The sequence below is a fragment of the Bidens hawaiensis genome, unplaced genomic scaffold (genome assembly GCF_021521415.1).
Source record: "Bidens hawaiensis isolate Kalapana, Puna unplaced genomic scaffold, B.hawaiensis_p1.1 tig00029632_1, whole genome shotgun sequence".
Classification (NCBI taxonomy): Eukaryota; Viridiplantae; Streptophyta; class Magnoliopsida; order Asterales; family Asteraceae; genus Bidens; species Bidens hawaiensis.
This window is the reverse complement of record NW_027494912.1, coordinates 147,506-219,594: the sequence shown is the minus strand read 5'-3', so window position 1 is coordinate 219,594 and position 72,089 is coordinate 147,506. Positions and strand designations below refer to the sequence as shown.

Sequence of the window (72,089 nt, the reverse complement as noted above, 5' to 3'; positions counted from 1 at the left end):
TTTTAATTACGCCTAAATGTTAAAATTAATGTCTAAAAATAAACCCTCAAGTTAATAATTTCAATCTTATGTTCGAAATTCAAATTAGAATCATTATTATAACTTACTTTTAATTTTAATGTTACTGAAAACATAGTAAGTTGTTGCTTAAATACAGAATTTGAAATAAATCATTTCAAATTTATATTAAAATTTCAAATTTTAAATAGTCATTATAATTGATAAGTTATGATTAATAGTCATAACATATTTAAACCCGATTAAATATGGAATTTTACAAATTAAATACAAATTTTTAAAGTTTTTCATAGTCTTCAATCTAAACAAACTTTTCATTTTCTTATATTTGACCATTTTTATATGCCTAAATATCAAAATTAATGTCTAAAATAAACCTCCAATTATAATATTTCAAAAATCAAAAACCTTTCCATAATTTTTCGAAGTTGACAAATTAACCATTTTTTTATATTTTATTATTATTTCGAAATGGGTTGTTTTAATTTTAAAAGAGTATCAAATTTGTTCGTTATTGATTCGTGTCATCACAAGTTATTTTTATGTTATACTATTTTAACTAAAACAACATATTCATTTTTATATATAAATTATTTCGTAACCAAATTTGACAAAATATGAATACTCAAATTAAATTGAAACTGGCATGCATTAGTATTCAAAATTAATATTCAGATTTAGACAAAAAGTGTCATCATAATTAATTCGATCACATACTTACAAAGTTTATCTGAATCATCTATAAACAAAAACAATGTCATAATTTTTTCAAACAACTTCTATTATGAACCATATGATAATATGATGACTATTGTGACATTCGTCATTTTCGGTTTTATCATATGATAATAGTGATTTTTATGTTACAAATTTGTTTCACACTTGTTGGATCGTGAAACGTCTTTTTCGGTACCTTAAAACACCCTTGGCTAAACGACTTAAAACGAACTTCAGGGACCCAAATCGTCAAATAATCAAAGCTGGAGACCAACCTCGCTCCCCCATGGGTTCCACGCCACGCGGTCATTAGGGATAGGGTGGTCACGAGGCGCAGCCACCTGCCTGCAGACCCACCAACTCATTTTTGTTTGCATTATGCCTTGTTTGACCTTTTTAAATCTTTCCAATTGCATGTAAATTCTTGAAAGCAACATTATAGCCAAACCTTCACTATTTCCCCATATAAACAACACCAATGCATCCCATTTGGTTTTGTTCATGCACCTCAAACTCTCCCCGATCTAAGTTCTAAGTATTCATCTTTCAATTTTTGATGGTTTGACTTCTCAAGGTCAAGTTAATGTTAATCCTTGTTTCTAACTAATTCTTGTTAATTAAAGCTTTTTATTATAGTTTTATTAAAAAATATTCCCCTTGTTTCCTTGGTTGTCCCTTCTCCGGCCATGGTCGGTTTAAGTATTGCTAGGCAAGACTACATAGAGGACTATTATAGTCCTTGTTAAACACCATAATTCATGCTTTAATTTTGTTCAATCTTGTTAATATTGTTTAGTTCCTAATTATTTTAGTTTCCAAATCATTTTAAATAGGTCAATTGTATTTGGGTATGTGGTTACCATCCTCGGTTTCATTCCGAATCAAGAACCGAACCAAAACCGAACTTTTGTTTAAATACTTTATTGTTAACATATTGTATGTAAGACTTGAGCATTATCATTTCTAAGTTGTTCTAATGAGTTTCATGGTATTGGGTATGTGGTAACCATCCTCGGTCTTGAACCGAACTCTCGTTTAACTCTTTATTTAATTGTTTTGAAACAAGTTGTATGTAAGTTTTGAGTGTTTAAGTTCTTTCATTTACATTTTTGTATTTGTTATTATAATATGGATTTGTTGGACCAAAGCTTGGTCACATACCAAGTATTGAACCAACCAAACCAAACCAAACTAAACCGAGTTCACTCACTTAAAACACACTAGTTGTGTTTCGGGCCACCGAATCTCACATTTTCTTTTTAAAGATCTTTTACAAACTAATTATAAATGTTTTCTTAAAGTACTTGGTATGTCAGATCCAACTTGATCTTATTACAATCTTGGACCGATAAAACTTAACACTCGCTTAATGTTTGGAGTTTCTCCTTAATAGAACTTCTAATATTAGTTAAGTTTCTATTTTAAATAATTAATCTCATGATAATTATCACTTTGGAAATGTCGGGTTCGGACTTGACAATTTATCAAGACCCAAACCGACTAACCGAACAATCGTTGAAATCCCTTCTTGGTATATTTAACAAGGGGTCGTGTACTATTGCATTAAACCAATCCCCACATATTTACTTAATAAAGGTTAAGTAAAACTAATGAATAGAATACCGAGACCCAATTTCAAGCAAACTTACTTTTCAAAAAACCGTTACTTTAATTTCCTATGTATTTACAATTTAATCCTCAAACTTTAATTATTTATCTTACTTGTCATGTTATTTTACTTTAAAGCTTTTAACACCATATACTAAATCAATACCCTCTCAATCTAGGTCTTGCTCGTTGAATTTACCTTTCCGTTTTACCGCAAACTAATCCTCCAACTTACTTATTTCATGTGAGTAATCACACTCCCCCTTTTTACGCTTTTATAATTTTGGGGGTGGCATACGTGCCATATTCAAACTTACTTGATTTATGATCTCATTATCAAATCCACAATTCAACATTATGTGTTGTACGAATAGTTGCCCGATCTTTGTTTATGCCTCAATTTAATTATGTACACGAGTGTTTATTTATGTTGTTGTTGAGCCTCAATAAGTATGATCATACGCACCCCTAACTACTTTAGTCCTGTGCTAGTAGAATAGGACCTCATTCTCCGAGTATTTTGGTTGTTATCAAATAGAAAGGAGCCAAAGTTATTTACTTTACATTTACAATGGTTGTTGCATTATTCTATTTACACATGTGAATTTTGATTGTTGCCTCATTATATACATATACCAAAAACTAGTGTATTGCTCCCCAACATTCGTGTTGATCAAATCTATTTTTATGCATGCTAAAGGTTTACTTTAGGTTGCTCGTGATGATTGAAGACTCATCACTTAGAATATACCTTTAGGATACTTTAATGAATTTAGTGTTGATGTAATTTTTGTATTTTATCTTGAACAAATTGTATTTGTGATTATTGAATGAAATAAACGAGTTGAGTAAATATTGTCATTTTAATAATGAAACAGTGTTCTTGAGCAATCTGTTGCACCCCGGCATGTTTCGCCGCCTTTGGTCGGGGTGTGACAACTATCTATATAATTCTTATCATGAAATTCATTCTTTCATTCCAATTATGTATATTGAGATTTATGATTTGTTTATAAGTGAATTGTATTTGTACCTTTATTTCTCTTATTAACAATACATTGAATTTGATTTTGTGGTGATTTTAGTTTTCTTCTTTTCAAGTATAAAAAATTACAACACATTTCTTTGTATTTTGATGATTGTTTAATAAACAAGACTTTATGACTTCATATATCATGATGTAGTTTTTATTTATATATTTTTTTGGCTTCATGGTTTAAGTTAGAAAGATGTTTTAAGTTGGCATTTTAATTTATTGTTATATGTTATTTTATTTAATAAAAACAACAATTTAATACCTTCTAATGAATGTAAAATTATTTGTTCTTATAAATATTACACTATCAATTCATTATTATTATTATTATTATTATCATCATCATCATCATTGTCGCTATATATATATTTATATACAATTTTCACGCGTATGATACACAAGTTACTACCCATTGAAAGATATTGAAATTTTACATTATTGTTTGAGTCTTCGTCTCCAATTCTTCCAACGTTATCGAAATACGTGTTTTATTCTAAATATCATTTTTATACACATAAAATGTATAATAATATCGGTATAAATATTTTGTTTTAAAATAAATCAAACACCAAGGTTTAGTTTGCAAATTATAATTTATAGTTAATAGTGTACCAATATATCAAAAACTTATTATAAAAGTCATAAATAAAAATCAATATATAATATAACTCAATTTACGTATTACATGTAATATTTTTTTTACTTTTATTATAGCTTCCATTCGTGTGTAACACGGGCTTTCATTATTAAACATGTTATTATTTTAATGATATATTTAATTTGGATTATATTGTTTTTTTAAAATTTTCAGGTGATAAAGCAAAATGAGTTTCTTTTGTTAGAATAATTGAAGAAGTTGATGGTGGTTTAATATGAAAGAGCATGTTTAGGTCTTTTGTTGATGTTTTATGGTGGTTTGGTGTATACTAACTTATTGTAACTTTAAACTTTGAATATATAGACATTGCAAATGGTTAACGTTTTGGTTCGAAAGTTTGAAAAAGTTTTGTGTTGCTTGAATTTGTTAAAATTTATTATGTTTGTTGACATGTTTTTCCACCCGTGTGTAACACGGGTCTATACCCTAGTTATTAGTGTTGTATTTGCAGATAGTCAATAGTGTGTATTACATAATGCATTTGTTTTATATTATATGCAATAAAACATTATCTTATATATGCAATACACATTAATGCACATATGCATTACATCGACAATTTTTTATTTTTTATTTTAGGAATAATATCATCTTATTAGGAGGAAAGAAAAAAAATCGCAAAATATTATTTTTTTAAAAAGTTAAAAATAATTCTTTTGTAGTTCTTTAGTTCTCTCTTTAAAATGTGTTCTCTCTAGATCACACCCCTATATGTGTGTGTGTGTGTGTGTGTGTGTGTGTATAGGGGAAGGATCAAGAGAGAACTCCTTGTTGAGGAGAGAACTAGAGTACTCTTTAAGTAGAGGGGCATAACTGTGAAATGGTTTCCTAATATCTCAAAAGCACGCAAGCCTTCCCGTGTTCAATAGAATCATCATAAACCATTGTGTTGACTCATGAACCCTAATTCTCGAGTCCAGACAATGCTTACAAATCGAGACTAATCGATGATTCAGATTCAGATCTGGTTGTTGAGTATACCGAAGATCAATTCCCTGGTTGACGATATCAATGCACCTGCAAGGTAAACATAATGATTACCGAAGATCGAATCCTTAGAATTAGATTGAAAATTAAATATATCTTATAACAAACTCGAAAATAAGAACTAGAGGTTCGTCTTTGTACTTCTAATTCTCTAAATTGCAATTATTGTCAAGTGTATTTCAATTCAGATCTTAAATTCTATTTTTATAATTTTATCAACGAATTGATTGATAATCTTCTTGTTTCATGTAATGATTTGATACTTAACTTGATTAATCACGTGTGCTCAATTTGACCCCATTACTGGGTTTAGGTTTTATGATGTATTGCGTATGTGTAATACATGTATCACATACATGGATTAGGTAAATGGAAAAGCTGTCTAATACCGATTATTACACGCGTATAATATTTTAGTATTACGTACATGCAATACCGTTGGTATTACTTGTATTTCATCTTAGAAAATTTAGCTAAAAGAAGAACCTCTAGAATTGTTTAGTTCAGATTTTTAGATTATTATTAAAAGAAAATTGTTATGTGATAATAATTAACACATTAGTGGTTCTATTAAAAAATTTAAAAGATGGACAAAAGGTCCTAGTGCGTTGACAATGCTATCGCGCCCATTTTGATTCATACAAAGAATGGCTTGTTACAACCTAAACACATTTGAATCGTAATATGGTCATATCATTTTTTAAATTTATAAGCCATAAATACGTATATATTATAAGGTTATGTTAAAAATTGTAGCTTTAATTTGAAGACCATGTTGCAATGTATCATGTTATAGAGAAGATATCTCCTGCAGTTTTGCTAGTTTCTGACTTTGATGGTTTGGTATATGTGGTCTCAAAAGCTTCTAACATAACCAACATAACTGATATGATACAACATATACAAGTGTCACTGCTAAAAGATGTCATCGTACCCTACAGTTTGTAATAGTAAAAGTAAATATACAAAATTAACACGTACTTTTTTCATAACTAATGCAATAATGTTTATACATATGTGTGATATTATTGGTGTGTCCTACTAGGGGTGCAGGATACGATTCTTATCGTGAACCCAGTTTATGGTTCGGTTTAACGGAACCGGTATTAAAAAGCATGCAAAGATTCAGTTCTGTTATGAATATCAACCCTAAAACAAAAAAACGGGCCAAATCATACCCAGCGGAACCATATTGGAACCTAAAGATATTATATTTCCATTGTTTTGTATATAGTTGCAAGATCAAGATTCAGTTTTGATGATTTTGAAGTATATAATGTCAAAATGTTTAAAGTTTTGGACTTTATGATCAAAAGATGATTATGTTAATATCTTTATTGTTTATAAATTTATGTTGTATAATATAATGTTTTTCAGGTTCAAATCTACTGTTTTATGTGGTATAATATTATATTAACAGTTGCACATATCAATAAGAGTCTAAGTTGCTGCAAATGATCATGTGCAGCAAGTGTGTGTTGATATTGGTAAACGATCAGGCTAAGTGTGCTTAAAGCTGTCGCATAGAGAATCTTGATAACGAACCCGTGAAAGACGATAAGGCGTTCCCACAGAACCAGTATAAATATTCAGGCTGATCCATTTGTAACAAGTCTGGTTCCAGGTTTGAAAAATCATGTTAATATCCATCTGATCCATTTGTAACAATTGCGGTTCCAACCGGTTCTGATCCATCTGGTCTTCTCCGGTTCATACCTGTTACACAACCCTTTGTCCTACTACTTATATTTTTCTATAACTTAGCTTATTTTAGCATTGCGTTATATGTACTACATATATGCTTTGCACATAGTGTTATTAGTGCATTGAAATCAAAACAAGTGTATTTATTATCATAAACATCTGACATTATTACTCATGTTATATGTATTTTTATTGTGATGTTCCCCATTATTATCATATACCATCTAACTCCATACATATAATTTTTGGCATTTTATCTTCCAATTACCAAATGCAGAAGGCGCATCGTGCATCATTTATGTAACACCAAATGGAACAACATACTGAGAGCATGATGCATCGAAAGAGTATACACCTGTGTCGAGCAAGGTTTTGAAAAAGTTGGAAAGCGGTTGTCACTATGAATGAGATGCGTGCTAATAAAGCTGGTTTTTCTACCTGTTCAGGCACAATTAAACGGATACAGAGGGTCATGTAAGGTCCCGTTACCAGTAACCCTACTTTGGTGTTGGATTTACTCATAAACACAGTTCTAAATATCAGAGTTAATTAAAACTTTCGCGGAATAATATAAACTGTCAACCATCCATTACAAACATCCATAACTCGTCTTTTAAAAACATAACATAAAAAAAAGTATCAAAACATCACGACAAATCTTCAGATGCCAGCCTCTTCAGTATTGCTATATGTCTCCCTCAAGCCAGCTGTCTCAGTCGATTAGTCTGCGTGCATACTAAAAGTCAGCTACGCTGAGTGAGTTCTAGTTAATCAGGCAACGTATATTACATTCACATATTTACCTATGCACACGAAGGTACATACCTTCCTATTATCTTACATACTTGCATACTTATGTACTTTCATTCTTTCTTTCATATTAACATACGTACTTTCATTCATACACATACTTTTTAAAGAGTCTTCCGCCCTATAACCTTCGTCGATATTATTAGGGTCGGTTCCCTACATTCGCCGACATTATTAGGGTCGGTTCCCTACATTCGCCGACATTATTAGGGTCGGTTCCCTACATTCGCCGACATTATTAGGGTCGGTTCCCTTTCTAGCCATACTTACCCTTCATATTATATATTCATCACGTACTTTCATACATACATATTTCATACTTGGCATACTACATATTACCTTTCCTGTCGATACGTGCAATATCCGAAGATCGTTCACGTACCGACAAGCTTTCATTCACATCCAAAATATACATACATAAATAACATATAAATCATACATGGCATACACTTACCATTTAAAGTAAGTGTATTAACTATCACATCGAGTATGCACACAGCCCCGAAAACATAACAAGGAAAGGGGCTAGAAACTCACCTGAACACGGTTACGTTCACCGTTAATTGTTATTCCCTTCTTGAGCTGTGCACGACTAACTGTATAGCAATTACACGTATCAATCAACTATCACTATCCATATTGCGTTTCTAGTTCAATTATGCCCCACAACGTACGGGGGTCCGGGGGAAGCGCCCCTAGCAGGGTCCAAGGGGTAGTGCCCCTGGCTTTCCATTAACTGTCTTAACACATTTTCCATTAGGATTTAAATTTATTTTCTAATTTGTTAACACGTTCTTCATAATGTATTAAGTCTGATTCGCTATCTGATTCGTTATTGAACTTAACTTAAGCGAACTTAATTATAAGCGAACTTGAATACAAGCGAAGTTATATACAAGCGAACTTAGAATTAAGCGAAGTTAACTACAAGCGATCATATTCATAGGCGAACTTTATACATGAGCGAATTTAGAGTGGCGAAGTTGTTCAGCAACGAACTTATACCTCAGCGAACTTGTTTTGGCGAACTTGGCCTGGCGAACTTGGCTTGGCGAACTTAGCTGCAGGCGAGGTTAGCTGCAGGCAAAGTTGCCCAGCCGCCGCCTCTGCTCGATCTTAATCCCCCATAATCATCTCTGTTTTAACGTGTAATTCTTGAATATGATATTAACCAAACCCGTAAAGTTCTCATGTTCATTTTCAGATAAAACTTGATCCGAAAGAGCATAAAGTTTGGGCCTTTAAGATTTAACGTTCAAAACTATATCTTAGGGTTCCGTTTTAATCGAGCTGTTTATGCTCACGGGTTCATTAGGTTCGTTTTATCATCAAGTTTGCTACTTTAATACTTGTTCATACTCAACCTACTCTAGGTTCAAGTTTCAAGACTAAACATTTATAAAAACGTAACCTTTAAAGGTAAAACGGCTTACCTTTATGTGTTCTTCGGTCTCGGTTAGCTTGCTTATGGACTCAAGATCTTGTGTAAGCTTGTATAATAAAGATCTGCACGAACTAGCGTCCGCTCTATCTCGGATTCCTCTCAACTCTCTCGGCCGCAAGTGTGTGTGGTGTGTGTTTGGAGTGTGTAGGCAAATATGGAAAGATGGAATGAGGATTAGGGTTTTAGGGTGGTTTAAGGGGATATTTATATCCCTTAAAGCCCATGGACCTAAGGCCCATTCCCCTTAATACATCTTAATTAGTACAAGTCCATGATCTTTTCCATATTAGATGCTAGTTAATATTATTTATCACACGACAATTTAACGCAGCTTTCTTTATTTATTATTAGAATATTTAGGATGTTACAAGTCTTCCCTCCTTAAAGAGGTTTGGTCCTCGAAACCTAACTATCTACTTAAACAGATTAGGGTAGAACTTGCGCATCTCATCCTCAGCTTCCCAAGTAGCATCTGATCCTTTGCGATGCTTCCATATCACTTTCACCAAAGGTATAATCTTGCGACGAAGCTGCTTATCCTTGCGATCAATAATCTCTATCGGTTGCTCAATGTAGTTCAGCTATTCATCAACCTCAATGTCCATCAATGGCACGTGGGACGTGTCATCGGCTAGACATTTTCTCAGATGAGAAACATGGAAGGTTGAATGAATTCCTTTTTGCTTATCAGGTAAATCCAGCTTATAAGCTACTTCACCCACACGATCTAAAATCTTAAATGGTCCAATGTACCTTGGACCCAACTTCCCCCTCTTTCTAAAACAAATAATTCCCTTCCAAGGCGAGACCTTGAGCATCACATTGTCACCAACGTTAAACGCAATCGGTCATCGCCGCTTATCAACATACGACTTCTGTCTGTCTTGAGCAGCTTTCATCCTTGCTTTGATCTGATCAAACTTTGATGAGGTTTCTTGCACAACCTCTTTCTTGCGCAATCGGTCAACTTCCCCCTCTTTCTAAAACAAATAATTCCCTTCCAAGGCGAGACCTTGAGCATCACATTGTCACCAACGTTAAACGCAATCGGTCATCGCCGCTTATCAACATACGACTTCTGTCTGTCTTGAGCAGCTTTCATCCTTGCTTTGATCTGATCAAACTTTGATGAGGTTTCTTGCACAACCTCTAGACTTCCCATCTCCTTCTGACCAATCCCCCCCCCCCCCCACACACCGGGGTTCTACATCATCTACCATAAAGCATCTCAAATGGTGGCATAACAATACTTGAATGGTAGTTGTTGTTATAGGAGAACTCTGCTAGATGCAGATGGTCATCCCAACTTCCTCCAAAATCTAGAATTCAAGCACGTAGAATATCCTCAAGGGTTTGGATCGTCCATTCAGACTGTCCATCTGTTTGAGGATGATACGCCGTACTGATGTTCAATCTGGTTCCCATGGCTTCATGGAACTTCTTCCAGAATCTCGAAGTAAACCGAGTATCTCTATCAGACACGGTCGATAGCAGTACTCCATAGTTAGATACAACCTCCTTGATGAACAAACTTGCTAACGTTTCTAACGAGATGGCCTCTCGTATAGGCAGAAAGTGAGAACTTTTGATCAATCAGTCCACTATCACCCAGATGGTATCATGATGCTTAGCTGTACGAGGTAGCTTAGTTATGAAATCCATGGTGATGTGTTCCCATTTCCATTCAGGTATCTCAAGCGGTTGCATCTTCCCATAAGGCTTCTGGTGCTCTGCTTTGACTTGTAAACACGTTAAGTACTTACTAACATAATCTACTACATCGTTCTTCATTCCTGGCCACCAATAGTCTCTTTTCAAATCTTGGTACATCTTAGTAGCTCCTGGATGAATCGAATATATTGACTTATGAGCTTCATCTAAGATTCGACCTCTGAGATCTCCATGGCGTGGAATCCACATACGGTCAAACCTAGTCTTAACACCATGAGTGTTTTCCATTAACTCGTCTTGCTGACCGAAAATCCTTTCTTTATTTACTAGCCCTTCATCAACCAGCACCTCTGACTGCACCTTGATGATTTCTTCAAAAAGACTTGAGTTCATAATCAACTGGTACGACCTTACTGTTGCAATTACTTCCTCATTCTTGCGACTTAGCGCATCAGCGACCACATTAGCTTTACCAGGATAGTACTTAATATCACAGTCGTAATCCTTTATCAACTCTAACCATCTTCTCTGCCTCATGTTCAACTCCTTCTGCTCGAAAAGGTACTTTAAACTCTTATGATCTGTGTAAATAGTACACTTAGTACCATACAGATAATATCTCTATATCTTGAGAGCATGCACTACTGCTGCTAGTTCTAGATCATGTGTTGGATAACTGCTCTCATGAACCTTCAACTGTCTGGACGCATATGCTATAACCTTCCCTCGTTGCATAGCACGCAACCTAGCCCTTGATGCGAGGCATCAGCACAAACAACTAAATCCTCTTCACCATCGGGTAGAGCAAGGATTGGAGCTTGCGTGAGTCTCTTCTTTAATTCCTCAAAGGCTTCTTCTTGAAACTTTCCCCAACTGAATACTACCGACTTCCGGGTCATACCGGTCATCGGTGCGGCTATCTTGGAGAAACCTTCGATGAATCTCCTATAGTAGCCAGCTAACCCTAAGAAGCTTCGTATATCAGTCGGATTCTGTGGAGTTTTCCAATTTGTTATCGCTTCAATCTTAGCTGGGTCAACGGTAATCCCTTCAGTATTGATCACGTGACCTAGAAATTGCACTTCTCGCAACCAGAACGCGCATTTCGAAAACTTAGCGTACAACTTCTCTTTCTTCAAAGTCTCCAATACCTCTTTCAGATGCTCAGCATGATCAATCTCGCCCTTTGAATAAATCAATATATCGTCGATGAAGACGATAACTGACTTATCCAACATTGGCCGACACACCCTATTCATCATGTCCATAAATGCTGCAGGAGCATTTGTTAGACCGAATGACATCACGAGGAACTCGTAGTGTCCATACCGCGTCCGAAACGCTGTCTTAGGGATGTCTGCCTCTTTCACTTTTAGCAGATGATAGCCCGATCTGAGATCTATTCGTGAGAACCAACTTGAACCTTGCAGTTGGTCAAACATATCATCAATCCTTGGCAAAGGATATCTATTCTTTACCGTAAGCTTATTCAACTCGCGATAGTCTATGCACATTCTCATACTTCCATCCTTCTTCTTCACGAATAACACTGGTGCGCCCCACGGGGAAATACTTGGTCTAATAAAATCTTTGTCGAGGAGTTCATGCAATTGGGACATCAATTCTTTCATCTCGGACGGTGCTAGACGGCAGGGCGCTTTCGCGACGGGTTGGGCTCCTGGTACTAAATCTATCTGGAATTCTATCTCTCGCTCCAGTGGCAACCCCAGAAGATCCTCTGGGAATACTTCTGGGTAATCGCGCACAATAGGAACATCTTTCATTTCTTTTGTCTCCGCCGTAGCGTTGACAATGTACGCCAGGTAGGCACCACACCCTCGCCTTAACAAACCCTCGGCTTTTATCATCGAAATGACATTAAGCCCAGAACTTTCCATATCACAATAAACCGTCACCTCACTACCATCCAAAGACTTTAACCTTATTATTCTACTCTTACATACTATATGAGCTTCAAACTCAGATAACCAATCCATTCCCAAAACTACATCGAACCCTCCTTTGGTCATAACATACAAAGTAACAGGAAACTCATGTCCCTCTAACTCTATCATACAGTCCTTAACCATTTTCACTATTTTAACCGAGGTGTCACTAGCGGTTTCTACTATAAAAGTTTTAGACACTCGGCAACATTTCATTTTAGCTAATTTACTAAATTGTGTAGCTACGAAACTCCTATTCGCACCCGAATCAAATAATACTGAAGCGGAAATACCTTTTACTATAAACGTACCAGTAACGACATCCGGAATCTGCTTGGCTTGTTCCTGAGTCAGCATATAAGCTCTAGTCCTTGGCCTCCCTTGTTCAGTATCTTTCTTCTCACTTCCACCAGCTTCACCGCTCGTACAAGTCCTTGCCAAATGACCTGTCTGTCCACACTTATAGCATGCGGGCTTTGCATGGCAATCCTGAGCAAAATGCCCCACCTTGCCGCATTTGTAACAAGCATTTGACCCTGATCTGCACTCCCTACCATGGGACTTTCCACACTTATGGCACACATCAGACCCAGTGCCCCACTTGCGTTCTCCAGCGTGCATCTTCCCGCACGTCCTATATGACCTCTTCTCCCACACTCTCTGCTTCTTTTCCTTGGAGTTCTACAACTGAGTACCGGTTCGTTTGACGTTGACCCACTTCTTATCTTTCGTCTCTTCTTCCACCACAATATCATCCGCAGCCAGGTCTGCATACACCATCTCTGCGAGCTCGACAGCAGAGTCAAAGGTAGCAGGTTTACTTGTTCTGACTAGTGTGCGGACTTTCTATGGCAGTCCCCTCACATAACACTTGATCCTCTTAGCCTCAGTGTTAACCATATCGGGTACCAACCTAGACATTCGGTTGAACTCGGTGGTATACTCACGATGTGTCATCGTCCCAGCTTTCAGGTTCAGAAACTTCATCTCCGCCCTCTCAACCTCGGCGTCAGCACAGAACCTCTTTATCACTAACTCCTTCAGATCCTACCACTTCATGGCCTTAATCTCGTCCCGCGTCTTCCTCTGCTCCACACTTTCCCACCAATCATCGCCTCCTCTTCAAACGATTGAGTGGCATAACGGACAGCTTGATCGGAACGACACTCGATAATGCGGATAATTTTATCCATGGCGGTTATCCATTGAAGGGTAGCGATTGCGTCTCCCAAACCAGTCAGCTTCGGCGGGTCACATACCTTGAAGGACTTATAGTTGCAACCACCTCGGCCCCTCTTCCTATCATCAACTTTCACAGACCTTACCTCACTCGAAGCCTCCCTCTCTCCTTCTTCATCTTTCCTACCGCCTCCTCCTGCTCCTTCAGCAGTTCTTTCACGGCCTCCAGCAGACCCCTCTGGGTTCAAGTTCTTCACTGCAGTGGATACAGCTTGTACAATAGCGGCTTGGATTAAGGGATCGAGTTGAACCCCTTCATTGTTGCTTGGGTTTCGCCCAGATGCGCTTCCTTCAGCTCCGGTGTTGGTAGCGGTTTCTACCGAGGTCGTTGGACACGACGAGGCCTGCCACGACGTCCAGTGCGGCCTCCTGCTCCAACAACTGCCCTAGATCCATCCATCGTATTCTGGAAAGGAAAACACAAACTTCATCACTCAAGGAACTATTTAGTACAAGGATAGTATGGCTAACAGGTAATAACAGTGGCCAGTTGTGATTAGCTGATCACGTTACTTTCCGTGTCCTATACACTTCCCCCTATGAGTCTATTTGTGTTGGTTGTATCTTAAACAGTTAATCAATCAAACAATCAATTAATCCTATCCCTAACATTCACAAATCCTTTCTTTAGCAATTAAGATAACATTAACATAAACATTTAACCATACACTTTACCTTTACTGAGCTTGCTTGAGTGACACATGGCTATCTTGAACTGGCATCTTCTTTCTTTTCTTACATAAATCCCAATATATGTTCGACTCTAAGCATGTAGGATGCTTAAATCTCTCAAACTTTGCTCTGATACCAACTTGTAAGGCCCCGTTACCGGTAACCCTACTTTGGTGTTGGATTTACTCATAAACACAGTTCTAAATATCAGAGTTAATTAAAACTTTCGCGGAATAATATAAACTGTCAACCATCCATTACAAACATCTATAACTCGTCTTTTAAAAACATAACATAAAACAAAGTATCAAAACATCACGACAAATCTACAGATGCCAGCCTCTTCAGTATTGCCATGTGTCTCCCTCAAGCCAGCTGTCTCAGTCGATTAGCCTGCGTGCATACTAAAAGTCAGCTACGCTGAGTGAGTTCTAGTTAATCAGGCAACGTATATTACATTCACATATTTACCTATGCACCCGAAGGTATATACCTTCCTATTATCTTACATACTTACATACTTACGTACTTTCATTCTTTCTTTCATATTAACATACGTACTTTCATTCATACACATACTTTTTAAAGAGCCTTCCACCCTATAACCTTCACCGATATTATTATGGTCGGTTCCCTACATTCGCCGACATTATTAGGGTCGGTTCCCTACATTCGCCGACATTATTAGGGTCGGTTCCCTACATTCGCCGACATTATTAGGGTCGGTTCCCTACATTCACCGACATTATTAGGGTCGGTTCCCTTTCTAGCCATACTTACCCTTCATATTATATATTCATCACGTACTTTCATACATACATATTTCATACTTGGCATACTACATATTACCTTTCTTGTCGATACGTGCAATATCCGAAGATCGTTCACATACCGACAAGCTTTCATTCACATCCAAAATATACATACATAAATAACATATAAATCATACATGACATACACTTACCATTTAAGGTAAGTGTATTAACTATCACATCGAGTATGCACACAGCCCAGAAAACATAGCAAGGAAATGGGGCTAGAAACTCACCTGAACACGGTTACATTCACCATTAATTGTTATTCCCTTCTTGAGCTGTGCATGGCTAACTGTATAGCAATTACACGTATCAATCAACTATCACTATCCATATTGCATTTCTAGTTCAATTATACCCCCACAACGTACGGGGGTTCGGGGGAAGCGCCCCTGGCAGCGGGGTTCTAGGGGCGGCAGCCCCTAGCAGGGTCCAAGGGGTAGAGCCCCTGGCTTTCCATTAACTGTCTTAACACATTTTCCATTAGGATTTTAATTTATTTTCTAATTTGTTAACACGTTCTTCATAACGTATTAAGTCTGATTCGCTATCTGATTCGTTATTGAACTTAACTTAAGCGAACTTAATTATAAGCGAACTTGAATACAAGCGAAGTTGTATACAAGCGAACTTAGAATTAAGCGAAGTTAACTACAAGCGAACATATTCATAGGCGAACTTTATACGTGAGCGAACTTAGAGTGGCGAAGTTGTTCAGCAACGAACTTATACCTCAGCGAACTTGTTTTGGCGAACTTGGCCTGGCGAACTTGGCTTGGCGAACTTAGCCGCAGGCGAAGTTGCCCAGCCGACGCCTCTGCTCGACCTTAATCCCCCGTAATCATCTCTGTTTTAACGTGTAATTCTTGGATACGATATTAACCAAACCCGTAAACGTTCTCATGTTCATTTTCGGATAAAACTTGACTCGAAAGCGCATAAAGTTTGGGCCTTTAAGATTTAACGTTCAAAACTATATCTTAGGGTTCCATTTTAATCGAGCCGTTTATGCTCACATGTTCATTAGGCGCGTTTTATCATCAAGTTTGCTATTTTAATACTTGTTCATACTCAACCTACTCTAGGTTCAAGTTTCAAGACTAAACGTTTATAAAAATGTAAACTTTAAAGGTAAAACGGCTTACATTTATGCGTTCTTCGGTCTCGATTAACTTGCTTATGGACTCTAGATCTTGTGTAAGCTTATATAATAAAGATCTACATGAACTAGCGTCCGCTTGATCTCGGATTCCTCTCAACTCTCTCGGCCGCAAGTGTGTGTGGTGTGTGTTTGGAGTTTGTAGGCAAATATGGAAAGATGGAATGAGAATTAGGGTTTTTGGGTGGTTTAAGGGGATATTTATATCCCTTAAAGCCCATGGACCTAAGGCCCATTCCCCTTAATCCATCTTAATTAGTCCAAGTCCATGATCTTTTCCATATTAGATGCTAGTTAATATTATTTAACACACGACAATTTAACGCAACTTTCTTTATTTATTATTAGAATATTTAGGATGTTACAGGTCATAACCCATAGACACATGACTTGTAGATGGATGTTAGCGTTAATCAGATCACATCAATAACAATATGTCTTATTAAGTTTTCTTCTAGCATAAATCCTTAAGTGATCTAGTACTTCAGTTACTTCACATCAAACGATAACCTGCATATGCGTTGAAAATAGAATGGTTTTGTCAACACAAGGTTGAGTGAGCAACACACCAGTTTAAATGTTTATATAGAAAATAAGTAATTGCAACAAGTCATATGAGGATAACAAATCAACCAATGAGCAAGTATAACTGAGATGTCGAGAAGCACAAAGCTATAACGACTGGCGTATGATCATACTACTATGAGATTATGTTGGACCTCTCTGAATGCGAAAGCATATAAGCACATAAACAAGTAAAGTATAAGTTGTTAACACATAAGACAATAGATGCAGTTTTGTGTATAAGTATATATGAGAAAATATAATTTACGCATATGTCCCCAAAACGTGGAAAAAGAAGTAAAATGGGGGAATGTGGTACTCACCTCGATAGACGAACAAGAGTGAATTGATAACAATAAGAATGACAAAAGAGCATCACGCGTGTTGACGATAAGGCCTAACAAGGAAAATAGAATGTGGATATGCTAAGTTAATCAACTAGATCGGATAAGCGAGTTCGCTAATAATAATTTTATTAAGTCGTAAAATATTCTTTTTACTCATACTTAATATAATATATTATTATATATTAAGTTATTATATGAAAAACTATTAGCTTGCCAAATTATAAACAAAGTATATTATATAAAGGTATTATATAAGTAAAACATATCTTCAATAATATTACTAGTTTATTAATCCGTTTAAAAATGTATTATAATATTTTATTATATAGAAATATTATTTAAGTAAAATATATCTTTAAAAATATTTATTAGTTTGCTAAAACATTTAATAAGTTTGTCCATTTGTGTGTGTGTATATATATAACCATAAATATTAGTTTACGTGGCATTATATATACGTATGTATACATATATGTATATCTAAATACACGTATATGTACATACACAGACAAAAGACGTGAGAAAATAATTATATATGTGATCGGTTTCTAGTAAAATAGTTTATTTGTTCATTATTATTATTATACATATTAAATAGCTTTAAAAGAAAATAAAAAAAATTAACTAAAACCCCGGGGGTGGCAGGGGTTGAACTCGCGACCCTCCCCCCCCCCCCCCCCCCCGTAACCAAGAAGCTTAACCAGCTGAGCTATCAGCGATATGCAACAAAGACTAGTTCGGATTAATTATAAACAGAAGCGGTTCATAAGTTCATAACCAAACCCTAACAACATCAATTCGATCCAATCTATTATACTAGAGTAAATTAACTATAGGGTTAACGAAGAACAAATAATTGCAATCAAAATCATTTAATCAATTCCTTATGAGATGACTGGTGATAGGGTAACGAGGCTCGATAGTAGACGGCTGAGGATGATGACGAACTGATATCAATCGACGATGTTTATCCAATTAACTATAGGGTTAAGATTGGCGACGGGTAGGGGATCATAGATGTTAATTTAATTGCATTATAACATCTCGTTTATAAAGAATTGAAATTAGGATTCTTAGTCGGTTTGATTATCAAGGGAAAAACGAATCAATATTGATATAATTAACATGTTTTATGTAACGATTCCGACGAAACCAGGTATACCCTAACCGGTAGACAATAGTTACGTTATATTTAATGTCGGGTACATGAATTACCATAGTAATTATACGAGAATACATGGTTCACTGTATTGATTGTACGTGAATATATAATTCATCGTATTGAATATGCGATTAATCGATCGATAGTTATTGAAACCCGAACGAATCGGGGGGTTCAATTATAGACGATATATATGATATTTAGTGATGTTTACGAAGTATTAAAGCTTCGGGATAAGTGAATTAAAGCACAGAAAAAGAATTTTCGATTTAATGGTACGTCGGTACGTTAAACGAAACCTTTAATACCAAACCAAGCAAGAGACGATCGATCAAGCCGAAAAAGATGCGCAATTATTAATAATATGATGTTTTAAGTTAATAAATGTCATGGTTTAAGTTTTTAAAGTTTTTAAATCGGTTTTATATAAATTTCATTTTTAAGCCGAAAACGACGGTTTTAGCCTCGTTTTAAGCCGAATTAAACATTTAACCGAAAAAACGAACTGAACCAGATTATCCAAAACATTATCCGGATTTCAGAAATCCAAATGAGTGGCTAGAATTGGAGAAGTGGGTCCCACCCCACCTACCTTATGTATTCCGATCGGATTGGGGATTATTCCCCTAGCCTCCCATTTCTTTTTTTCATCAAACCATTGCAACATCCATCAATTCTCTCCACTTCATGAACTAAAAACCGAGATTTGGAGCAAGAAAAACAAGGTAAAGATCGAGTTATTTACGTTTTCATCTGCGTTTCTTGAGTTTATTTGCAAGAAAATGAGGTTTCAAAGATGAAAACCGATTCTTGCATGATCAAGTGATGTATACGGGTTATACAAGGGATCTTTGTCCAAGAAAGGAGTTAAACGAACCAAAAACGAATTTTTACGGTTTAAACTTTAGTTTTGAAACAATAACCGAAACTATAGTGTAAGAGGCTTGATTGTGAGTGTAACTTGCTTGGTATTGTGGTATGTTGGTTGTAGGTTCTGTATTTAGTGGTAGATAAGGCGGAAAGACGAGTGTGTAGCTTGTAGTGGCGGAAAACAAAAGGTATATTCGGTTTATGTTCGGTTATGAGTGTTTTGGACAGATTGTGGTACATTTAGAGTTAGGCTACGAAATTTCACAGAGATGATCTACACATGAAAATATGAGATCTGTGAAATTTTGGTAATTTTTGGACAAAGGATGAATATTTGGTGAATTTAATGCTCGGTTTTGGCTAAAAATGGTGAAATATAGTTAAATATCATGAAGAATTCTGGAAAATTGCAGATAAGCTTTTTATAACATGTAAAAGTCACACATAAAATTTTAGGTCAGTTGGAGAAGTCTAAGTAGGCTTTTCGGTTAAACGAGTTCTAGGGTTTTCTAGCTCGGTTTTAGTGAAAATGGCATGTAAAAAGAGATTTTGGTTCTGGAAAAATTACAGGGGACTATGTGGATGGTAGGGGTCATCTAGGAAAAATTTAGGATTTTTCTAAGGTCGTTTGGTATTTACGACATATTTAGTGTTTAAATGGTGTTTAAAAATAGATAAATAAATTTTAAATATGAAAATTAATTCTGGAAATATTTTTATAAAATTCCCCACTGTCAAAAAGTGATTTGTGCAAAATTTCAAGATCCGAGATTAAACGGATAATTATTTGTGCTAAAGAAAATAAAAACAAACTTTTAAGGTTTAAAACGCGTAAACCGGTAAAGTTCGCCTAAACGAGCTGACCGGTGTATAAAAACCCTAAAAAGGAACTATTTTCATATAACTGAGTTAAACAGGTAAAAATAAATCATCCGAAAATAATTCGGATGATTTGGATAATTTTATCCGATAAAACAGTTTCCGGTGCACTAAAGACGGAAACGGGTCCCGCGGCCAATCGGGGCGTCTAAACCGAGCTCAAATTTCACAACTTTAATTAAATTATCAGTCAACCACTATTTTCAGGTCGTGTGTGACCAAACTCATTTTTGAAACGTAAAAAATCTGATAACCGTGCTAGGCACGCAAAACGGGGAAAACAAACTAATAGTAATTTTGACTATTGAACTCTAAACGATATCACAATCTGAGTCCGGAGAAGTGTTTCTGGGTTAACATTGCCCCAGGAATGGGTACAGTACTGGGTTAACAGTGCCCCCAGATGTCCCTAGAAGTGTTTCTGGGTTAACATTGCCCCCGGAATGGGTACAGTACTGGGTTACAGTGTCCCCAGATGTCCCTAGAAGTGTTTCTGGGTTAACATTGCCCCCGGAACGGGTACAGTACTGGGTTAACAGTGTCCCCAGATGTACCTGTTAACACGGTTAAAGCTATATTAATAGTGATTGTATAGTAACGATCGTAGGGATCATATTACAGATTGGACGTGTTAACTGATAATGACTGTTGTTACCTGCTTGTATGTGCTAAGGTGAGTTTCACGAGCCCCTTTTTTCTGAATTGTTTTTAAATATTTTCTCGGGGCGGAAGCATGTTACTACTGAAATGTTTAAGTACATACTGAACGCATGGATTTGCGTGTATTTATATATATTTTATTGTACGGGAATCGTACGGAAATGTACTAAGATGGTAATTGTCTGAGTTGCTAACATTGTAAGGCCCCGCAACACGAGTGATTAACTGAAAGCCGGTAGAGTGTGAATAGTACTATTGGTCTGACAAACCCAACTGGTCCGGCATGGATTTGCTGATGTTTCCCAGCCAGTTGCACATGTCTATTTTGTTGTTATATATTTTTGCTATGTAATGTTAGACATAGCGGTTTGGGGCAGGTCCGTGGGCGGAGTATGCCACGGGGTTGTGTGTGGATAGTCAGAGGTTTCACTTGTGGGCTCAGCATAATTACATCGATAATATTATATTATGATATTGATTTATCATGGTTTACTCAAATTGTGAAACTCACCAACTATTCGTAGTTGACCCGTTTTCTCACATGCTTTTCAGGTACGATTAAGATGAAGTGTTTGCTTACGTGCTAAGTGCTTGATGTGTGTAAGATTTGCGTGCGGGATGTTATGATACATTATATTAAATAGAATTATGTATCGTATTGTATGATGTGTGTATCACCTAGACGGTAATGAAATATGAGATAATGTAATTTGAAGTATATTAATATATACCGTTTTCTTTATAAACAATGTGGTTGATATCAGAGGTGTCTGTTGCATCCCGTTTACGTTTCCGCTGCGGTTACGGGGTGTTACATTTTAGGCCGAATATAACTCATTTACATGATACGTAAAATCAATTATAATTAATAAACGAAAATTTAGGTCCAAGCAATCAATCTTTGGATTCGGGTTCAAGAAACTGAAATGGATATGGTTTTGGCATTTGGATATTCAGCTTATAACATAAATTTTACTTTTAGTCCCTGGGGTTTGAGGATGGGTATAAAAGAGATAAAAGGTTTTAATTTGGGTTGTTAATGCCAAAAGAGAGATTTAGTTATAAATTAATTAATAATAATCAATTTAAACTCGATAAATGCGAAAAATTTCCCGAATATCGAAATGGGTCGGGTTTTAGTAAAGATATAGTTCTCGAAAAGTCCGAGTAGTTACACGATGCACAAATTCCATCATACACAACAACAATATAAACTTCTATAAGACACTCTTTAACTAGCTCCATTGTCAGATCTTCCTTTTATGTGTTTTCTTGTGTATTCTATCACCCGTTTCTTGCATACGTTGGCATATGAAAAAGATACTCGAGACATCGAATAAGAAGATGTAACTGTTCAATCTTTCTAATATCTTTATTGATGAAGCCACACTCACAAACTTCGCTCTTACACTTAAAACACTCTATTTGCCTCATATCTCACAACGCGTTATGCGAAAATGTCAGTTGCATGTTAAAACGAAAGCAATGCATATATATAATTATCAAACAATAGCATTGAATATATGTAATACACTACCTTGAAGCATTGAATATACCTTACATAAAACACATCGCATTATGTGAAGATGTCATTTGTCTATTAAATAAAAAGTAATGCTTATGTGTAATAAATTAGACAATAGCATTGCATGTATGTAATACAACATAGTCCATATGCATTTAGTTGCAGATAAGTGCATATATGTAATCGAATATATTGAAACATTCCATATGCCTCTTAGCAAACACACCAGAATTCTTGAAGTTGTCGTAGCCTACTTAAACAAAAGTATTGCATATGTGTAATACAACAACTATATATGTAGGTAATATATTACTGTTGCATATATATAATAGATACCCGATGCATATACGTAAAACAACGGACTGCATATGCATGTAATAGACAAGTGCTGCATATGCACATAATAGACAAGTGTTACATATATGTAATACAACATACCGTATATGAATTTAATAGGCAATACCTATATGCATGTAATACTCCATACTACATATGCATATAATAGATATGTGTTGCATATATGTAACACAACTGCCTGTATATGTATTTGATATATAAGTGATGCATCAATTATGCACTGCATATATGTAATACTTGATAAAATCATGAAAATACACTAATCAACGTTGATAATGCATAAAATTAGATATGATCAGGTTCATATTTTCCCATTGTCCATCGATGCACATTGAGACCATACATCAGCTACAGGACCCGTTTCCGATTTCTCACAAGAAATTCATTGAACACTTGGTGTGTAAACTTTATAAATAGATAGCTTACTTAAATTGAATAGTTCATAATCAGCCATCCCTTTGTGTTTTGACAACATGTTAACAACTATAGTAATCATGGATCCATAAGCAACTGAATCGACCAACAATGGCAGAACAGTCAATTTATTGAAAATCATCAATGTGTGGCTCGTTCATAGTTTTCAATCATAATCAGTGTCTAAATACATGTTTAACAATGTATATTGTTATTCGACTAGAAAGAAAAACAAATACAGAGCCTATTGAAGAGCCTCTTTTTGTGTTTGATTGTTGTATAATATGCTTAATCAAAACTGTTAATAAGTGAAATTAACAATTGCAATCATTTACCTGATAGTATTCTTTATATCCGTGGTTGATTTTGCAGTGAATTTGGATGAACTTTACAATCAATGGACGGGTACTGAAACCCTGGATACTGAGAAGGGACGTGAGTGAATAAGAATAGGGAAGAAAGAACGAATGTAGTTTTTTTTAATTCCTATATTACCCTCCCTCATTAAAAATACCCAACACTTTCTATTTTCCCTCTTCCCTTTTTTTAGCCTTTGATATAATAAAATCAATGTATTTAATAGGAGTTCTCTAGTTCTCTCTTTAAGATGAGTTCTCTCTTGATTTCACCCCTATAATATATATATATATATATATATATATATATATATATATATATATATATATATATATAGGATCAGGATCATGAGAGAATTTTTTTGAAATTGAGAACTATGAGAACCATTTTGGACCACAAAAAACCCAAAAATAAACAAAATCATAAAATAAAAAAATACAAAAATCAAAAAAGTAAAAAAACTAAAATTCTTATTTTATCATCCCGATTTCATAAAAAAAACTCGGTTTAGCTAAATTATATACACATATGTATAATATATACATATACGTATGTACATTTACATATTTTTTTTGTACACATGTGTATAATTTAAGATAAATGATATTGTGCATATGTGTATATTACGTAACTAAAGATTATATAAAATTATACATATGTGTATAATACGACGTTTTTTTATTTTTTTTTTATTTTTATTTTTTTGTTTTTTTTAATGAAACCGGAATGAAAAATAAGAATTTTGGTTTTTTTACTTTTTAAATTTTTTTATTATTTTTTGTTTTATGATTTTTTTAAATGTTTTTAAGGTGTTTTTAGTGGTCTAAAATGGTTCTCAAAGTTCTCAATTTGCAAAGGGTTCTCTTAGGATTCTTACCATATCTATACTATATAATAAATAAAGCTTTCTAATTCCACATGTCATCACCAAAATATTCCTTACAAAATTTTCCCTTTTCTCTCTCATATTAAATACATTTCTCTTTCTTATTAATAGTTTTATATTTCATTTTTTTCTTTTTAATCTTTCATTTTCTTTTTTTAATATTTTTGTCTTAATTTAAAAAATTAAATACCAACATCAATATGTTATTTTGTTTTATATAAATATATTATATTGGTTATTAATATTAGGTATTTATAAATAACCAATTTTCTCGTTGATTGTGAGTAATGATTGCAAAAATTAAGGTTTTAAATATACTATATATTAGTTAATTAATATTAAGGTATTTTAGGAAATGATATTGTTGGATGAATAGACAAGATTAACTTAAATTTAAAATTTCAATAAACTTTAACTTATTAAATATATATGATTGTTTACTAAATTACAAGTTTTTTTCTTTCAAACCCTTAAAAGACAAATTCACTATTGATGTATTACAGTGTTTATGTTAATTTAAACGAGCGGGTTTCTTTAACATGTTAAAGTATCAAACATGGTTTAGGTCAAAACAGTTTATGATTAGAATGAGTTTCGGTCACTGGTTGGTTTAAAAAGTAACCATTTACAACTTCTTTTTTTAATTGATTATTTAATCAACTCATCATTTATATTAAGTTCATTATCTTAAAAATTCACAAAAATACAAACACTAGACTACATGTTTTGGTTTTCAAATGGATAAGACAACTTCTTATCTTTGGAATACAAATGTTAGACATTAGCACACTGTGACATATTGACTTTGTATATCCTTTTATTATTGAAGATTTCAAAAATATAGATTTCTTTAGTGAACGTGTTGTACTCACACCAAAGAATGAGGCCGTTCAAGAAATTAGCAAACGTTTGTTATCCATGTTTTCGAGAGATGAAAATATTACTATTTTTCAGATGGTATTTATCAGACATAAAATGATATGTTACAAGAAAATATTAGTTTCCTGATGTTTTAAATGACTCAAAATCTAAGGTTTAGGTTAGTCCTAAAAGCCGATGTTGAAGTGATGTTGCTTCAAATATTAACTACAAAATTGGTATATGCAATGAAACTAAACTAAATATGAAAATACAATATGATAACCGTGCTACAGAAGCTGAAATCATATCGAAAAGTAATATTGGAACTCATACTTCTATTCTTAAAAAAAATCCTACACCTTTAGCTAAAATAATTAATTTCAAAGAATGAAATTATCACATTATTTATTTATTCATTTATTGCAACTAAGATTAATAAAAACTAATGTCAATCATTATAGATAGTTGGTTTGTTTCTTAGACAATTTATTTTAGCTTATGGTCAGTTATTTATTGCATTATCTAGAGTTAAAACAGAAACATTGTGAAACTACTAAGTTTTGATATAGAAAATAAGGTTACAAATAAAACTACAAATATTATGTATAAAGAAATATTTGAAATTTATGAATTTTGTAACAACTTTTTATTTCCATATTGTTTATTATGTAATTTATTCTACCATATATTATATATTTATATTTGTCGAAGATATTTGTTGTATTTTACATTGTGTTATCATTTGAATAAATTTATTTATTTAACCCGTGTGCTACACGGGTAGCTAACCTAGTATGTATATATATATATATATAGGCAAAGATCCAATACAATAATACCTTAACGTACAATAGGTACGTGAATCCCTTTTTTCACGAATCGATCCATGAAATCACATCCCAACATCTTGGAATCGTTAATACATATCCAATCAATCACTGGTTCACTGAAAAAAAACAGTTTTAGATCGTTAATCGATCAATTTTATACTTGTTTTCACGATAACCGTTTTTGAGTGTTTTAGATTTTTGGGTGAGCGTTTTAGTTTTTGGTTGAGCGTTTTAGTATTTTTGCTTTGTTTTTTGCCTTTAAGCGTCTCGCGTACCTATCGTACATTAAGGCATTATTATACAGTATCTCGACCCCATATATATATATATATATATATATATATATATATATATATATATATATATATATATATAATGTTATTTACTAAAAAAAATTTAACTAGAAGTTTCATAATCATTGGGTTGAAATAGTTTTTAGAAATGATAACAGGTTCCGTCATCAAAAAAGAATGAGTTCGTTCATTATTACAATAATCTACATATATGTAAAATCGAAATAGATCGGGTTCTGGCAAACCTGCACCCAATTGCCTAGCTCCACCCCTGCCACCACAAGTCTTCACTAGAGGCGTACAAAACATGTTTATTTTCCCAAATCGGTTTCAGTTTGGGTCGACAAAAGTCAAAGAACCAGTCTTTACTATGAAAACAAACCGGTTGGTTTGTTTCAATAATTTTTTTTCTTTCGGTTTGGGGGGGGGTGTCCAACCAGTGTCCACCCTACATTTTGGGTTGGAAGTGGTTCCGGTTCTTGTGAAACTAGTACATAATCAGTTCTGATTCAGGGTTACAAACCAATTTCACTTATGCCAGCCCTACTCCTTGTTGAGGGCTTGAGGCCACCAAATTATTAAGCCCCCATATTTTTAGAACAAAACTAATATATACATGGTGAATTATTAAAATGCAAATCAGCAAATTGTTATATAAATTATGTCATATGAATGTGTTAATCAAAATTTTTTTATTTAGTGTTGATGAGTATAATATATATAGAGAAAAGGGACCCTATATACATGAAAAGATGACAACATTAAAATACACTATAGGAGGAAAATTGATTATAAATCAATACTAAAAATAATATTTAAATTTGAATTGAAATGTTATTTCTTTAGAGGGAGAACTTTAATATGTTATACATTTTTAATTAAACTAAAAAGACTTCAAGGCATAAAAATTGCCACAACCAATCAATTGGCGTGGCCTTGGTTTAAAAACGCACGCTTGAGGCAAGCCGAGGCGAGAGGCGACTAAGGCGATGACTCTTTGCTCTAGGCTTGTCAAGGCTAGCAATGTTTAAGGGGTCGAGATTTTTAGAAAAAAAGCGACCTAAAGCGAAGCTGAGGCACTCGCCTTTCGTACATAGGTGGTTAAGGTTTTAAATGTTGTACAATATGCATTTTAGGTTGTATGTGTATGTAATTTTTATATTAAATCATATATAATGCTTAAATATAGCTACATCATTGGTCGGATGCTAAAAACCCATGATCTATACGTATATAAAAATTATATAAGTATGTTCGCCTCGTGTAAAAAAAGCTCTCGCTTTTCCGCCTAGTGCTTCACGCTTCTGTTTTAAGCCCCATCGCTTTTACTCGCCTCTCGCTTTTTCAAACCAAGGACGTGGCACATACTTATACGGAAATTTCTCTAACGCCTCTAGAATTTCAATCATCAATTTTGGAAAGAGGCAATGGTCAATTCTTCTTTTTAAAAGACTGAGAGTGTATCACTTGCTCTTGCGATTTGCGAACTGTATTATGTATAACGTGTTCTGGTCCTTTTGGAATTGCAGATTGCGATTGATTTTGACTTGTGCATTTTTTTTATTTCAGTTTGCCGATTGTAAAGTGTTTACACTTTATACCGGTAACCGAGTGACCAAGGTTTGCAGGTGTTCTTTTGAATTTTGGATTTGCACTTCGATTTGGATTTGCCCAATTCGGATATCACTAGAATTGAAGTTGGTAATTATTTATTAGTTTATAACTTTATAATATGTAGGGTTTGGATCAAATACAAATTAAATTAACATGTTAAACATGAAAATCAAGTAGAGTACTTATACATACAAGTACAATAATTATATATACAAGTAGATAATTATCATAGAATAATTGATAATTACTCTACTTGTATATATGATTACTCTATTTGATTCTCCATTTAGCACGCTAAATTTATTTGTACGTTAACCTTTACCATAATATGTAATCTACCAATTTTTATACTACAAACTTTGCCTATTTTGGCCTAATATATAATATGTTGAAATCAACAAAGCTAGAAAGGTAAGTTTTGTGTAAACATGTTTTTTTATAAACACAAGTTACATAGCTTTGAACAAAATCTTTAAACTTCATCAATGTCAGTCCCTAGCAAGGGTAAAAAAGGAGGGTTAATATGGACTTTTTTTGAAAAGCCCTCAAGTTGATAGTTAGCTTGAGGCCTCTGAAAATCGTGAGCCGTCACTGTTTTGTACACCTCTAGTCATAATAAAGATAATGTAGCAAGCAGACCTGTTCTTCTAAAACTTGCGGAATATGTTTTAACCCAAAACCGTTTACACATACTAAACCCAATGATTTCGCCGAGCATACCCGCTCGCCATTGCAATCCATCATCAAGGTAGATTGATAACCAAACCAAATGAGTGATCAATTCAACATTTTCTCAAATCAAAAAGTAAGAATAAATATACATCTTGCAAACATAAAGATGATGGTTTCATGTATAATCATAATGACATTATAGGCAATGTACACTCGCAACAGATCACAAAGGAATGGTGTATCTTTCCACCCACCCTCACCTGAGTGCTATACAAACAACACAAGTAAAAAACTATCATCATCATCATCACCTTATTGTCTGTTGCTGGGTGCAAAAAGAATCAGATGACAATATCATATCAAGAATCTATCGGATCAACAGGAAGTGAAGCTGCCCTATGAAGATGTCGAGGAATCAAATCCTCTTTGCACAAATTCTTAGTTGTTGTACCACTCTTCTCACATGCTTCTGGTTCTCCATCATCTAAATTAAAAGACACAAAATGCGTTCCTGACGCGAATGTTTTTAGCAAATGACGGTGATCGTCATGATCATCTTTATGTTTTGTTAACATCTTATGTTTTGCATGTTTGTCTGGTGCAACTCCTAGGTGTTTATCTCTAAGCTCCCTTAGCTCCATCTGGTACTTAGTTTTAAGCCACCTTAAATCTTGTCTGATCTCGGTTTCATAATCGTCTGCTGAATCGGTTTCTTCAAACTTCACCGACTTCTCAACCACCGGTTCGTCTTCTGTGCACGACTGATACTCACTCTGGTTCGCGCCCCATATTTCAGAATATTGTAACCCATCTGACTGGCTCGAGACAACGGGTGCACCTTCGGTTAAACACTGCTCGGACCCTTCAAACTGGTAGGTTATTTCTTCAAACCGACCGTGGATATTGGCTCCACAATGGTGTCTTGAACATTGAAGCGGGTGCTTTGACTTTGGGTTGACTTGAGAACCGTTTGGTGCACAACTTTGACAGTAGTTATCGTTGTTTTCGTGGTCTTCTTCTACTCCCCCCTTCTTCCACTCGGGTACCAAGCATGATATTTCGCCATCGATCATGTCGGCTATTTTGTGGACATCTTGGTTGGTGATGTCTAACTCAAATACCATTTCATTTGCAACACTAAATGCGGTGTCGGATTCGATGTCAAAAGGGAAGTAAATGTTGCGTACACGCCCTGCAATAATAGCATCGGTTTGAATGTTAAGTAACGAAGGGTTTTAGTTCAAAAATGGTAATGAATATGGAATTTGTTAATGGTATTAAAAGAAGATGTAGAATCTTGTCTACATGGTTATATCTTGAATTGTCATTATTAAATATTGTTAAGGTTTCATAACTTTTTGACATGTAACTCGGTGCATTGCATCTCAAGAATCATATATGTATATGAAATCTAAAAGTAAATATTATCCTTTACAATTTTAGTAGCTAAGTCACCCGTGATCTACTTGAGATCGGCTCACTAAAAGCACAATCGTGTCAAGACTAAACGAGTTCGAACCCGGGCACAAGCCTAACCTGGAGCTCATTTAATGAATGAGCTTGAACTTGAGCCTGGGCTTCAGTTTGACTAGGCTTGGAGCATAAACAAGCTTGTTATTTATATGAATATACCATTTTACTTACTATAACAAACAGATACTTACATAATTAGATAACAATTATTATTATATAGATAATTAGATAACTAAATGTGTATATCAATAAAATAGTTGAATTATCAACAAAATAGTTGAATAATTAATTCGAGCTTAAAAGACTATTCACAGTCAACTTTGGACATAGACCTCAGAACAAGCAAGTCATGTCATTAACTCCAACTAATAATATGACAGTTATACCCTTCACCTACTCCTTACACCTGAAAGTTTCATAACCCAAATTCTTACATACGAGAAGCGTGTTTCATGTCAAAAGTATGAAAATACGTATCATTGATATTATTAGTTTTTTTTCTTTTTTTGGGTAAATATGATATTATTCAAGTCTTGAGAAGTATGTATATTAAATCATCCCTAGAAAAACTTAACAAACTCCGTACTTATTATCGTTAACATGTTTATCTCCGGGATTTGGGGGTTTAAACCCCTTGCATTATGAAAGTAAAGTTTATAGATGATCACCTTGATAAAATGCATCAAGTTAAAGCCAAAAAGACATTAAAAACGTTCAAACAAAATCTCAACAATATTCTCAAGAGCATACCTTCCCGGTCGGCAATTCTGAGCCTTAAGAAGATACCATCATCATCATCGTCTCCCCTCCTTCCTTCAATAGAAATATCAACATCTCCCATATGATCTTCTTTATGAGTTGTGATTTCATTTGCTTCATGTTCATAATTAAGATGACGATCATTCACTCCATCAAACTCCCTCCAATAATCAATCGGCCTCAAATCATACCCATATTCTTCCGTCCGGAGAAAAGGGTCTTTTAGTAGCTCTTTAGCCGGAAGCCTAAGGGAAACCGTCACTAAACATTTCTCCACAAATTGTCTCACTTCAGGGTCCTTAACTTTATATAAAGCATCCGGCTTTTTCCCCTATTAGAGATACAAATAATATAATGTCATATAAATATATGCAAATATATGTTAAACGGGCATCATATCTTGAATTTTATTTGGATTTTGAAAATATGAAAAGTGAGTGAGTAAACAAGTTCATACAGAAATTACTTTCTTGTAGATTTGAGCCGGATGTGTGCATTCGCTATACGGATATTCAAACGTGACCATTTCCAAAATGCACATCCCAAATGCATATATGTCGACCAATTCGTTATATTCTTCTGCATAAACCTCGGGAGCCATGAACTCCGGTGTTCCTGGAAGTAAACAAGAAAATGAAATCGCACATTAAGACAATTATACATGTTTCTATATTGTTTCCATATCTACATCCGTCATCAAAAGCAGTTTCAAACTACTCATTTATCTGATTCAAGAATCATATTAAGTTTAACGTATCATATGCGAAAACTGATTAAACGTACCGACACAACGGGCGGCGTGAGATTTGCGCAGGATGGCAGCAAGACCCAAATCGCCAATTTTAACTTCGCCTTGGTTGCCATTAACAAAAATATTATCGCATTTAAGATCTCTATGGATGACAGGTGGATCATGGCTATGAAGATAAAGAAGGCCTTTCAGGATCTGTCTACACCAATGTTTGATGGCTCTTATATTAATCCTCCTGTGTTTCTGCCTATACCTAATAAATAATAATAATAATAATATTAATAATAATAATAATTCAATGAAATCAGATCAATAACATTTAAAAAAATAAATACATAAATAATAACAATGAACTAACTACTTACTGTTTAAGTGTACCAGAAGTGAACAACTCAGTGACAAAATTCATGTTCCTGTTGGCGGTATCAACCCAAGATGTGTAGAACTTCATGATATTATTATGTTTCAAGGTTTTAAGAAGATGAATTTCACAATACAATCTTTCAAGATCTTCAGGGCTTTGCAGGAAATCATAAAGCTTCACCTGATTCCAAGCCACTTCAATACCTTCATACTCATCAAAAGCTCTATACCTGCAAAACCACACATCAAATGCTTAATTTCCCATCAATCAAATTTCCATAAAGTTTGCAGCTTTCTTACACTGTTTTGGAAGCCCCTTTTCCCAAAATCTCATTATACTGCAAGAAAAACCAAGAAATCAAAAACCCAAATTGGAAATTAAAAAATAAAAAAATAAATAAAAAGATGGGTTTTTTACTCACTCTTCCATATCTTCCTGTAGGATCTACTTCAACAAAGCCAGATTCATCAGGATCAAGATCATCACCATTCATTATTTAATTAATTAACTAAGTGTTGAGGAAGATGAAGAAGCTAGTGAAGAAGATAAAGATGGTGATAAACTAACTGATAATGAAATGGTCAATTAGAGCAATAATAATAATAATAATAATAATAATAATGGTGGGGGAGTTGAGATTGAGGATGAGATTGGTAATAATATGATAAGTGTTATGTAATTACAATTCAATTGATATATTTATGTACCCATAATTTTATGTGGATATTGTAACAATATTTGTAATAAAACTTGTTTATCTGAATCCTTATCTTTATTGAACTGCTATCTGGATAACTGACAGGCTATCGAACCACTCGTTTCACTAAAACTCATTATAAGTGAGAAAAAACCCTCTGACTTAACCTGAAACCTCTTATTCTTTTATCACGTGTGAAACTACAATCTAATGCCCTCTGTTTTCTAAATAAAGTCTTTGAACATCTCGCCGGTATCACTTAGGCTAGGGTTTATTTGCATTTGAACCCTTACTTTGAAATATGAAGCCTTATCCTTTTGTTTACGAAAGTTATTACAAGAATATTAGTTAGAAAGATAAACCTTTTATATGTATGTAATCCTTCCTTTAATTGTAAACAAATATGCCATTAACATATTTTTCTTATATAAAAATAAACATTTTAGATTTTTTTTAAAACGACTAATTAATTCTAATTTTACTTCTAATTTTTTTTATTTATTTTTTTTTTATGTGTGGATTTAAACCCTAAGCCTAGACCTCCGGTTTTTAAATGAAAAAATAATTATCTTTTTCTTTATATAAATATATTAATAATTTGTGGTTCATTATTATTATTGTTATATATAATATTAATTAATTTTATTTATGCGTCTTCTTTTCTATCTATTCACGAGCCACCCAAAACACACACATGCATTTGTGCCTTTGTCCAGTTATCAATAAAAATTGTATCCACACTAAAATTGTGAATATAATATTATTTATTTCCAATATATCTTATCGTATCCTTGTAATATGATTTTAAACACCCCTTAATCATAACATTTTAGTTATAAATCATTAGATACAGAGATAAGTACGCTTTGCGTCCTTGTGCTAAACGATGGATGTCGGTTGTAATTCTGTTTTTAAATTTAGCTCAGCTGAACTCCTAATTTCAATATTTCTTTTCATTTTAAGTTTCTCCGTTAAATTTAGACAATAAATGTAGAGGTATTTTGATACATTAGTCACCAATTAATTATTTATATTAATTAAGTTATATTAAAACCACCACCATCACCAACCACATCACTATTTACAACTATCACCTGCATATTTTGTAATCATCTTCGATTGAGAACAAAAACCTAGTGCAGAATAGTCGAGTACAAGATTTATCGTGATGGAACCGATTGTCAAAATTAAAGAAAGACTTAACTGCATGGTTGGTCCATGTGGTTTGCAGATATTGCAAACTTGATCCTCGAACTTAATAAATTACGACCTTGTTCCTAATAGTTATAAACATACTACTAAGGTGATTCAGATGTATGAATTTTGTAATAATGGTGGTCCTTACCCACTAACACCGTTATAAGTATTAAAGAAACGCAAACAACGGTCGTCGAATCGGATTCGTATGGTGGTATATTCACTCACATCAAGTCGTAGATTTATTTCCACCAACATCGATCTAGTTATCTAGATTCTAATCAGAGATGTAATATCATCAAGTCGCTTAAAGGTACATCTATATCACTAGTAGAACAAAAGGAATTGGTAGTTGTATCACATCAAATTAAAAGTCAACGCGGCCAAGGATCTTCGCGCAATTTGAGTGTTCTCCTGCAACGGTTGCATATGCTGACGTGGATTTTTTGGATCTTCATAAACAGAATGATAGAAACCCCAGCGTGTCGGTTTTTGAATTTGTTGCAATTAACTTAAAACCGCCTTTCAAAACCGGTTGTTCGTTAACAACTGGTGGTTCGTTCTCAGCTAGTACCACGTGGTTTGTGATGGTGGTGTTTCAAGGAATCGATTTGCAAGCAGGGGCGGACCCATATAGAACCCATCGGGGTCCCGGGACACCAATGTTTTTTAAAAATTACTTAGAGGCGGTATATTAAATTTTGTAAGGACCCTATAAAAATTAATACTTGAAACCCATACTATTAAGGCTGAACTGGTCTAGTGGAAAGTCCCTTGCTTTTCCTTTTGGAGGTTGCAAGTTCAAGCCTCACATACTCTGTTTTTTATTGTTTTTTATATATCATAGTCAATATTAGTTATTTAGTTAAAGTATTTGTGTTTTTCGTTAGTTTCTCCCATATAAGCCTGTTGTTTTTTATTGATTTTTTTATATTCTTGTCAATATTAGTTATTCAGTTGAGTATTTATTTTTTTCGTCAGTTATGCAACATATATAATGGCAACATGGGTTTTGCATATTCTTTTATTATTTATCTTGTGTATGCATGTTATAGTTAATCATTTATTTGTGTTAGAGTTAATTTTTCATGTTTGGTCATGTATGTAAAATCATAAATATAGCTTACGTTTATGTTTTCGGGTATGCATAAAAATGAATTAAAGAAACGCAAACAACGATCGTCGAATCGGATTCGTATGGTGGTATATTCACTCACATCAAGTCGTAGATTTATTTCCACCAACATCGATCTAGTTATCTAGATTCTAATCAGAGATGTAATATCATCAAGTCGCTTAAAGGTACATCTATATCACTAGTAGAACAAAAGGAATTGGTAGTTGTATCACATCAAATTAAAAGTCAACGCGGCCAAGGATCTTCGCGCAATTTGAGTGTTCTCCTGCAACGGTTGCATATGCTGACGTGGATTTTTTGGATCTTCATAAACAGAATGACAGAAACCCCAGCGTGTCGGTTTTTGAATTTGTTGCAATTAACTTAAAACCGCCTTTCAAAACCGGTTGTTCGTTAACAACTGGTGGTTCGTTCTCAGCTAGTACCACGTGGTTTGTGATGGTGGTGTTTCAAGGAATCGATTTGCAAGCAGGGGCGGACCCATATAGAACCCATCGGGGTCCCGGGACACCAATGTTTTTTAAAAATTACTTAGAGGCGGTATATTAAATTTTGTAAGGACCCTATAAAAATTAATACTTGAAACCCATACTATTAAAGCTGAACTGGTCTAGTGGAAAGTCCCTTGCTTTTCCTTTTGGAGGTTGCAAGTTCAAGCCTCACATACTCTGTTTTTTATTGTTTTTTATATATCATAGTCAATATTAGTTATTTAGTTAGAGTATTTGTGTTTTTCGTTAGTTTCTCCCATATAAGCCTGTTGTTTTTTATTGTTTTTTTTATATTCTAGTCAATATTAGTTATTCAGTTGAGTATTTATTTTTTTCGTCAGTTATGCAACATATATAATGGCAACATGGGTTTTGCATATTCTTTTATTATTTATCTTGTGTATGCATGTTATAGTTAATCATTTATTTGTGTTAGAGTTAATTTTTCATGTTTGGTCATGTATGTAAAATCATAAATATAGCTTACGTTTATGTTTTCGGGTATGCATAAAAATGAATTAAAGAAACGCAAACAACGATCGTCGAATCGGATTCGTATGGTGGTATATTCACTCACATCAAGTCGTAGATTTATTTCCACCAACGTCGATCTAGTTATCTAGATTCTAATCAGAGATGTAATATCATCAAGTCGCTTAAAGGTACATCTATATCACTAGTAGAACAAAAGGAATTGGTAGTTGTATCACATCAAATTAAAAGTCAACGCGGCCAAGGATCTTCGCGCAATTTGAGTGTTCTCCTGCAACGGTTGCATATGCTGACGTGGATTTTTTGGATCTTCATAAACAGAATGACAGAAACCCCAGCGTGTCGGTTTTTGAATTTGTTGCAATTAACTTAAAACCGCCTTTCAAAACCGGTTGTTCGTTAACAACTGGTGGTTCGTTCTCAGCTAGTACCACGTGGTTTGTGATGGTGGTGTTTCAAGGAATCGATTTGCAAGCAGGGGCGGACCCATATAGAACCCATCGGGGTCCCGGGACACCAATGTTTTTTAAAAATTACTTAGAGGCGGTATATTAAATTTTGTAAGGACCCTATAAAAATTAATACTTGAAACCCATACTATTAAGGCTGAACTGGTTTAGTGGAAAGTCCCTTGCTTTTCCTTTTGGAGGTTGCAAGTTCAAGCCTCACATACTCTGTTTTTTATTGTTTTTTATATATCATAGTCAATATTAGTTATTTAGTTAGAGTATTTGTGTTTTTCGTTAGTTTCTCCCATATAAGCCTGTTGTTTTTTATTGATTTTTTTATATTATTGTCAATATTAGTTATTCAGTTGAGTATTTATTTTTTTCGTCAGTTATGCAACATATATAATGGCAACATGGGTTTTGCATATTCTTTTATTATTTATCTTGTGTATGCATGTTATAGTTAATCATTTATTTGTGTTAGAGTTAATTTTTCATGTTTGGTCATGTATGTAAAATCATAAATATAGCTTACGTTTATGTTTTCGGGTATGCATAAAAATGAATTAAAGAAACGCAAACAACGATCGTCGAATCGGATTCGTATGGTGGTATATTCACTCACATCAAGTCGTAGATTTATTTCCACCAACATCGATCTAGTTATCTAGATTCTAATCAGAGATGTAATATCATCAAGTCGCTTAAAGGTACATCTATATCACTAGTAGAACAAAAGGAATTGGTAGTTGTATCACATCAAATTAAAAGTCAACGCGGCCAAGGATCTTCGCGCAATTTGAGTGTTCTCCTGCAACGGTTGCATATGCTGACGTGGATTTTTTGGATCTTCATAAACAGAATGACAGAAACCCCAGCGTGTCGGTTTTTGAATTTGTTGCAATTAACTTAAAACCGCCTTTCAAAACCGGTTGTTCGTTAACAACTGGTGGTTCGTTCTCAGCTAGTACCACGTGGTTTGTGATGGTGGTGTTTCAAGGAATCGATTTGCAAGCAGGGGCGGACCCATATAGAACCCATCGGGGTCCCGGGACACCAATGTTTTTTAAAAATTACTTAGAGGCGGTATATTAAATTTTGTAAGGACCCTATAAAAATTAATACTTGAAACCCATACTATTAAGGCTGAACTGGTCTAGTGGAAAGTCCCTTGCTTTTCCTTTTGGAGGTTGCAGGTTCAAGCCTCACATACTCTGTTTTTTATTGTTTTTTATATATCATAGTCAATATTAGTTATTTAGTTAGAGTATTTGTGTTTTTCGTTAGTTTCTCCCATATAAGCATGTTGTTTTTTATTGTTTTTTTTATATTCTAGTCAATATTAGTTATTCAGTTGAGTATTTATTTTTTTCGTCAGTTATGCAACATATATAATGGCAACATGGGTTTTGCATATTCTTTTATTATTTATCTTGTGTATGCATGTTATAGTTAATCATTTATTTGTGTTAGAGTTAATTTTTCATGTTTGGTCATGTATGTAAAATCATAAATATAGCTTACGTTTATGTTTTCGGGTATGCATAAAAATGAATTAAAAGTCTTTGTTCTATCTAGTTTATAATCTAGATTCTTTCTACTTACTCATTTCCAATGACACCATATTTCTGTGTTTTATTATTTTCATCGTCTCGACCCGACCCGAATAACGATCGGCCCGAAAATTTTGTAAACCGAAAAAATTGGGACCCCATTGACAAAAAATCCTGGGTCCGCCACTGTTTGCAGGTTTGTGATTGTAATGTTCAAGAAATCGATTTGTATGTTTGTGTTAATCGGTTGTGAATCAAAGAGTAGCGTCTGAATGTGGCTTCTTGTTGTTAGTGGTGGTAATGGTGATTGTGGTTGCAGACGATGGTGGTAATGGTGGCCAGTGATGAGTTTATGGTTGGGCTGGTGTTAGGGTGGAATGGGTAGTTGTAGTTAAGGAGGTTAGTGGTAGTGGATGTTTGGGTGGGTATATATTAAGGGTTAATGGTGTTTATTAGTAATATAATAGACTGAGAGGTAAATTGATAATTTAACAAACTGGGGGACTCAAAGTGCAAGAAATGATAATTTAAAACATTTCAACTTAGTTTTATGTTAGATTTATTGTTGAATTAATTTTAAATGATAATTTAAAAGGTAAAAGAAAAAAGGAAACAATTCAAAAGTAAAATAGTGCAGTTATGTTAAATACTCTTTATCATTTTGGTGTTTACATTTCAACAAAGATTTAGATGGAAATTTAAATTGAAGAAATGTTTACATTTAACAATCATAAAAGTAACAGATTTAGTTCAGTATTTGAAGAAACCATTAAGTATATTGTCCTTGATGTAAAACTCTATAGTTGTATGGTTTTCACGTAATTCATCACAAGCGTTACACTGCAAGTTAGGGGCAACTTGCCCTCTTTGTTATGGCATTAGATTCACATTGTTTGCATTAAAGAATAATTTAAGCACAAATGCAAACCCTGTAACGGGATTCCCTTTTAAACATCTGAAAATAACTATAAAACTTTTTAGTTGTTACCATAATCGTGACCCTTGTTATTTGATGTAAAAATAGTTAACAACTACAAATGGAGTTATGCCATTTTGTGAATGTTATTGTTTTGCCATTATATAAACAATAAGAGAATTTTGACATTATTCATTCATCTTGTTTGACTATAAACATTTCCATTAGCGCCTATGGTAGCTAGAGTTTGTATATGTTGGATAAAGCCTCTATAATGTGAAATTTCAACCCAGAATACAATGGTATGTCACTATTATAGTGAAAATCAAACAACCAAGTATGTCATTTACATACATTAAGATGTTTGCTATAAGAAGTGAGGTACACGTATAGTATGAATGAGATAAAGTGTTGTATAGGACAACTAATGTAATAGTTGTATGTAACAATAAACTATCAAATCAAAGGAATTTAAGTTAATAACATCCAAATCACACACGAGTATAATCTAATTTACATTTATCGAGATTCATGTGCTAGAGATCAGGATATAGTCTACATGTCTTGAACGATGGAATATATAACATAGAAAACACTAAAAGGTAACAAGTGCCATAACCTCAATGTACGTAACATATACGAAAATGAACAATCCTATTGAAGCTCAAGTTATTAACAAATATGGCAATCATCGACAAATAGGGTAATCATAACACGTGTAGTAAAAGCCTAGGTTGAGCACATCAAATGAAGTACATATACATGTCTTGCTAGTCCATGTTCCAATATGATGTGGTATTGTCGGCATACATAGCGTATGTTCCTCCTATATATCATATAAGCAAGAAATTATGATCAATTCATACATTTAGCTAGATAAGTATATAAATATACATATAGCATCAATGTACCTCAAATGTATTATGGAAAATTAGATTTTAATAATCTCAACTTAATGTAGTTGACTGATAATAATCCCAACTCTCACATTGTTTGTTTTCATTGGACCCCATTAAAACAAATTTAACGGCGTTAAATTTGTTTCCAAATTTCAAATTGATGTTTTAGGGCTTTCGTACGGAATGAGGATATGAGTCAATTGATGTAAAACTTATCTCAAAACGGTTGTCAAAACGATCCGGTGTGTAAACTTTTAATTAACAAAAATCAAGCTGTTTGGAGCACCGTTTCGAGGTAAGTTTTACATCAATCGATTTCTATCCTCATTCCGATCGAAAGCCCTAAAACATCGATTTGAAATTTGGAAAAAACTTAATATTGTTAAGTTTTTTTAACAGGGGTCTAAGGAAAACAAATTGTGTGAAAGTTAGGACTAGTGACAACTATTTTTTAAGTTGGGATTATTATCGGCCAACTGCATTAAGTTGAAATTATTAAAATCCAATTCGCCATCTATTAAATGGAGGCGTCGTAATCTTGAAGCGTTGTCACATATAATTTTGTCCTTTTTATTCCATAAAAAGTGTGCGCGTAAACCCAACCCCACATGTAGAGGCATAAAAACAATATAGTAGTAGCCTAGATTATGATATAAATTATCTATTTAAGTATAACACAAATAACATGGTAGCATAACTACTTATAACATAAATAATTAAGACTGTAGCATAACTATATAACATATAACAATTGTAAAGGTAGATAAATCACAGTGTGTACCTTATTGCGAAATACAGAAAATCATAGATGTTAACCATACATAATAGGACCAACCTAATTCATGAGAATAATGACATAAGAATATAAAGGGTAGTCAACTACATAATGTATGGTAATCTTATCATATATGTCGATTGCGATGAAAAATATACATATTTTTATTATCAACATTCCTCATATTTTTACATGTACTTGTACTAAATTGTTGTAGGATATGTACTTAATCACTTAATATTTTATTTTCGAGGTACACATGATGGCCATTTGGCTTTTGATGATCTTATGCGGATTTCACGACTTAGATAGTCGAAGAATTGAAGACGAATTGAAGATTCTTATTTGTAGTCTCACAACGGACCACTACGTGTTTTTGCAATGGCATGTCACCCTTACACCAACATGAGTTGACTTAACATAAGAGGGCTAACATCATTGTCGATGGCATCACCACAACGGACCGGACCACCGGGGATCTCCCGATGATTCATCGCCCATCTATGGGGTTACGATTTTGTAAAGGCTTTAATTACATGATTTTAGGACTTTTTAAGTGATTCTTTGACACTAGATCAGGGAGTTCAACATTGGAGCAGAGGATAACTTGCTGGAAGCTTCAAAGATCAACCAAAGTGATGATCAAAAATGTTAATGAGTATTTCAGTCCGGCTATCATTTATTACTTTGTTTACACATTCAAATTTGAGTTTATGAACATATCTTCTACTTTTGCTTCTAGCTTTGATTTTTAAATGAATATGAGAGGCTAACACCTTAGATTTTCCTAGGGCGGGTTAATAAAGCAAGATTAATGTTTGTATTCGGGATTTTACGAGTTGTGAATTTCTATTGTTTGTGTTATGAATCATATTATGGGTCGATTTGGTGTTAAACTATTGAATACGGTCTGATTTGATTGGTATAAGTCTCGTGTGATATTGATTTAATCCTTTGTGTTGTGATTTTAAGGTTGTATGTTAGCCGTATACTTTGTGTTTATAGTTTTAGAGTGGTAGACGTCATCATAGGATTTGACCAGTTGAACCATTCCAATCTTAGTGGTACACCTCTTACTAGCCATGTCATGATAGTAGGAGTTAGTTTATCTTCCTACGTAGTTGGTTTAGTGATTCCTATGAGATCACACAGGATTGTCATGCTTATTAGGTTGTCTTTTGAATCAAGCTATTAAGCCCTATTGAAATTGTTACCCCCGGCAACCCGAAGTTGTTCATAATTTGACCTTAAGATAGTCTAATGAAGAGACTGGCTAAGTGATCTATTTATAAGGGGCCATAGAATATTCACTTGTGCTTACAATTAATTGATTTATGATTATATGTTCGTTAGTGAGACTGATAAAGTGATTTAGTAAGACTTAATTGCCTTTGGTTAACTCATTTTTAGAATTCGATTTGTGACTCGTTAGAACCTGAAGCTTCGTTAGTTGTCATTAGGTTTACCTAACCCAAGTGAATCTCTTTCCCATCACTATTCAAGTTGTTATTTGGTTTACTTTCTCGTTGTCATTTTAATTATTATTATTTAATTATTTATAAACTCAAAAAAAACATTTTAAAAACAGAAACCCGTTAAGGTTGGTTTTTCAGAAATTGCTAAAGCAGGCCCCTGAGTTCGATAACCGGACTTACTACACTATGCTACTGCACTACCGGTGCACTTGCCGATGTTGTGTTTAGCGTAGTTTCGTGATTCCACAATTTTAAAACTTAGCTTGTGATTTGTTTTTATTATTATTTATATATACACTGCACACGCATCAACGTCAATCTTATCAACGTAAGCGCAAACACACTACACAATAAAGTTACTTCGTACTAACTTATGAAGCCGTTAGTCTACGTAATCCGGAAACCCGTGTAACAAAGGAACATTCGATGTCGGAGGCCAAACAATTTGTGTAAAGAAGTTTAAATATGTAGACTAATTGAAATTTGTACCCCCGAGAACCAGAAGTTGTGCATAATTTGTCCTTAGGATAGTCTAATGAAGAGACTGGCCAAGAGATCTATTTATAAGGGGCCATATAATATTCACTTGTGCTTACAATTAATTGATTTGTGATTATGTGCTCACTAGTGAGACTGATAAAGTGATTTAGTAAGACTTAGTTGCCTTTGGTTAACTCATTTTTAGAAATCGATTTGTGACTCGTTAGAACCCGAAGCTTGGTTAGTTTTCATTAGGTTTACCCAACCCTGGTGAATCTCTTCCCATCACCATTCAAGTCGTTATGTGGTTTACTCTCTCATTTTCATTTTAATTATTATTATTCAATTATTTATAAACTTAACAAAAACATTTTAAAGATAGAAACCCATATAGGTTGGTTTTCAGAAATTGCTAAAGCATGCCCCTAATAGTAGCAAGTACGGACTACGGAGATGGTTTGGGTCTCCACAATAGTAGCAAGTACATGTATTATGAACACCGGGTTGATTAGATGGCACGGTACTGTTTCAATAAACGGGCGTCTCAAATCGTTGTGGAGAAGTTGGTGCACTACGAACTTGACGACAATAATTAGAAAGGTAGCCATAACAGTTACAATTTGTGCAAAGACGACAATTGGAGTTGATCGGGGGATGACGATCGCAGGTTCTGCATATGGGATTTTTACTTTTCTTGTAAGGTCTCTTTTTCGGAAAAGTTGAAGAGGCTTGTGGTTGGTTAGGATTGGTTGCATGGATATTTTGAATTTGGGTTACTAACCTAGGGATCGCAGTAGTTAACTTTCTGGCTATACAAGAAGCTATACGGCGGTGATGAGAATCAGTCGATTGATGTCGAGAATGACGGTGGTTTCTTAGGAAAGACATTCTACGAGGATCAAAAATAAAGATTTATAGGAATAAGTTGAGGAAATCATTTACTAATAAAACGTTAATTGCTTAGATAACTTATAAAACTTTTTCTTTTAGAAGTGGAGAGTTTGTGTCGTATCATGAGGAATAAAAGTAAAAGATTACAAGGAGTACATTGCGTAAATAGTTATTAGATGTTGTAGTCAATATGATTAATGTGTGATGAATACACGAGGAGATGAGGTCAGTTTAATAGTTCATTTTTATTTAATTAAGTCAACTTTACAATAAACTAACGAAACATAAATTGTGTGTTGGCCTCCCATAAGTTTTTCATGGCTGTTTGAATGACCCAACGAAACTAACGAATAAAAGTAACTGAGTTGGACAGCCCATGAGAGTTACATGGCGTTTTAACTGTCCCAACTAATTAACGAATTAACAATACAATAGAGTTTGTCGGCCCATGAGCGTTACATGGAGTTTTAACCGACCAAACTATATAACGAATAAACGAAAGAAAAATATGAGCAGTTGAAGCATCCCGTGAACCACCACGTATGATGAACTCCAACAAAAATAGCATCCAAAACAAGATGAGGAATGGATAGTATGAGTGCCCATGGATACCATGGATTTTTCACCTAACTAACCAATTAAATAAGAAAACACAATAATCAGAATTTATCGAATTTAGCCACGAACCACCATGAATTCGGTTTAAAATTCAACCTAAGTTATAATATAATATAGATATATAAAATACATTTGTGAAGAAAATACTTAATCAACTAATTATTTTAAAATAATAAGATTATACATATACATATATATGTATATATATATACGTACAAATAAGTTTTAACACGTTCGGGAAAGTGATTCGTTAATATGTTGGTTTTAGCAAAACTATAAGTTATTTAATGTATTTAAAATATTGTTTAAATAACTAAATATATTAATAATAATGATTAAATGTTAATTAATAAAAACAGTTTAAAAAAAAGAATTAGAAGACGGGCTAGTTGTGGCTCGAACCCGCACCCCCAGCCACACCAAACCTTATCATCCACACACCAGCCAACTGAGCTGGTGTGATATTTGGATTTAAACTAATTACGATAATATATAACCACTGTAGACGCAACCCAGAAAGTATGATGAACCCTAGATATCGTAATCGGCCATATTGTTAATCAATTGGCTGATTAACCTTGGGGGTTATGTAGACGACACAGAGCCGATCAGAATCCATATAATTAATGTAACAACTCGGAGCTTTCGATAATAAACAAATATCATAACCCGACCCACTTTGATATTCGGGTTTCTCTATTCAAGAAAATATTGCGTTATTCGAGTTAACATTTATTTTATTATTATAAGTATTTAATATATTAAAGCAACTTTCAAAAATATACAATTTTTACCCAAATTTAAAATTTAATCTACTTTTGTATCTATATCCAAACTAAAGGGGCTGTTTTGCAAAATAAGTAATAATATTATATTATAATTCTTGCAAACCATTAACCCAACCCATTTATCAAACCCGTATAACAGTTTCTGGATCCAACCCGTGCCCATATTGTTTTCTTGTAGCTCAATTATATTGTTAATCTAGGAAATTTGTTATATCAAATCGTTCATATAATAGAAACGACCTAAATCGACAGTTAATTTTGGAATGAGATCAAATAGATACGTATTTACGTCTTTAGCTAAAACCGTGTAATACCCGTTTATGAATTACCATCTAATCATTCATCATAACTCAATTAAACATACATATGTAATCTCTAACTCATCGCCGTCATAACCTATACATATAATTGGATCGCATCATCGTGTAGGAGCTGCTATGAACCCTTATTGCGCCGTCGGGTTATTATTCAATTAACCATCAATTCATCATGGCATCTGGTAATTTTATTATATTATTCTAGTCGTCTTTGAGTCGAGATTAAAAGCCCTAAGATTAATTAAACTATAATACAACGGATTGATCGATTCTTGATTAGGGTTCATATGATTTGGGGGTTTTCTGGGATACTGTATTTAATTTAATGTTATGAAACTTAAACAGTCAGACATCCCAGCGCAGTTGGTTATTGGTGTTTGTGTCTAGCTCATTGAATCGGCCGGTGGCGCGGGTTTGGGTCCCTTGGACGCGGTTTCCTATGTATTTTTTTTACAATGGTTTTTAAAGGTTATGTAACTAATATTAATGGCAGAGTTCAAACCACACAAATAAGCAAGTATAAATTAGGGTGGGAGATTTCTATTTACAGCCAAATCAGTAGTAACTCAGCAAGTCATATTAGCACTAGAATGAGTGTGTTGGCATGAAGCCTGACCGTGAACTGCCTCAACACGTCCATGCTTAACTGTTGTTGGTCTACACATATTAACATTGAATCCTTTCTTGTCAACGCCTAAATGGCCATATACTCCTTATTAAGATGTTACAAAAGAGAAGTTGCTATTCCACTTACCACATTTTCAAGTTTACAAGTATGATATACTTGTTATAGTAATCGACATTTATCAAAATTCATGCATGTGAAGGAATTGGGATTAAAACTAATATGGAACAACTTAACAACTATAATTTTCACGAAATATGGTTTCTCTTTATTAAAAGTTATTAATAATTAAACACAATATACTTTTTAACTTACATAGCAAACTATTAATATTCTTCTCTAACTTGAAGACATATTGGGAGCAATATAATTGGCTGCCCTCTAGTCAATTACAGTCATAACTCATAAATACACTAAACCAGTCAACATCTCCACATAAAGTCCTATAGGCTATGCGTTATGGTCATTCACCATATCAGCGTTACCTCAACTTTTCCTCCATCATTCAACCAAACCACTCAACCCATGTTACACTTCATTCTTTACCATTCTATTTATTTATATTATTTAAAAACAAAAAGAAATGAAAAAGGATTTTTTTAAAGGAAAAAAAACCTGATTGGAAAGTTTGGAGAATGACCCGCGTGAGGATGGCCATTTGCCCCCATCACTAGTGACCAAGGAGGGGGCGGCGCGGTGTTCCAGTGGTGTCAGCGCGCCACCTCAGCACCCCCAATGACCCTCCGTGAGCCATACACCATGGCCTTAGCTTCTTTGAATTTCCATAGCACTGATCTTATTTTCTGTTTTTATATTGGCTGCATCTAATAACTTCTTATATCTGCCTTTTACAATATCTCTAAGTTTTTTAACTCTTCAAACTACTTAACCCTGGTTTCTTCATCACTTTACCATCTCCAAAAACTTTCCTAATTTCTATTGCTTCATCCCATATCTTGTTAGACGAGTAAAGATTCGAGAGCAACGAGTAATACCCAAAATCACCCGACTCAATCTTGGTCAATTTCTTCCTTACAACCTCTCCAACCTCCATGTTCATACTAAGCCTACACGCACTCAATAAAGCTCCCCAAACAGCAATGCTGTCTAATGACGCACAATCACTAGATTTGATCAAATCATACGCATCTTCCAAACTATTGGCCCGTCCTAACATGTCTATAATGCAAGTCCAGTGCTCTAAACTTGGTTGAATCTTGTACTTTGTAATCATTAGGTGAAAGAATTTACATCCATCTTCAATTAGCCCACAATGACTGCAAGCGGATAGCAAAGATGTGAATGTAATGGTGTCGGGTGCATACCCGTTGACCTCCATTTGACTAAAAAGTTTACTAGACTCGCTCCCTTGACCATTCATTCCATACCCTCCTATCATTATGTTCCAAGAGCTTTGGTCTTTCTTGAAATCAGTTTGCATAAACAATTCTTTAGCTTTTTCTAAATCCCCGATCTTTGCAAATCCATCTATCAAACTATTCATAACTTGTGTCTCAGAGGCTAGACCGTATTTCAAGATATATGCATGAAACAGGTTAAGAAAACTAGCGGAGACAGATAGACATCCTTGAAGTAATGACATAACTGTTACAGAATCCGGTTTGTATCCCGTTTCTGATTGCAACTTTTGAAATAATCTAAGACCTGTGGAAGAACATCCAACTTCCATATAACCATAAATCATAATATTCCATGTAACTGTGTTCTTTATAACCATGGAATTGAAAAAAAGTTCAGCACTTTTTGCGTACCCGTGTTTCATATACATGTCTATCAACGCGTTTCCCACAATAAGATGTGAAGAAAATCCTTTCACAAGACTAAACCCGTGGGTCATACTAGCATGGTTTAGAGAGCCCATTTGTCCACATAATTGACATAATGTCACCATGGTTATACAATCTAACAACACCTTACTATTAACCATGTGACGAAAAAGATTCATCCCGTTTTCAATTTGTTCATTTAGAATATACGCAGCGATTAACGCGTTCCATGTTGCAGTATTCGCGTGACGAGTAGAAGAAAATATAATCTCAGCTGCTTTCACATGTGAACACTTTCCATATGCATCCAACAATGCAGTCGACAAGACAGCATCATGCTCAATGTTTAAACCCCTCTTTATAATCATCAAATGGATTGATTCAATTCTATGAATATCTTTCAGACTCGCATAAACAGGAAGCACATTAGCAAACGAGAACGAATCAGGTTGCATATCCGGTTCAACCACCATCTGTTCATATGCATTTGCTGCCTCTCGGTCATGTCCTTGTTGTTTGTATGCTGCAATTAGTGCATTCCATGACACTAAAGTCTTGTGTATCATGTCTTGTTCAAATACAATCGCAGCATAGTCGAGCCGTTCACATTTTGCATACATGTTAAACACAGCGGTTCCAATCTGGACATCAGAATATAAACCGTTACAGATTAAATGCCCGTGAATACTCATCCCGTTACTAGCTTCCCGAGCATGGCCCACACTCGAAAGCAAGGCCAAGAATGTAACAACGTTAGGAACAAATTTGTCGGCCCGTCTTAAGGATAAAAAGAAGTCAAAGACCTTTAACCAGTTCTGGTTTTGTGCATAGCCTGTAACCAATGAGTTCCAGGAGACAATATCGGTAAAAATCATATCATCGAATACTCGTTGAGCAAGATCCATCCTACCCATTTTACTATACATAGATATCAACGAATTCATCACGGAAACATGGTTGTCAAACCCATTTTGTTTCACATAATCATGTACAAGAAAACCTTTTTTTAAGCTGTTTAATTCACTACAAGCCTTAATTACACGACAAAGAGAATGCACGCTCGGAACAACACATAACTCCGCCATCTTCTTGAAAGAATCCACTACAACTTTATCGGACCGATTAACACTAAACCCTTGTAATATACAAGCCAAAAAATCCTCATTATTTCTCTTGGGCATTTCATCGAACACCTTGTATGCACTCTGGAAATCTCCAAAATTGACATACATTTGAAGTAAATCAATCCTAGTGTCAACACAACATCCAAAAATACCACGTTTAATCAAGTGGCCGTGAGTCAGTTTTCCGGTATTAAGATCTGGCAGTGAAGAAGACGAGCTGAGGATTGAATGGAATGTGGGAATTTGTGGGTTTGAATTGTGAACAAGTTTGTTGAAAAGAAAAGTGGATTGCGAGTATTTACGGCTGTCACAAAAGGATTTGATCAGGGCGTTCATATGATTGTTTTGATTTTTGAACGTTCCATTAACATGACATGGTTTCAATACTTTGTTAAGACTCTCGTACTAGGCGACAAAATGGACATATTTGGGGCGACTTTTTTCTTTTTTTTTTTTTAACACTGCCCATAGCCTCTTAGACGATGAGTTATAACATTTTATTATATTAAAATTTTATTTTATCAAATATTTTTGTATGAAAATATTATAAAATAAGGATATACTAAAATCTATTTATTCTAATAAAGTAAAATAATTTTGACACATATCAGTTTATGATTAAATCTCACAATTGTTTTCCCTCCAAAACTAAGATATTATTGATCCCAATATATGTTCATATTCACTTTCCTCTTACAATTTATTTTATTATATATACATTTTTATAAAAATAAATATTAACATATTATTTTACTATATATTTCAAAATAATTTGTGAAATCCAAAAACTAACAACAAACCATGTTTATTAATGATTGAGAAGAATATATATAATTTCAAATGTTCTCAATAACATATTTTACTATATATATTATTGAAGATTATAAAGAAAAACAAAATTTGAACATGCTTTCATTTTACAAAGTAATTTTTTTAATTATTAAATCATCTATATTTAAAAGTTGATCATTTTTTAAAAATTAATCCATTTATCTATTATTATTATTATAAATTGTCATACAAATTTATAAATTATAAATATATGCATTAAATTTATCAATTTATTTTTTGGATTAATTTAGTAAACTGTATATTTTTCGGTTACTTTAGTAATTATATATCAATCACTTTCATATATAACAAAATTTATCATATTTATTTTTTTGTTTTTTTAACAAGGATTGTTTCGGGTTTTAGGGAACTTAAATTTTGGTTTTAACAGTTAAAAATTGGTAAATTTATTGTTTGATACAAGTTAACTGTATTTGGATCAAATTTTGTTATGGGTCAAAAATGAGAAATATGAGGGGGTTTTTTTAAAGTTTGAGAATGCAAATAGATTTATCGTCAAATTTGTTACGGGTTCAAAGTGTTGACTTGAAAATGTCAAACGGATGAAAGTTGAAATTTTAAACATGACTTGGGTTTCAAATTTATTTTTAAGAACATTTGTGGGAAAAAAAATCAAAAGGTTCAGGATTTGATAAATTGACTATTTTTCCTTCGACTATTAAAATTTAAGAATAGATAATGAACACTTACGACATGCCACCCCAGACCTATCAATGCTATTAACTTGTATCAAATTTGAAACATTTGTGTCAGCATTAACTTTTCCTTCTATGATCAGAACGTGGTATGGGAAGCATGTCATGTAAAACTATGCTCAAATAAACCAAAATATTCACAAAATTGAACGGGTTAGCATGTTATTTTTTATGTTGTCAAACTTATAAAGTATTTTTTTCATGGTTTAGCTAAGAAAAACATAGTTCTTGAAGAACACTTCGTTGTAATTTTATGCTCTCGTTTTCTTCTATGAGTTGTAAATTGATAAATATATCAATAAAGGTAACGCTCCTTCAGTATTTAGGCTTAATGGTCAGAACTACTATTGTATGACTAGTGTATGGAAAGTCTTTTTCCTGAATTCTTTCAATTATACATATATGATACTGACAATGAAATTTTCAATAAAGGAGTGTTTTCGGGTACGTTTTTACACGTGCATTTTTTTATTAAGTTCATTTTAAGAAAATCGTTTTGTGATTTTAAATAAAATCAATTTATATATACATAGTATAGATACAATAATATATGTAATACACTTTTTCATATACGTTATGTAATTATTTTATTTACTTGTAATTTTATAATTTGTATAATCGTGTGTATTACACAGGCTCTAAAACTAGCTAATATATATTTTAAAATAAAAGATATTATTCATAATTAAAAAACCATTTTTATAGTAAAAATAAATAAATAAGCGGGTCATGGGTCTCACTAAACCCAGATAGCTTTTAAACCGGTAAAACATCTCATTTATTTATGAAATCCATTTATCATCAAATCTTAAATATATTATTAACTCACTTACAATAAACAAAATTAAAATTCAAAAAAATATATAAATATTATAAACGAATAATGTAAAATAACATATGATGATGTAAATAAATTACAATGCATGTTGCGTTAAAAAAAGGAAAAGAAAAGAAAAACTATAGAGCAAAGAATTATAATCTTAAATATATATAAACGAAACCTTTAGAAGCTCTCTGGTTGCTTCTTACATTCTCTCAAGCCATAAGATTGTTTTATTTGTAAATGAAAACTTCTCATGCATTTGACCTGAATTCACGGGTATAGGTCTCACTAGGGGTGGCAATCTTGACCCAAACACTTTTCAAATGAGTCAATTTGAGTTGTTTTATAAATTAAATGAGTTGGTTTGGGTAAAAGATTTTAACTAAATGGGTCAAAAATGAGTCATTTTAAATTATATCCTTTTTATTTTCGGGTCAAAATGGGTCGACACGTTAAAAACAATGGGTCAATGTGGGTTAGTGTCATAAGGAAATGTGATAGGTTTCGAATCAGAACGGGTTTTCGTACAACACAGGTTACGACACGAAACGGGTTCGGTTCAGGTTTCAAGCCAACACAAGTTTTCACATGGTACGAGTTGGGTTTTGGTTCTTTTGTTTCTTTTTGGTCGATTCCGGACTCGTTTTTGTCCGTTTTTTCAATTTCGCTTTTGTTCGGTTTGAATTCTTTTAGTTTCGTTTTAATTGATTTTTTCGATTTTGATTAATGTGGTTCAATTTTGGCCTTTTGTTTCATTTTCGTCGATTTTTTTTATGGAACAAGGACAACGTAGAAAACGTTTTTGTGTTTTTACCTTTTTTGTTTTGCGGTGCGCACATATGATGTATATATGTGTGAACCCTCGGGTGGGCAAAAGTGAAATTGCACTAATTTTGACGTTATTTTACTAATCTCGTGAAAATAACGTTAAAAGTGACGGACGGTTAATCAGGCATCATGTAGTGGCGTTGATAGCCGAAAGACAAGGGTACATGCACCGATCAGCCGGTGTCCCGATGATCGAGTGCTATGTGCCTTATGTCCAAGGCTTGATGCAAAACTACTATCGAGCCGGGGGTCTCACTGGAAGCAGCCTCTCTATCCTTATGGGGTAGAGGTAAGGCTGTCTACATCTTACCCTCCTCAGACCCTACTATAGCTTTGCTATTGGTGGGATATACTGAGTACGATGATGATGATGATGATTTATATTTTGAGTTATAATTTTTTTTTATTATTTTCCAATATTTATTTGAGGGTTTTTTATCTTAATAAAAAACCCCTTAAAAAATAATAAAAAAAATCATAACTTAAAACATAAATAGAAAACAAAAAATTAAAAAAAAAACTAAAATGTCTCGGCTGTTGTTCTCGTTCACAAAAAAAAAACAAACTCAAAACCCGGTCCGACCCAAAGCAAAACAACCTTTTTTTAATTGACTTGTTCTGACCCAAACTCATTCTGACGTGTGACTCGCTCGACCCAACCCAACCCAACCCATTTGCCACCTCTAGGTCTCACCAAACCTATATAACCTTAAACGGGTTATAACATCTCATTATATTAAAAAGTAATCTCACCAGATATTTGATATGAAAATCCTATAAAATAGGGATATCTTAAAATTTAATATCCAAATTATTTAAGAAAAACATATTATTTATATTATGAAACTATTTGTAGTAAAAAATATATAAAAGGGTAATGGGTATCACCAAACCCATAACTTTTAAACGAGTTATAACATTTCATTTATTTGTGAAACCCTTTCATTATCAAACCTTAAGTAAATTTTTAACTTTCTTACAATAAATAAAATTAGAATACAAAAATATATACATATTATACACGAAAAAGAAACACAACCCCTGCAATACGAGGGATAAAACTATACATATATATATATATATGTATGTGTGTGTGGCTACAACACCATTACACTCATAAAACAAAAACCCTTCATTGGCTAACTATGCGCCATATGGCACAAAACCCCATTTTGTAGCCCCCTCACTAAACATAGCCGTAGGAGATGAAGAACAAGAAAATGTTTTTGGCTAAGGATAAAAATAGTGAATGGTCTTATCAATACATAAATATATAACTACTTTTCAATTGAGCTTATATTCATCACTATAGGAAGGGTTCAAGCATCCCTTCTTATCGATGGACTCCTGACATATACGAAGGAGTGCGGTTCGTTCGATAAATTTCTACATCTCTATCTATCTTTGAGATTTTTAGATATTTCAAAATTCCATAGACATGCAGGAGTTATCCCAACTCGAACCAAGACAGAGCTGTTACTTGTTCAAATAACAATTAAGGTGAAGCAGGTCAGGAACGACGAATCTCTTTATGATAAACATATTCATTTTGCAAGTTTATTATTACGAGTAGTTCGGGTCATTTATAAAAAGGTTTCGAATCTCCGAATTGTTTCCTAGAGTACAATAGTCAATGTTGATAGTATTGTGAGAGAAGACTATTATTAGAAAGAATGCCAATAAGAAAGAACAACATATAAGATAAAATAATTGTTGGAACACTTCTTTATGTTGTATGATTTCTTAGTTTGTTTTTTCAACTAAGGATCGTCTTAATATTTTTATATTTATAATAGGGGTGAGCAAGTTAACCGTCATAACCGTTTAACCGAACAATAACTGACATAACTGAATCGATTTTAACCGATAACTGATATAACCGCCGGGTCGGTTTAGTGAATTTTCAAAAACCGTCAAATATGGGTCGGTTTTGGTCAAAGATAATTCCAAACCCGTCATAACCGAACCGACCCATTTATTTAACCAACAATATGTTTGAGGCTAACTTCCACCAAACATATGGTCGGAATATACCATTTTGATGGTTTTGGTTCAACGTTTGTTATTGAATTAACTTGGAATTACATTGTTGGATTATATGTTGCTGTTTCTTTTAATATTTGGTATTAGTATTATAGATTATATATTTTATTGGACTATGTAATGTCATTTTTTTGTTATATTTGGTACCAAGCTTTTAGGCGTAGATACATTGTTTTGGTTACGGTTAACCAACCCAAACCGACTCGTTATAACCTACAAAACTGATTACCCGAAACCCCCATAATGGATCAGTTATGGTTATAGATGTTCGTTAAACGACATATTGGTTATGGTTATGGGTTTGGCTCAAAACCGCCCCAAACCGACCCATACACACCCCTAATTTATAGTGTGAAAAAGTTGAAATAACACTATCAGACATTAGATGAAAGAATAAACTACATTAAACGTCTTTGAAACGGTTTAGTTAATTAAAATTGACAGTTAAAGTTGTCACTTTGTCGTTTCATCTCATACGTCGCAAACTGCGAAGGTTGGTAGCAGCACTAACCCACATACCTGTAACAAAGTGAGGTTGGTGGCAAACCAAACCCACGGTTTTCTCATAGCTTCAAACATACAACTTTAAGCATTGGTATCTTATTAATCTTAGCTTTGTTTTGGACACAGTTTTGTTCGTTAGGAAAAGTTGAAAATCTCACATAGCATAGCATATACCAAAAAAAAAATATCCTAGTTTGAAAAAAAAGTCGTTCTCATATTTTATGAAAAACATAATTTTCACAAATTTCCTATACCACCCAATTGTTTTGTTCTTAGACAAAACAAATATGGTGCTAAAGGTAAGAGCAGTGTCACTACTTAATTGTCAGGGAGAAGCATCTCAAAGTACAGGGCAAAAGATCAAAGGCTTTTACTTTGTCACTAGGATATATGAAGTAAATTTTAACCGATTACTTATTCTATTATTATTGTAGTTTTTTTAACAATTATCAAAACGTTTATGCTATAGTTGTAGTACTCACCTAGAATGGTGAGTGCAAAAAAAAAAAAAATTTACTCAAGCATCTCTTCTTTCTCCCTCTTACAATTAACATCAGTTTTATAATGTTATAGAAAAAAAATGATAGAAAAAGAAATAGTACACTCTGTTTCATCTCCTCTCACTTGACTCCCTTTTCTGAACGCTCTGTATAACAACAAATAGTCTCCGCCTCCACCCAGAAACAAATCAAAATAAAAGCTTTTCTAATTTTTTTACATATATATTTTTGTGGAGGGGAGGCATTAACTAGAAAAATTTACTAACTACTAGCTTGATCTATTGAAAAAGATGTATATCTTACAACCAAATGATTGTGTGTTATAGTGTTACTTGAGAATGTAAGAGCAGTGTCACTACTTAGGGAGAAACATCTCAAAATACAATGCAAAAGATCAAAGGCTTTTACTTTGTCACCAGGATCTATGAAGTAAATTTTAACTGATTACTCATTCTATTATTATTATAGTTTTTTTAAACAATCATCAAAAAGTTTATTCTATAGTTGTACTCACCTAGAATGGTGAGTGCAAAAAAAAAAAAAAATTACTCAAGCATGTCTTCTTTCTCCTTCTTACAATTAACACCAGTTTTATAATATTATAGAAAAAAAATGATAGAAAAAAAAAATAGTACACTCTGTTTCATCTCCTCTCACTTGACTTCCTTTTTTGAACGCTCTGTATAACAACAAATATTCTCCGTCTCCACCCAGAAGCAAACCAAAATAAAAGCTTTTCTAACTTTTTTTACATATATATTTTTGTGGAGGGGAGGCGTTAACTAGACCATTTACTTACTACTAGCTTGATCTATTGATAAAGATGTATATCTTACAACCAAATAATTGTGTGTTATAGTGTTACTTGAGACATGTGGTGAGAAATAATATTAGTTGTTAAAAAAAACTAGAAAACCATTTATGCATCAATTCTCCATAAATAACCATAGCGATAATAACTTCCCTAGCTCATATTTGCAAATATTATGATCTCTAAATCTTGTAAAAACATGATCACGAATTATATATAAAAAAAAAACACATTGAATAAAAAAAATAAAATTGGAAGGATTAATGCGAGGTGACTTTTAATGTATAATTCATTTATTGTGCTCAAATAAACCGTTGAAAATGTGTTAGAATGAATGGATCAATAAATTTTGGTTTGATCAAGTCAACTTTGGAACACAAATTGATGTAGCCAAATATAGAGTTAATGAAAACCCGTGAAAGTCGACATTCCTTGTATATCTAAAGGATGAAGGTCCATCTTAAAAATAGTTACATGTATCTTGGAACCACCTATTTGGTTACGACCTCTAGAGCGGTCTCATATTCATTTTAGTAATAATAAGATAACCGGGCAGATTAATTAGACAATCAAAATGTTGAGCCCATACTCGATGGCTAGCCCATGTTATTCATCTGATGACGATGGTAGGGGAACCCCGGATCGCGTGTTTAAAGAGCCTGAGTATCCGGTGGTGATAGTGGACCAAAAATATTGTTCGAGTTACCCAATGCAGTTAACTTTTGAGAAGGACCATGACGCGGAAGACAAGTTTAAGATCATCGACGATGATGGAAATCTTCTATTTAAAGCCACAAAGAAGAAGAATGGCTATCGTAATATGGTAGACGAGTCAGACCAAACCGTCATCTCCTTTGCAACAAAAGTAATTTCTTTTAGATGTCAAAAATAATTTGATTTTTATACATAGGATCTTTTAAAAATTCAGATGATTCAAATACCATAAGAACTCTTATCAATTATGTTTTTCTGTTTCATTTTCCTTTATATGTTATTAACCTTTATGTAAATAAAAAAACATATATAGGCGGACTATTTGCATGTATGTAACAATTGATCGAAAATTATGTAAATCCTCTGGGTTACATGTGTGATTGTGTTGATTACATATTTATGCATTGATCATTACATATATGTAAATGGTCGATCTACATATGTTTATTTCTTTTTTTATTCTTTAATTTTTATAAAGATGTAATTATTTTTTGGCATGGTTATGCAAATTTTATTATTGCAGCATATTAGCGTCCATAGAAGACGTCAAGCTTATAAGGGAGATCACCATGAGCACCATAGGCTATTCACTGTAAAGAAGACAAGAGGTCACAAGTCTTTTCGGTTCGATGTTTACATGACTTCCAATATGACAGAAAGCACATTCAACTATCGAGTTTATGACAACTTTAAAGATGGGACATCTATGATATTTGCTCAAGATAAAGTTACAGTTCTTGCGCAGGTATAGATGGCTTGAAACTTGTTTACCTAACATCGATTTTTTTTAAATGGATTCGTTTGAAAACACAATGATTATACAAGTAATTCGTTTAAAGTTGAAGATCTGAGATAGCCACTTTAAAGTTGAAGTCACTATTTTAGATTAAAACTTCACTCTCCAGAATCTTGTTGGATTGTAAGTTACAAAATTGCGTTTTCTTGCCACGTGTCAAATTCATTTTTTGAAAGTGAAACTAAAGTCCTCATATGAGATGATGACTTAAACATCAAAAAGTCATAACTTCTAAAGGATTCTTTGCTCAATTTATATACTTCAAGAATCTAAAATTATTATCTTATATACCGATTAATCTATATTTGAAGTCTAAAAAATAACCACCTATTTGGCTTCATGAGTTTTCAAAAGAATCCGAGGTTCTAAAACCAAAACCCTTAATATTTTTATTATCGAAGCTCAATATACTTTTACCATTACAAGGAGAATTAATGACCAAACTAATGTCCAAAAGCTAACTAACAAATCCTAATTGTGTTATAGTTGCATACTGAAGTTACCCATCAGAAAACAGTGAAAGCACAAGAGAAGTTTGCGGTATCAGTATCTTCAAACGTTGACAAAGCATTTATTTCGGCGCTTCTTATCATCCGAGAAGAGGTTAGGAGGTCAAGAGGTAAAGGATATGAAAGCTGATGGAGTAGAAATCATACCATATCCTCATTCGATCATCATACTATACGATACAAAATTTATTTGTTTCTTTTAATATTATAATTGTTCAAAAATATTTTTATGTAAAAGAGTGACTTATTATGTAGGTCATGATATTTTTTCACATTTAAATATTTTTGGTGACGTGTAAATTCATAAGCTGACTTATCTTCATATTTTAACCAAATCATGTTATTTTAAGTTTAAATATAGTTATTTTTAATACTGTTAGTCATGAACCATGCATTAACCGTTAAGTACCAAAAACAGGCGTGAAAACATTAAACTGAATGTAAAATTAAACCACAAATATTGGTGTTTTAATTAAAGAAACAAATGCATAAATACAAGATGTATAAATATATATATCTTCCATTACAGGTCTTGTAAATATAACATAGCAATCTCATTGATATCACTGAAAGTGTTATTTATAAGATATATATAAACTTAAAATAATCTCATTGATATCACTGAAAGTGTTATTTATAAGATATATATAAACTTAAAATTTACATTATACACTATATATTTAACCTACACGTTTGTTTTATAATTGTTATTTTTACAAACTCATGTATTAAGTTTTTAAAGAGTTAATCACCTGTTTCATCTCGTGGTTTGGTGAAATTATCGGTTTCCATCCCTATACTTTTTTTTTCTTCGAAAATTTGTGATTTTCATTTCTTATCAGTTCAAATACAAAGAAATAACACGGGAGGTAAAAACGCTTAATAAAAAGAAGATGGAAACCATATGATGGCGTTGGTAAAAGTATTAACAAGCATTCAAATCTAGAATCTCACTAAACCAAATGAATGAAAACTGTAATTAACTCTTTTTAATTTTAAAAACATTTCAGTTAATTTGCCAACCCGTAGGGATGAAGGAAAAATGTTCCAGACCGTGTCACTATTTAATGATCATATACCAAAGGTGTAACATCTATTTGTAAAATAATGATGTTTACTAATAAAAGATTTTTACAGACAACCGTACCTTTGTTGTATGTAAACATGGCACGAGTATTATGAGCATGAATCTATGTGTATTTTGAAATGGTTTACACATGGTGACTTTTATAAAGTCAAATAATCAAGTTCGAGGATCAACAAGTGGGAACATCATCAAGAAAATGTAATATCCTTCTCCATTACCTGAATGAATTGTAAGATGCTTGATATATGCATGTTCCTCATATGATATTTTAGAGGTCTTTAAGAAAAGGAGACTTTAGAGGTCTTTGACCTCATAAAAGAGGTAATTCAATAAAAACAGATTTAAGAACTTCATAAAGAGCCATTAATCAAAGTACATTGTGCTTAATATTGTATCCAACCTTTTCTTTGCGTTTTCAAGTATGTTTGGATTGTATTTATACATATATGATAGAAGTACGTAAAGTAACGGTTCAAAAATAAAAGTCAGACATACAAAAGGCCGAGCCAAAAGCCGTATTATACGCCTGAACATTTCATACACCAGCTGGAAACTATCATACAACGGATAAAACCGCCAACCACCAAAATAGGTCGAGCCAAGCCAATGCATCGAATACATCGCATTATACGTTTGCCTTATTTTTCTTGGTTTTGTGATTTTTGTTGTTTATTTCAATGTTTTCAGACCCGACCTGGACGTCGACCCGGACACCTTACTGGGTCAAAGGTCGGACCTACCCGAGAGGACGAACCGGTGTTTGATGCGGATGACGTTATAAATAATATATATATATATATATATATACATATATATATATATATATACATATATATATATATACATATATATATATATATACATATATATATATATATAATGAGTATCATTAAAGATTGCTTAAATATTTTAAGAACTTGAAGGAACTTTTAATAACGTTTTTTCAAAAAAAATTATGTTTGTTGGGCAATGCTTGATGGTTTATACTTAATCTCTTGGGCTTGGGTTTTTGTTAGCATGTAACACTGAAAACCATGTGTTTTCGGTGGGCTTATGTATGGGCTTGGGCCATAGTGTATTTGGTGTTATATATACACATTGTAATTAGGTCATTATGGTAGTTGATGATTAACAAAACGGTGTGTGTGGAGTAGGGTTACATTTTTCTCGTATTCTTATCATCTTGTAATCCTCGTTAAGGGCTTAAGCACCTGACGTTAATATAATGTGTGTTTTGAAGTCCATCGTGTGTTGATTTGTGTTTATTCTTGTTTCTCTTGAATCAATTTGTTGTTAGTTTCTGCCTAACAACGAGATTATTGATATCACATTGAAAGATCCTGATTTAGGACTTACAATTGGTATCAGAGCCTATAGACCTATTCTAGCCTTGGTGTTGGTGATATCAAGGATTCAAGATTGTGTTTTTGGTTGATATTCATTGGGTAATTTTCAGGGAACCAAGATCTCTGGTGTTCGTATGTTCTTCGTGTTCATCGAGGTTTGTTTGAGCTGTTTTTGGGATATAACTGATTTAATTTCTGAATTTAATTCAAATACCTGAATTCTCGGGATTTGATTTACTTACCAAAACTGATCTGATCAACATTGGTTTTCGTCTATCACAGTTCTCGGGCAATAATCAAGGTTCTCGGCAATAAGTGATCGTTCTCGGGAAATAATCAGTGTTTTCGGCAATAAGTGATCATTCTCGGGCATTTATCATGGTTCTCGGCTTATATATAGAGTTTTCGGGTTCAGATTTGTGTTTTCCGCTCTAGTGTTTTTGGCTCTAGGGTTCTTGGGATCAATCTTGTGTTCTTGGCCTTTGGTTTTTCGGGTTTTCAGTTTAGTTTTGGGCCTAGATATTTTGGGCCATTGCTGATTGGACTTAAAAATTTATATTGGACCATTGGACTGTTATTTGGACTTTTGATTGAAATGGACAAGTAACACATCATCAAATGCTTCATTGCATCAATTGTTGGATTCTATTATGGGAACTGCTACTCGTGTACCCCATCTTCTTTCTCATGAGGGGTTTGCTGAGTGGAAGTTCAGGTTCGAGAAGTATGTAAAGATTAGGATGCAAAGATTTGGAGAAGTATTGTCAGGGGTCCTCAACCTGTCACTTATCAGAGAGAAAATGGTGGTGAAATAGCTGTAAATCCTGCGAACTGTATTGCGACGCGGATTTTGAAAAGATTGAGGAAGATGAGAAGGCTATTGCTACTCTAACCATGGCACTTTCACCTGAAATCGCTCAAGGATTTAGAGAGCTACAGTATGCAAAAGCGTTATGCAAAGCCCTTGTTGAGGTGTATGAGGGAAATAAGGATATGAGAAGGAGTCGACATGATCCGTTGCGACAAAAGTTTAACATGTTCAATAATGTTCTAGAAGAGTCTTTGGAGATACAGCTTCAACGATTTGTTACTTTGCTCACTAAAATGCGAACTTCAAACATTAATCTGACACTTATTGAGACAAATAACAAGCTGGTCAACTCTCTACCACAAAGCTGGGACATGAATGTTGCAGTGATCAAAAAGACAAAGGACATAGCCAAATTAACTTTGTCAGAGGTGATGAAAATCATTAAGTTCTGTGACATGGATGACAGGCAACGTGCCATTAACCATGCTAACTCCTACAATGCGGCTAACTATAGTGTTGCTTCTAATAATGCTCTCATATCACAAGAAATTTTTTCTATGTTTAAGTCATCTCAAGGTCAATATGTTCAGCCTCTGCAAGCTCATAGCAACTTCTCAACGTTTAGATCTTCTCAAGGTCAATTTTCTCAACCACCACCACAGCCTACTCATGTGTTCTTTCAACAACCTGCTCAAACAACTAAGCCTTAATCGGCCGTTGGGTCTTCTAGTCAGTCTCCCACTCAAGTTCCTTCTATTCCAAAGGAGACTCAAGAAAACATTGCCTTAATGGCAGGTTTCATGAACTGCTACAATGCTTTTCTTGTTGGAGATTTGGTTCATCCTGTCGTAGTTGGTGACTTGGATCAAATCCATCATGACGATGTGGAAGAAATTGATATTTCTTGGAAAATACCATGGCCGTGTTTAGAGCAAAGAAGTTTACCAAGAGAACATGCGGAAACAATCGGAACTTTCCAACTGATAAGAAAGTGGGATTCAATAAATACACGTTGAGGTGTAATAATTATCACGAGCAGGGTCATTTCGCTCGTGAATGCACAAATCTAGCCAAGGAGGGAAACAGGGAAATGGAACCGGTTCCAGTGAGTGGTGCTAGAGGAGAAAATGCAACGAATGAGCGGGATTGGTGGGTCTGCAGTTTGATTAGAATGACCAATGGAAGCACTTAACATAAACAATCAGACTGCAAACCTTGCTCAGGTTGATGTTGTTGAGGAAGAGAACGATGCAGAGGAGCTAGTAAAGGATCTTCAGTTTCCTTTCATGGCCTCCACTTCTCCCAGCTCATCTGAGGTAAGTTTGTGTTCTCAATCTTGGTAGAGTTGTATAGAGTTTACAATAGTAATCTGATTAGAGAAATGGAGGGCATAAAATATGAAAATCTCACCCTTAAGAAACTTGAAAAATCTTTAAAAGATGAACTAGAAGCACAACAAAAGGATTTCTCTAAACTTCAAACGGATTTTAGCATAAAATGCTGTCACCACTTAGACGCGAAACAACAAACTGCCGAGCTAACTGCCGAGTTAGACGCTAATAAGTTGAAGATTGCAAAATTTAACTAATAAATTTGAAAATGTTGAATTCAACTTTAAGAAATTCGATGTATCTAGTGCTGTTGTTGAATCTATGAGCGTAAAGCAGTTAAAATGGAAGGATAAAAAAGGTGAGAGTATTGGGTACAACGTGGTTCCTCCTTTATATAATGACAACTACACTAGGCTTCCTCTTACTAAAGAAGAGGAAGCAAGGGAACCGTTCATGCAGTACGACAAGCTGACTATACATGGAAAAATTGATCAAGGTTCAGTTAAACCTATTGAACCAACATTGAGAATGAACGATACTAATGTGCTTACTTCATGTGCAGATGAAGTAATAATAGAGGATTGGACTGATGAGGAGGAAGATTCATTTATTTTAACTAATAAAGACCTTAATCCTACAGTTTCTTTAAATTGACATGCTTTTGATTCTGTTGCTACTAATGTTTGTGTGGGCTCTGGTTTTAAGAGAAAAGACAATTGTGTGGTTGATCCTTCTAAGACATTTAAAACTTGTGGTGTGGTTTCAAATAAAATTGATAAAAATCAAATTTTGCATAAACATTTTTCACCTAAGTTTGTTAAAGAAGGAAGTTCATGTGTGCATAAGTGTAATATATCAAATGTTCAGGCCAAAGCGGGGCAAACTAACTCACACAAATGTAACATCCCGAAATTTCAAAGGTAATATTAATTACATTACTTATTAATAGATGGGAAGTTTACTCGGGTTATCAGGGAATAAATAAAAGAATAGGAGTTGGTATGGGTCGGGCTAATGTCGGGTAATGGAAGTGGGTTATGGACTTGGGTTAATTGAGATAGGTTAAATGAGAATGGGATTTCAGGGATATAAATACCCCCAAAATCCCAAAATATCTCATTTTCTCACCAAACTCCCTAACACACACTCCTTACACCCTCAAAACACACACATTCTAACCGATCAAGATTCAGAGCCGAGACCCGAGGTTTTGTTGATAGATCTACGTTGGTAAGGTAAGAACATATCCAACAAAGCTAATATTACTGAAAATGGTTAGGATTGGATGGGTTAAACCGGACCCGAACCCAAACTGCCCAAATCGGACCTCTAAAACGTCGATTTTAGGCCGATTTGATGGTTAGGGTTTGTAGGCGCCGATCATACGATTCCGTGGGTACCAAAATCGAGTTATTTGGCTAAGAAACGAAGGAGTTATGGGCAAACAGATCTGCAGCGCGACATCTTCGCCTTCATCTGGGCAACTTCGCCTTCAAGCGATGAACTTCGCCTGCAAGCTAAGTTCGCCTGATGAACTTCGCCTGCAAGCCAAGTTTGCCTGATAAGTTCGCCTGAAGCCAAGTTCGCCTGATGGCAACTTCGCCTAAATGGTAACTTCGCCTAAAAGCCAAGTTCGCCTAAGGTTTAACTTCGCCTGAAGCCAAGTTCGCCTAAGGTTTAACTTCGCCTGAAGCCAAGTTCGCCTGAGGTTTAACTTCGCCTAAAAGCCAAGTTCGCCTGAGGTTTAACTTCGCCTGAAGCCAAGTTCGCCTAAGGTTTAACTTCGCCTGAAGCCAAGTTCGCCTAAGGTTTAACTTCGCCTGAAGCTAAGTTCGCCCGAAGGGTTAACTTCGCCTAAAGCCAAGTTTGATTAGAAAATAAATTATAAAGCGATAAGTTAAAGTAAGCTAATACTAGGCCACCAGATTAGGTCAGGCGAGTATTGATACGTGTAACTTGTACAGTTAGCCGAGCTCAGTTAAAGAAGGGATTTACAGCTCTCAGAAAAAGAAGCAGTATTCAGGTGAGTTTCTAGCCCCATTCCTTGTTATGTTTTCGGGGCTGTGTGCATACTCGATGTGTTGTTAATACATTTATCCTAAGTGATAAGTGTATGTCATATGTGAAATGTGTGATAGATATGAATGATTGTTTGTCGGTACGCGAACGATCTTCGGATATTGCGCGTACTGTCAGGTTAAAAATAAAGGTACGAATATTATATATCGTAGATGTATGAATGTTCAAATGAATACTTGTCGGGGCGGTGAACGATCTTCGGATATTGCACGTAACGACAAGGGGTATGGTTGTTAATGAATGAGGTAAAGAATGCCTAGAGTGTTCTTATGTTATAATGTAAGTATGTGTGTATAGGTACACGAATGGTATGTGATATGTGTGATATGTATGAATGATTGCTTGATGGTACGTGAACGATCTTCGGATATTGTACGTACTGTCAGGTTGTAACGTTATAAATATGGTAAGTATGATATGTATGTTTATGTATATGAACGTAATAAAGTTAATAAAAGAAGGAAATGACGGTTGTATGGTTGTATAGTCACGAAAAGGGTACCGAGCCCTAATAATACTCGAGGTAGGATGTATGGTTGTATGGTAATGAAGAGGGAATCGAACCCTACTAATATTCGAAAACCAAGGGACCAGACCCTTATAATATCTGTGATGATAGGGACCAGACCCTTATAATATCTGTGATGTTAGGGACCAGACCCTTATAATATCTGTGATGTTAGGGACCAGACCCTTATAATATCTGTGATGTTAGGGACCAGACCCTTATAATATCTGTGATGTTAGGGACCAGACCCTTATAATATCTGTGATGATAGGGACCAGACCCTTATAATATCTGTGATGTTAGGGACCAGACCCTTATAATATCTGTGATGATAGGGACCAGACCCTTATAATATCTGTGATGTTAGGGAATCGAACCCTTCTAATATTCGAAAACTAGGGACCAGACCCTTATAATATCTGTGAGGTTATAGGGCGAAAGGCTCTTTAAAACGTATGATTATGAATGTAAAGAAAGTATGTAAGTAAGAAAGAAAGTATGTAAGTAAGAATGATGGTATGAGTACTTATGTGTGTATGAAAGAAAGTTATGAGGTTAAGTACGTATGTATGTAAGAAGGTATTGCATGATATTGTATGATTAACTAGAACTCACTCAGCGTAGCTGACTTTTAGTATGCACGCAGGTGAGCTGATTATAGAGTTAGCATGAGGATGACACACGGCATGGATTGAACGGCTGGCATCTGAAGAAAGAAGTAAAGATGTTTTAAATATAAAGTTTTGTGTTATGGTATCAAAGAAAAGATTTAATGTTTGGTAACAAATGATTGATGTTTTATATTCCGCGAAAAGTTTTAATAAACTCTGATTTGAAGAACTGTGTTTATGAGTAAATCCGACGCTAAAGTAGGGTCACCGGGTTCGGGGCCTTACAACAAAAGGTCAAGACCAGGAGTTGGCCACGATGATTTTTATGTTAAAAGACAAACATGTTTTAATTGTGGCACTCCTGGTCACAATGCTAGAAATTTACTAGCACCGTCCTTATGCCCCATACTATGGACATAACCAGAGGAATATGCCTCAAAATACCTTTAATAAATTTAATTATGATAAATCAAGGTACTACAAGGCAATCCCTCTGATGGTGATTGGAAACGAAACAAGGCTGAAAGGTTGAACTCCCATCAGGCTAATTCTGCCATGTTTCGAAAGCGTGATGGAAAAAATTGATTTCGGTCCCGAGACCAAAGTCGTCCTCTAGATCAAAGTCGATATGGAAACCAAAATCCAACACGACTTATGTCCGCAAACTAGAGATAAAGACAACCGTGTGCGTTAGTAAAAAGTTTTTGAAACCCGACTACAAATGGTTGCCTAAATCTTCGGTGTCCGAATCACCAAAAGCTTCCTATTCAAACCTAGATAACCAGGAAGACATGTCATGGCAACCCGTAACTTGCCTAGATGAATCAGGTCTACCCAGCACTACTCTGGAATGGGTACTAAATACTAATTAATCTCGCACATTGTGCAGGAACAGCTATGGAGGAATATCATCAGACCTTGGTATGTTGATAATGGCTATTCCAGGCATATGACAAGCGACATCTCTCAACTGCACAACATTCAAATATTTAAAGGAGGGTATGTTTTCTTTACGGGAGGAGAAAAGGGGAAGATCACACTGAAGGGTATCGTAAGTAATGGTGTTCTTAAGTTCGAAAATGTCAATTTTATTCCAGAGTTGAAACACGGTCTACTTAGTGTCTCGCAGATCTGTGACAAGGGTTTTAACACATTTTACAAACAAAGAGTGTCTGATTTTAAAATCTGGTATCATCATATCAGAATATTGGGTTCTTGTTCAATCACAAAGAAAAGATGATGCATACGTGATCGACATGAATAAAAATGTTCCAGAAGAAATCACATGTTTATTTTCAAAAGTGTCGGAACATAATGACATGATTTGGCATCGTCGTATTGGTCATGCAAATGTTAAAACTCCAAACCGTCTTGCTAAAGACAACATTGTCCGTGGCTTTCCTGTTAAAGATTTTGTAACAATTGAGAAATGTGTAGCTTGTGTACTAGGTAAACATCATCGTAAATCACACAAGACCAAACTGGTTAATATCATATCTTCAGTTTTTCAATTGCTTCATATGGATCTGTTTGGTCCTGTTCATGTATTGAGTCTCTCTCGCAGTTCATATTGTCTGGTTATAACTGATGACTTCTCACGTTTTACTTGGGTGTTTTTCTTATCAAATAAGAGTGAAACTTCAGAACTGCTAAAGCGCTTTGTGGTGCTAATGGAGAATCAACTCAATTTTAAGTTAAAAGGAATTGGATGTGACAATGGCAAGGAGTTCATAAAATCAACAATAAATCACTTTTGTGCCAGGAAAGGAGTGCTTAGACAACACAGCTCAGCTCGTACACCGTAAAAAAATGGTGTAGCTGAGAGAAGGAATAGAACCTTAATTGAGGCCGCAAGGACTATGTTGCGCGAGTTGAAGCTACCTCTGTTCTTCTGGGCTAAAGCGGCCAACACAACATGCTATGTTCAAAATTGGGTGCTTATCAACAAAACACAGATGGAGACTCCTTATGAGATTGTCTATGGTCACAAGCCCACTGTAGCACACTTCCGTGCTTTTGGATGTCCATGCACTATGTTGAATCTTGAATCAACTCCAAATTTTGGAGCAAAGGCTGATGATTGCTATTTCGTTGGTTATGCTGGTCGCACTGCCTACAGAGTTTATAGTTTATAACAAGGAAATGAAGCAGATTGTGGAATCTTATGATGTGTGCTGGCTAGAGGAGAATGAAACCGATGCTCGTGTCGGTCTTGATTGGTTATTCGATTATATTGAATTGTTTAAGTTGTTTAATATGTTTCCAGTTGTTGATGCATGAAACTCAGGTGCAGGGATTTCGGATGCTGTTGATGAAGAAGAATACATCTCTATTGGTTTTCAAAAGTCTACAGTGCTGGGTTTAGATTTATGTGAATTGTCTGATACTGCTCAGCTTTCGTCTTAAAGTCCACAAGAACATGCTACTGAGACTAATTCTTCACAAAAGTCTCCTGAATGTGAATTGCATACAGCTGAGACACATGCGGCTGATGTTTCGCTAGCAGAGGGGGAGAGTACCATTCATCAAATATTTGGCAGCACTCTATTTCCAGATGTCGTACCAAACGAATACATTGCTAGTACCTCGACATATGGATGGAGGAACCCACTCCCTGAACTTCTTGAAGTTCCAACAAATTTACCGACTACTAGTTCTGTTCCCGATCATTCTGTTCCAACAAATATTCAACGAGATCATTTAATCGAGAATGTATAGGTCCCCTTGAAACGGGCGTCTCAACCAGAAGTCAGACAGGAAACATTAACAGTTGTCTGTATTCTTGTTTTATCTCTCAGATTGGACCGAAATCCGTTGAAATGGCACTACAAGAACCAAGTTGGGTGGAAGCTATGCATGAAGAGCTGAATCTGTTTGAGAAACTCAGGGTTTGGATATTGGTTGAGTTACCCGTCGGGAAAAAGGCATTAGATACAAGATGGGTTTTCCGTAACCAGTAATATGACACTGGGGTTACTGTTTGAATAAGGCGTGACTTGTGGTTCGTGGTTTTCGTCAGGTTGAGGGTTTAGATTACATCGAAGTGTATGCTCCAGTGGCTCGTCTTGAGGCCATTCAAAATTTCTTGGCATATGCTTCTTACATGGGTTTCACGGTTTATCAGGTGGATGTCAAGACGGCAGTTTTGTATTAAGAAGTAAAGGATGAGATATACATGGACCAGCCACCGGGTTTTACTAATTCGAAGCATCCTACTCACGTCTACAAGTTGGACAAAGCTCTTTATGGTCTTCATCGAGCTCCTCAGGCTGATGTACCCGCGGCTGGTGTTTCGCCAGAAGAGGGGGGAGAGTACCATTCATCAAATATTTGGCAGCACTCTATTTCCAAATGTCATACCAAACGAATACATTGCTAGTACCTCGACATTTGGATGGAGGAACCCAATCTCTGAACTCCTTAAAGATCCATCAAATTTACCGACTACTTGTTCTGTTCCCGATCATTCTGTTCCAACAAAGATTCAAAGGGATCATCCAATCGAGAATGTATAGGTCCCCTTTAAACAGGCGTCTCAACCAGAAGTCAAACAGGAAACATTAACAGTTGTCTGTATTTTTGTTTTATCTCTCAGATTGGGTCGAAATCCATTGAAATGGCAATACAAGAACCAAGTTGGGTGGAAGCTATGCATGAAGAGCTGAATCAGTTTGAGAAACTCAAGGTTTGGAGATTGGTTGAGTTACCCATCGGGAAAAAGGCATTAGACACGAGATGGGTTTTCAGTAACAAGTAAGATGACACTGGGGTTACTGTTCGAAATAAGGCGTGACTTGTGGTTCATGGTTTTCGTCAAGTTGAGGGTTTAGATTACATCGAAGTGGATGATCCAGGTAGCTCATTTTTAGGCCATTCAAAATTTCTTGGCATATGCTTCTTACATGGTTTCACGGTTTATCAGGTGGATGTCAAGACGACATTTTTGTATTGAGAAGTAAAGGATGAGATATACGTGGACCAGCCACCGGGTTTTACTGATTCGAAGCATCCTACTCACGTCTACAAGTTGGACAAAGCTCTTTATGGTCTTCATCAAGCTCCTCAGGCATGGTATGCTACTTTGATGGCTTATCTGCTGGAACATGGGTATAAACAAGGGACCATCGATCAGACACTTTTGCCCAAAAATGTTAGGAAAGATCTGATCTTGGTTCAAATTTATGTGGACGACATCATTTTTGGTTCCACCAACAATGCTCTGTGTTCTAAGTTTGACGAGATAATGAGGAAAAGGTTTGAGATGAGTTCGTTAGGGTAAATGACGACATTTCTAGAGCTACAGGTTTGCCAGAGATCGACATGAATTTTGTTACACCAAGGGAAATATGTCGAGGACATGTTGGCGAAGTTCGATTTCCAGGATTCTAAGTGTGAGGCGACTCCTATGGCAGAAAGACCTCTTCTTTCATCTGATTCTGAAGGGAAATCGGTAGATCAAACGTACTATCGATCAATGATCGGAACCTTGATGTATCTCACTATCAGTCGTCCCGACATCATGTTTGCAGTCTGTCAGTGCGCACGTTTCCAGGCTAATCCTAAACTTTCTCACTTAATTGCTGTTAAACGTATTTTTAGATATCTGAAAGGGCAACCAAAGCTAGGTCTTTGGTATCCCAAACACTCAGATTTTGATTATATGCTTTTGCTGACAGAAATTATGGAGGTGATGATATTGACAGGAAATCTACGTCTGCTGGATGCCAATTTTTGAGAGATCGACTCATCTTATGGAAATGCAAGAAACAACAAACGATGTCCACATTCACTGCTGAGGCTGAGTACGTTGCTTCTTCTACCCGCTGCTCACATGTTATCTTGATGCAAAACCAATTGCTGGATTACGGTTTGGAATTTCTTGACACTCCTTTCTTTTGTGACAGCGATGTTGCTATTGCTATTTTTAAAAATCCGGTTCAACATTTAAAACCAAGCACATTGACATAAAAGTTCATTTCATTCGTGACTGTTACGATCGAAAATTGATTCATCATGCACAAGTTTACACTGATAATAATGTGGCAAACTTATTTACAAAACCGGTCGGAACAGCCAGATTTATTTTGCTTGTAGGGTTCCTTAAAATGCTAGGTTTCGATGATTGGATCTTTTTGGGGTTAAATTTGTACATAAAAGTTTTTCTTTTTCGTTAAAATTTTTGCACAAATTTAGGGGGCGAAAATTCAAAAAGAGTGTGCGAAAAATAAAATAAATTGTGGCTTTTGGTTCTCTTTCTAATTGGGAAGTGATATGATTATTAAGTTTCAAGCTTTATAGAAGCTCAAAATGTTTTTAAATGAAAATTTGATCCAACCTTTGGAAGATAAATTGATTTTGTGTGCCTAACGTGTGAAGTAATTAGGCTAAAAAGGCTTTTGAACAGTCAATGTTATGTATGATAGCTTTCCATGGTGCTTAAATGTCTGAAGTGATATAAACTAAGGTGTTTTTTGTTTTTCAGAGGTAAAATGTCTGCAGTCTGTTGACCACATTTGCAGGCATCTGCAATAGAAGAGGTGGACCAAACCTCTGCAGTCTACAAGAATAACACTGTTTATTTAATAACATTTGCAGGCTTCTGACAATTGCACTAATAACAATTGAACTATTATGCAAACTAATCAATTTCTACATACATTCAACAAATCCGTTTCTACAAAAAACTTAATTAACATTAATCAACAACCAAATCAAAACCTAAATTAACATTAATCAACAACAAAACTTAAACATAAACAAATCCTTGTGTGCATGTCAGTTACATATATGGGGGATAGATGGATCCAAAAGTGCCGCCACGTCTGTTGCTCACTTGCTCCTTAGCGTCTTAGGCATGACCACTACTGATGCGCTGATTACCTTATAAACATTATTAATTATATTTTATATTATTACTAACTTGTAAGGCAAGATATTTATTTCATTAAAAATGCAATGTTGGTAATTATTTATGTTTACTATAAAATACTTATTACATTATACTATATAAAATATAAAAATGTTTACACACTTGTATTATATATACAAGAATATTAGTGGATGCTTCATCATCATCTCCTTTAAACAAACACACACTCTGAGTAAGTTCCTAGAACTGCGAGAACAACTCTGAGTAACTCTAACCTTAAACACTCCATGTATTCTCATCATCAAATCAATCGCAAGAATATTAAATCTAAACAGAAATTGAACCTTGTTGTGGAGGATAGACGTTGGCGAAGGTGCGGCTGGAGAGTACGGCGGCCAGACTTGTGACTGGAGGGCGGCGCCGAAAATGCGGGTGGAGGGCGGCGCCAGAGGTGGGGAGAGGGGGTGACGGGTAGAGGGTGGAAGATATGGAGGCTAGGGTTTGTGGAGATAAATGTATGATGTTATTGTGAATCGGT

The 72,089-nt window shown here is 34.5% G+C and overlaps 2 protein-coding genes across 2 annotated transcripts; both read right to left on the bottom strand.

Annotated features, from left to right (window-relative positions):
- Positions 1–28,936: 28,936 nt before the first annotated feature.
- On the bottom strand, positions 28,937–32,693 carry LOC143579205 (putative serine/threonine-protein kinase WNK9). The gene is made up of 7 exons (XM_077062584.1): positions 32,544–32,693; positions 32,422–32,459; positions 32,124–32,351; positions 31,791–32,011; positions 31,465–31,622; positions 30,999–31,338; positions 28,937–29,967 (listed from the first exon to the last, which is right to left on the bottom strand). The coding sequence occupies exons 1-7, from the start codon at positions 32,613–32,615 to the stop codon at positions 29,135–29,137; spliced, it is 1,890 nt and encodes a 629-aa protein (XP_076918699.1). The 5' UTR covers positions 32,616–32,693; the 3' UTR covers positions 28,937–29,134.
- A 13,583-nt stretch (positions 32,694–46,276) lies between these two features.
- LOC143579206 (pentatricopeptide repeat-containing protein At4g21300-like) lies at positions 46,277–49,198 on the bottom strand. The gene has a single exon (XM_077062585.1). The coding sequence runs from the start codon at positions 49,168–49,170 to the stop codon at positions 46,792–46,794; it is 2,379 nt and encodes a 792-aa protein (XP_076918700.1). The 5' UTR covers positions 49,171–49,198; the 3' UTR covers positions 46,277–46,791.
- Between the last annotated feature and the right edge of the window lie 22,891 nt (positions 49,199–72,089).

Coding starts and splice junctions, on each gene's coding strand:
- LOC143579206 (XM_077062585.1), bottom strand. CDS start 49,170: ATGAACGCCCTGATCAAATCCTTTTGTGACAGCCGTAAATACTCGCAA.
- LOC143579205 (XM_077062584.1), bottom strand. CDS start 32,615: ATGAATGGTGATGATCTTGATCCTGATGAATCTGGCTTTGTTGAAGTA. Junction 32,460..32,543: donor CTACAGGAAGATATGGAAGA/GTGAGTAAAAAA, acceptor TTTTTCTTGCAG/TATAATGAGATTTTGGGAAA. Junction 32,352..32,421: donor AAAGGGGCTTCCAAAACAGT/GTAAGAAAGCTG, acceptor GTGGTTTTGCAG/GTATAGAGCTTTTGATGAGT.